The 72,089-nt window shown below is 42.0% G+C and overlaps 1 long non-coding RNA gene across 1 annotated transcript; it reads right to left on the bottom strand.

Annotated features, from left to right (window-relative positions):
- Nucleotides 1-13,708: 13,708 nt before the first annotated feature.
- Nucleotides 13,709-34,921, bottom strand: LOC134296347 (uncharacterized). Its single transcript, XR_010003060.1, has 5 exons — nucleotides 34,387-34,921; nucleotides 34,166-34,273; nucleotides 26,192-26,350; nucleotides 24,849-25,060; nucleotides 13,709-16,755 (listed from the first exon to the last, which is right to left on the bottom strand). It is a non-coding gene; the product is annotated as an uncharacterized LOC134296347 (long non-coding RNA).
- Nucleotides 34,922-72,089: the final 37,168 nt, after the last annotated feature.

Below are 72,089 nucleotides of genomic sequence, written 5' to 3' on the forward strand. Positions count from 1 at the left end.
TAAAAAAAGGTTGGGAACCACTGGTCTAAGAGGACCAGCAAAGACCATCACTGACCCCCAATATCTGCCAACTGACACAGTTGCTTTTCTCTATCTAAGCATAGGTCAGGACAAAGGGAAATTCAAATGGTGATGCTACATGGAGGCAACGTGCAAAAACCAGAGTGTGTCTCCAACGAGCCATCTCATCTTCTCTTTCAGAGACTGAAAGCTAGTATGGCTGCTGGCTGATATGTTCTGGAAGATGTCGTATAAAAACAAAATAGCTTTCCCAGATAAAGAATCTTTGAACTGCCAGAAAGTTAATAACAATAAATTCTGCAGATTCCATGTAGCATTAAGCAATGGCCAAGCCCATTGGGAACAATGGTTTCAGGCATGTCCTTGATGGTGGGGTGTCAAGAACACTCTCCATCAGAGAGTATTTATTCTTCTTCCTGCTCTTGATATACAAAATCCTGAGAAAGTTACCTTTTTGGACTACAACTTTCAGAGTATCTCAGCTGTCAGGGCCAGAATTTATGTTGGCTGAAGAATTCTCCTGGACACCTGGACTCGTTGCTGACACTTGATGCTCAGGTGTCAGTGGTGCCCGGGAGGGCCTTTGCACAGTTAAAGCTTGTGTGCCAGTTGCGAACGTACCTTGAGAAGTCTGACTTGGCCACAGTGGTACATGCCTTAGTTACCTCCAGATTGGATTACTGCAATGCACTCTACGTGGGGTTGCCCTTGAAGACAGCCAGGAAACTCAAATTGATACAACATTTGGTGGCCAGGTTGCTAACTGGAGCTAATAATAAGGAGCTGACAATCCCCCTATTAAAACAGCTCCACTGGCTGTTGATAAGTTTCCGGTCCCAATTCAAGGTGCTGGTTATCATCTATAAAGCTCTAAACAGTTTGGGTACAGCTTATCTTCATGATTGCATCTTCTACTATGAACCTGCATGAACTTTAAGATCTGCCGGGGAGGTCCTTCTTTGGTTCCCGCCACCGCCACAAACATGGTTGGTGGGGATGAGGGAGAGGGCTTTCTTGGTGGTGCCCCCCCCAACTCTGGAACTCCCTTCCGAGAGAAATTAGACTAACCCTCACTCTGGCCACCTTCCGGAAAGACCTGAAAACTTGGCTATTCCAATGTGTCTTTGACTTAATTGGTTACAATTTGACTTGGCCCTTCTACTCCTACCTTAATACTGGGCCTCTGCACTTTATTACTAGCCCCTTGTATCAATGGCCTTGCAGTATATTGCACATGCCGTATTATGCCCTGCATTCAGCACTGAACATGCCCATTGCACCCGGCTATTAGTTATCGGTTGTTGAGCTATGTTTTTATGATTTTTTATGTTTTTATGAGTTGAATTACTGCAATTGCAATGTATATTTTATAGTTGTTACTGGGCTTGGTCCCCATGTAAACTGTCCCGAGTCCCCCTGGGGAGATGGGGCGGGATATAAGAAGAAAGTTATTATTATAAGTCTAGGAGAAGTAGTTGCAAAAATCAATGTTTCTTGCTTCCTTCCTTGCTTGCTAGTAATGAGGTAAACTAGTGATAATCAGATGGCAGTTATTACTGGCATGTCAAGAGCTGGCTCTACCATTACGCAGAGTGAAGCAAAGGTTTCAGGTGTTAGAAAATGGGGCAGCAAGGCAAGGCGATTCTCCTACCATTATTTTCTGTTGGAGACAGTTGTGTGCTTTCCCTAAGGTAATTCATTTGCTCTGGATTTTAGTGTAAACTTCAAATGAGTTATTCAAAGTACCAAACAAGTTTTCAATGTCGGATTCAGCACTTTGTAAATTTGGGACTAGAGGTTTGAACGGACTCATCACTCCTGTCAACATCAGAACTCTCACTGACTGAGGCTCCACCTTGGCTGTTGCCTCAGGCTTAGGCTCGCCCTGCTTCTGTTGCTTCTGTTGCTTTTTTACTGCAGCCTTTTGGGCTGGGAGCAAGGAAGAAGGAGCCAGGAGCACCAACAGATTGCTGGGGGACCTCCTTCCAGGCCTTAGCAGGTACCCAGCCATCCTGATTTTTTTTTTTTTGCCTTTCAGAACAAGCACAGCTCTGCTAATTTCATCTGGGTGCCAGGAGTGCAACTAGTGCAAATATAATGATACATTAAAGACCAATACAATTTCAAGTTAATTAGGAGGCAACTAATTTTCTCAGCAGGAGAGCCCCTGGAAGATATTGCTGTATTAGTAATGGCACCAGTGAATCTTCTTTCATTACATTTTACTTTTCTGGACAGCATGATATCCTTCCATTAATCTGTTTGCTCAAATTGAAGGAGGGAGAGATAGAGGAGACAAAAGGGCAAGCAGAGGACTGTGGTGTGCTGAAGTAGATGAATAGAGGCTGTGAAAAGAAGCCTGCTGTTACCTGGCACATGAGTTTGAGGCAGCCTGACTATGTGTAGGAGGAGGGCATAGGAAAATGCGTGTGTGTGTTAGTTTGTGCTGGGTTGTGTACCTACGGCAGGATGGGGAAAGTATTCTTGGGACTTCTTCAGACATGTTGCAGAAAATGGAGGGGAGGGGATTGTCCTCTTAGCAAAGTGTATAATCTCCTTCTATTTTAAAAGACATCATTTCATTTTACAAATCCCATCAGACACTTTATGTTCTGTGCCCTCCTCTGGAACCATCACACCAGAGAGTGCAGTCCCTACCCACTCTGTATTAGTTTTTTTAATCAGGGAAAACTTCAAAATCCAGTACTGTTTTAATCCCCTGTGCCATGATTTGTTCTTTCCATGCCTAATAATAATAATAATAATAATAATAATAATAATAATAATAATAATAATAATAATAATAGCACACTGGGTGCCGTGCCAAAAAATCTCAGCCGGCATTTGGAAACAATAGACATTGACAAAATTACAATCTGCCAACTGCAAAAGGCCACCCTACTGGGATCTGCACGCATCATCCGAAAATACATCACACAGTCTTAGACACTTGGGAAGTGTTCAACTTGTGATTTTGTGATATGAAATCCAGCATATCTATCTTGTTTGCTGTGTCATAATAAAATAATAATAACAACAACAACAACAACAACAACAATAACAACCATTGATCATATCCTCAGCTGCTGTAAGAAAATTGCACAGACTGACTACAAACAGAGGCACAACTATGTGGCCCAAATGATTCATTGGAACTTATGCCTCAAGTGCCACCTCCCAGCAGTAAAGAACTGGGGGGATCACAAACCTGCAAAAGTATTGGAAAATGAACATGCAAAGATACTGTGGGACTTCTGAATCCAGACTAACAAAGTTCTGGAACACAACACACCAGACATCACAGTTGTGGAAAAGAAAAAAGGTTTGGATCATTGATGTCGCCATCCCAGGTGACAGTCGCATTGACAAAAAACAACAGGAAAAACTCAGCCGCTACCAGGACCTCAAGACTGAACTTCAAAGAATCTGGCAGAAACCAGTGCAGGTGGTCCCAGTGGTGATCGGCACATTGGGTGCCGTGCCAAAAGATCTCAGCCAGCATTTGGAAACAATAGACATTGACAAAATTACAATCTGCCAACTGCAGAAGGCCACCCTACTGGGATCTGCATGTATCATCCAAAAACACAGCACACAGTCCTAGACACTTGGGAAGTGTTCGACTTGTGATTTTGTGATACGAAATCCAGCATATCTATCTTGTTTGCTGTGTCATACAATAACAACAACAACAACAACAACAACAACAACAACAACAACAACAATAATTTTATTTTTATATCCTGCCTCCATCTCCCCGCAGGGACTCGGGGTGGCTAACATGGGATCAAGCCCAAATTTCCACAATACAACAAGATAAAAAATGCCTTGTTGCCATGTATTAGACTAGAACTATTTTAACCCCTTTTGCTATGATCTTATCTTCCCATGCCTTGCTGCCATGGATTAGTCCAGTGCTATTTTAACCTCCTTTGCCATAATCTGCTCTTCTTTACTCTGGAGGAGCAGGAGACATCATTCTTAAGGCAGATATTTTCTCTCCATGGGTTCCTCTGCTCTCCTTTCCAATGCCCTTACTCTTGAGGGAACTCTCCACCTTATTTATTTAATTTATTTAATTTATATACCTTGTGTGACTGTGGAACTCCGCATCTGTATATTTGCCCACAATATTCTAATTCATGTACAGAGAAAGAGTGGTTTAAAGCTACAGACAATGCAGTCGCTATTGCCCACTTTTGATCTAAAACTGTTTAGCTGCTTGTGATCCCTTTATTTTATCAGTTTTAAATGTATTTATTATGCAATGCTTTTGACACAAAATAAATAAATAAATAAATAAATACATACATACATACCTCACTCTTGAGGAGAGAGGAAGCATTGTTCTTAAGGCAGACCCCCCCCCCCTTTCTCCGGGCTCCTCTCTTTTCTTCTCAGTCTCATTACTCTCAATCGCAGAAGTCTGAAACAAAGCTAAAAATCTAGGAGTAGCACAACGTTGAAAGCCAAGATTACTATGAAGGAGAAATGACAAGAAAAACAAAGTGCTGATAATTTTGAAATGTTGACATTTCTAATGATTAAATCAATTTAAAAATACCATGCCAGGCTCATGAAGGAGGATTTCGGGAAAGAATTGTCAATACTTGGTTGGAGACTGCCCATAGGAATGCCCATTGCTTCACATCACTGAACTGAAGCGATCCAAGAAATTGGACAAATCCCATTTCGTGTGTTTCCCCCCCACTTTCTCCTATTTCTATCTGCATCAGGAGCTCAGAAGACAATTTCTCTCATCTAACATTCCCCCTTTATTTCTCTACACTGGAAGTAGTTTTACATCGTGTGAAGGGCTCCATGGCATCCCTAAAATGTCTTAGAAGTGTGTGGAAATGAGCAAGGACTTGTGTCTGATGAGTGCCTTGTCATCTCTCCAGTATGGGCCACGACCAAGCCAAATCTAGGATTAAACAATGAATAACAGACATTGAGCACCAATCAGACTTAGCTAGCACCCCATCCTTTATCATCAATGGAGTCAGTAGGTTTTGTTCCTCCCCTATGAAATATCGAACCATGCTGGAGGTTTCCAGCCATCAGAGCATCTTCATTCTGGCATGTTGCTATGCCCTCCTGTCTGCCGTATTAGAAGGTCGCTACTGGAAGATCCCATACTCTGAGAGACTGTGCCCCTGTGACTGGACACAGAGAGACCACAGAACATGTGCTTCTTCAGTGTCATGGTTTGCAAAGGCATTGTGCTGTGTGTGTTAACTGGAAAATGAAGTTCATGAAGCCAATTGGCTGAGCCTGCAAAAGACCTGGGGATTGATTTGATACTGTTTCTGTTCTGCTGCTGCGGAACCAGTTTGGACAAGGTTTTCTGTGCTGACTGAGTACTGCTGGAGAGAGAGCTGTGTACTCAGAGAGGCCTTGCTATTTTGAGGCCTATTTGCTGCTGAGAAAAGTGGAAAAAGAACCAAGACTGTATTCTTCTCTGAAGCAGATTTGCGGACTGAGAAAGGACTATTTATGACTGTGATCTGAGGGACCATTATAAACACTACTGTTTTTGATCTCTTGGAATCAGTAAAGTTCCTGTATTTTTGTTCTGCAAACCTGAGTAGCATGTTATTGTTCGGAGGGTGACTCTGGATCGTGGGCACATGTAAGAGCTTCCATTTATCATCAGTCCATAACATTCAGTGCCTGTTCTATAGAGATATTTGATCCCGTCTCATTACGCCATGGCTATACAAACACCTAGGATGCTCTGGACAATTTAACATCTCCTTCCTGCTTTCAGACACTATAATTTATAATGTCACCAAGTTCTGCATGGCAGAAATTAAAATCCAGTGGTTGATGACTAATAGAACAAACTAGTGGCACAGTGTGTTAAAGCGCTGAGCTGCTGAACTTGCAGACCGAAAGGTCCCATGTTCAAATCCCGGGAGCGGAATGAGCGCCCACTGTTAGCCCCACCTCCTGCCAACCTAGCAGTTCGAAAACATGCAAATGTGAGTAGATCAATAGGTACCGCTCCGGTGGGAAGGTAACGGCACTCCATACAGTCATGCCGGCCACATGACCTTGGAGATGTCTACGGACAACGCCGGCTCTTTGGCTTAGAAATGGAGATGAGCACCAACCCCCAGAGGCGGTCACGACTGGACTTAACGTCAGGGGAAAACCTTTACCTTTTAGACTTTTAATTATGGTATGGATATTGCTCCCTCCTCTGTTTGAATGGACTTCCCTTCTCCGTGCGACATGAGCACCCCTATTCCCTCTCTTCAGATTCCCTTCCCTTTAATTCCATAAATTGTGTTGGATTTTAATATAATCCTGTATATGGCTTTTAGCTTAGATTCTTAAATTAATCATCTTAATGTCCTAACAATGATATGCTTATTTTAAAGTTTTAAATCTCTTAACTCTGATATGCTTGTATAGGACTATGTCCCTCTTCTCTCAAACTCGTCACTGACCGTAATAAAGTGAACGTGAACTTGACTTGAGTGCCTTGTAGTGCAATAATCAGGATCTTTTACCACTAGCTAAGGCTGGTGGGAGTTAAATTTTAATAACACCTTGAAAGCACACAACCATAAACTCACACACAATAAATGTCTATGGTTCCCAACTAAATGGCCAAAACTGTCTGGTCTGTCCCTATGTTGCAATCTGCAGGTGTCTTCAGATGCAACTTTGATACTATAAAAATAGGCAGAATTATCTCTGTAATATTTTTTGACTGTCTTCTGCACTGGCTGGGCAAATAGGTTGCGGGCAAATAGGTTATGCACCAACATATTTGCACGTAGAGGAGAGAAAGAAAGGCGGGGAGACATGCATGCATGCGAGGAAGAGACGGAAAGGCAGAGAAGCACACACATGGAAGGAAGAGAAGGAAAGGTGACCCCAACGTATGATTATAGCAACTCCATTGGGGTCCCGATGCATAGTTTAAGAAGCTCTGCTCTAATGTGGAAAACATGTCTTCCATGAATTTATCAATCTAGTACACTATATTCCCCCAAGGAAATCACTATTCTCTCCATGTCGGCTTTTTGCTGACTGACCTAACAGAAGACAAAATTTGTTGTCAGTTACTGCTGTCACACATCATGTTAGGCTCATGCTGCTTGTGTTAGTGCCTGCTGCTTGTGTTAGCTCCTGCTTCTTGCACTAACTCCTGCTGCTTTGTGCTGGCTCATGTTGCTCTCACTAGTTCATGTTCCGCATATTTATCCATGTTTACCATTGATTGGTTGTATGCTTTCTATTAGTTGCTTACAGTGGCTGTATACTACCAGTACCTGTTTGTTAGTTGCTCACGGTGGAGAAGAGCTTGTGGTGGATAGGAGGTTGTGCTTGTGAAAATGTAGTGGAGGTGAAGAGGTTGCAATGATGAAGAATTCCTGACGAAGAGGTGGCGGTGGAGAAGAGATTGTGGTGGCAAAATGGTCATGCTGATGGTAAAAATGTCATGGCAGTGAAGAAAACATGTTGTTTAACAAGGGCTCTAAAAGGCACGAGAGATGGTGCTAGCAATCTCAATAAGGCAAAGAAAATCCATAAAGTGCTTTCTTTAAGTAAAAAGTCTGAAAGTCCCACTTGATAAGGAAAGAAGAAAAGTGTTCTGAGATTACTAAGATCTATTGAAAGAATTAATCATCCATCCGTGAAATTGTGAAGAGGGGAAAAAATAATGTAATTTTGCTGTGGCACCTCAAGCTGGAAAAAACTATGTCCAGAGTGTGGGATAAGTGTGCAGTAAAAATGAAAAAAAGGCCTTCAATTTGTGGGTGGAAGACATGTACAGAAAAAGCATTCTGGTTGATGGCAATGTGTTATATCAGGTATTACTGCAAAGAAGAGATAGTTGCACAGAATTAGGAACAGGTATTGACTTATTAATGTGAAACTGACTGGAGAGGCCACATCTGCTAATGAAGAAGCTGCTGTTACTTTTCAAGATGAGTTTAAGAGGCAATAATAAATGAGGAACTGGAATAACTTGTTAAGACAGTGTTTCTCAAGCTAGGGGTTGGGACCCCTGTGGGGTTGTGAGGGGGTGTCAGAGGGGTCCCCAAAAACCATCAGAAAACACATATTTCTGATGGTCTAAGGAACCCCTTTGGCAGAGAAGGCTGAAGATCTCTGTGCCTGTTTGGCCCAATTCTATCATTGGTTGGCTTCAGAGGGCTCTTTGATTATAGGTGAACTATAATTCCCAGCAACTACAATTCCTAAATGTCAAGGTCTATTTTCTCCAAACTCCACCAGTGTTCACATTTGGGCATATTGAATATTCGTGTTAAGCTTGGTCCAGATCCATCATTGTGTGAGTCCACTGTGCTCTTTGGATATAGTTGAACTACAACTCCAAAACCCAAGTTCAATGCCCACCAAACACTTCCAGTAATTTCTGTTGGTCATGGGAGTTCTATGTGCCAAGTTTGATTCAGTTCCATCATTGCTGGAGTGCAGAATGCTCTTTAATTGTAGGTGAACTATAAATCCCAGCAACTACAACTCCCAAATGACAAAATCAACCCCCTCCAACCTCACCAGTATTCAAATTTGGGCGTATATGGTATTTGTGCCAAATTTGATCCAGTAAATGAAAATACCTCCTGCATGTCAGATATTTACATTATGATTCACAACCGTAGCAAAATGACAGTTATGAAGTAGCAACAAATATAATTTTATGGTTGGGGGTCACCACAACATGAGGAACTGTATTAAGGGGTCACTGCATTAGGAAGGTCAAGAACCACTGTGCTAAGATCTTTTCTGAGGAGGAGGAAGATGAAGAAATGAAAGGAGAACCAGCCATGTGAACGTTAGAGAAGATTGCTTAAATGTTTCATGGTGCGTATTATAGGATAACATTATAGAATATGATCCTTGGATGGAAAGCCACATTAAAGTCACATGTATGGTCACTTTAAGATTACAATCTCTGTAGCAACACTTTGAGGAATGAAAAAGAAAGAGAACAACTTTCCATTACAATGTTCTTCCAGAAGAGTTTGGCAATTGAAAATCCCTGACCATCAACATTGTTTGTTTTTGATGTAGAAAATACACGTCTGCTCTTGACTTTGACATCTTACTTATCCAAGCTAAATGGGCCGGCAGCACCTTGGATAAGGGAATATCTTGGATAATAAGGAGGGATTAAGGAAAAGCCTATTAAACATCAAATTAGGTTATGATTTTACAAATTAAGCAGCAAAACATCATGTTATACAACAAATTTGACAGAAAAAGTAGTTCAATACGCAGTAATGTTATGTTGTAATTACTGTATTTACGAATTTAGCACCAAAATATCATGATATATTGAAAACATTGACTACAAAAATGGCTTGGATAATCCAGAACCTTGGATAAGTGAGTCTTGGATAAGTGAGACTCTACTGTACTTCCAACATCAACATGGAACCATTGACTGTGTTCTGGCACTATCATCCAGAACCACCTTCCGATGATCCTCCGTCTGATGAATCTTCCTCTTCTGACAAAAATAGGGTTCTAGATACCATACAAAAAAATAATATTATACAAAGGTCCTGGAATAGATCCTTTGTGTAATATGTGGGTCTGTTGTATGTGGGTCGGGCTGTGGCTCAGCTACTTAGTAGCCAGCTGCAACAAATCACTATTGACTGAGAGGTCATGAGATTGAAGCCTGGGCTGGGTTAAGACCCCAGCCATTAATAGGCTAGCTTGTTGTTGACCTAAGCAGCCCAAAACACAGTTGCATCTGTCAAGTAGGAAATTTAGGTACCGCTTTATGCCAGGATGTGATGTCTCATGGGCCTTGTAGTCCTGTTCCTAGTGCCATCGAGGCAGATGAAGACGAAAACATGGGGTTTTCGCCGGTTCAACAAGAGCCGGAGTCTTTTCACCTGCCGGATGTTGATGTTTGTACCCAAGAATTCAGTAAAACAGACCTTGGACATTCCTCGCCTCCGTTCTCTAGGAGAGAATCCTATTGTGCTGACAGAGGAGTCAGGGAACAGAATCACAGGAGTTTACGGATTGCTGCCAAACAACAAGCTGATTAGACCTGCTTCCCTTGGGAAATTCTAAGGAGTCTTGCATCTGGACAAAGTTGGGTTTCGCTTCCCGTTCTCTAGGGAAAGAGGTTGTTGGTGGGAAAACGAGACCCAATATAGGTGCCTGACGCGGGAGAATCTTTGCGGAGTCAACAGAGCTGCTTCAGGAGTGAGATCGTGTGTGGACTTCGTAACCCCAGTTCCTTGTTTCCCGGATCAAGAATTCAAGTACTGCCTTGCCTTGCTGTTATCCACGGACCTTGTTCCAAGATTCACTGGTTGCCTTGTTTCTAGTCACGGACCTTGTTAAAGAACCAAGACTATTTCCAGCTTTGTTGTCAAGCTTCCTTGGACTTTTAAGACTCTGGCATTTCCCCACACTATTGCTTGGCAATAGTGTGTGTTTCGGTATTGGATATAAACTTTGAACTCTAATATCATTTATTGGACAATACATTTTTGGACTATATTTGACCTCATTTGAAATGTCTGCTTCTGAACTATATTCTTCACTTGTTTTTATTACTTTTATATATTTCCTTAATAAAGATATTAGATAGAGATTGGCCTCCGTGTATGGTTCTTGGTGCCCTGCTGCCTGGGGTCTGACACAGGAGGCTAATTTAATTAATTCACAACACCATAAACTTGCCAGCAGTGTGCCGAAAGGAATGAGGAAGTAATACCATCAAGGACTCAGTGTCACAAGTGGTTGGTGAAGCGGCAGCTCCCCCTGTGGCCGGAATCGAGTATACCCTCATAAAGCCAGAAGCTGGAAAATGTTAAATTGCCTCTGTGTGTGTCTATATGTCGTATGTCTAATGGCATTGAATGTTTGCCATGTATATGTGCATTGTAATCCGCCCTGAGTCCCCTTTGGGGTGAGAAAGGTGGAATATAAATACTTTAATAAATAAATAAATAAATAAATATGTGTTTGAGAGTGAAGGGCAAGACTCTATGTTCGGCTGGATTTACACAGCGCTATATCACAGGATCTGATCCCATATTATCTGCTTATCCCAAATGATTTGGCAGTGTACTCATATAATCCAGTTCAAACCAGATCATTTAAGATCAGATCCTGGGATATAGGGCAGTGTAGATCCAGCCTAAGAGACAGGGTGAGGTTATGTCCCCCTACTACCCTGTTTCCCTGAAAATAAGACATCCCTTGAAAATAAGATCCAGTAGAGGTTTTGCTGAATTGCTAAATATAAGGCCTCCCCCAAAAGTAAGACCTAGCAAAATTTGTATTTGGAAGCATGCCCAGCGCCCGCCAAACAGAACACCATAGCATGCAGAATTGTACATGGAAATAATGGTAGTAACAAGAAATTCTTGATAAGATTCACAATTTGTCTGGTTATGCTGGTTTGTGATGACAACTACTGTACAGTATATAATAAATGTTCATTTTTTTGTTCAGCAATAAATGTGAATTGTTCTTCATGGAAAAATAAAACATCCCCTGAAAATAAGACCTAGCATGGCTTTGGGAGCAAAAATTAATATAAGATACTGACTTATTTTTGGGGAAACATGGTATCCTAATTTGGCAGGAACATCTGCTTCTAAAATGTGCCAATTTTTCTCTCTTTTCTGCACTTCTCCTGTTTGTGATAATCTTATTTGAGTGTCTGCAGACTGATTTCAAAGTGTAAAAGTAGTTTGCGTTTGTTTAATCCAGCAGGAAGAAGAGGACAGAAGGGGCGGACTTTTGCTTTTCACAGAAGACTCAGGTAAGATCAAACTGCTGCCATTTCTCCGGTTGTTAGTTCTGCAATATTAATGACTTCGGATGTGTCCCAGTTTTCATCTGTGCAATGGTGGAAGTTATGGGAGGACATGTTTTTCCTTGACCCTACTCACTGTTTCCTTTAGCTATGGTGCAAATAACCCAGAGGAGCTGAAACATTTTTTCCCACCACCAATTTTGTAATCTAGGTGAAGCAAAACACACTTGCTATTGTTCTCCTTCCGCAAGTCATTGGCTCAACTGTTATGATGTCATAGAACATTTGTGATAAATCTAAACTGCTGCTAGGGAACAGCTTTGGACAAAACTATCTTCTTGTGTATGTGTGAGAGAGAAGGAAACAGCAACCACTTTTTAAAAAGCCAGGGATTGAATCAAAAGAGTCGAAATGACCTACCACTCTCCATTGGAGCTCAGCTGACATAGCAATTAGAGCCAGGAAAATATAATGCCTCCCTCCAGAATCCACTGCCTGAAGAGACTGCTTAACATTGAACTGAATCGAACTCTTTCATGTTACGTCAAGCCAATCTTGAGGTCCACATGGGCCGGGAAATAAAAACTTGAAAAAATGATATGTGATGGTAGATCAGAAAGGGAGCCTGAAGGAAGCAGCGGCCAAGGTCAAAGAAGAAAACTGGAGGTGGTCGGCAACAGATAGGAAAGAAAAATAACTGGTAGGTAGCCAAGGAGACTTTGTGTGGGTTAAGTGCGGGCTTGTAAGTTTACTTCTAAAAAAACAATTAGTCAATATAGTGACAGTTCCAAGCACCCGACAAATTAGTTAGCATTCTAGTTTTTTCCCCATTTCAACCCTATTTTTTTTTCCATTTCAGGAGCAACTTGAGAAATTGCAAGTCGTTTCTGGTGTGAGAGAATTGGCCATCTGCAAGGACATTGCCTAGGAGATACCTGGATGTTTGATGTTTTACCATCCTGTGGGAGGCTTCTCTCATCTCCCCTCATAGGGAGCTAGAGCTGACAGACGGGAGCTCACCCCGCTCCTGGATTCGAACCATTGACCTTTTGGTTAGCAGTCCTGCTGGCACAAGGGTTTAATTCATTGCGCCACTGGGGGCTCTAAAAAATTCCTATTCTCCCATTTATCAAAAACAACTAAATTCTCTCTTTTACTTACAGAAAATCTGAATGCTCCAAGTCAAGTCTTTGATGCAAAAGAAATTCTCCTATTTTTCACCTTGTTATTGCCTCAATATCCACAGTGAAAAGCACTGTGTAGAAAACCTCCAAACATTCTAAATTTCACACCCCTGTAACTATTTTTGAAGAGACTTTAAAGGTTCCAGTTGAAGTATTTGATCCAATGGTCATTTCTACTCTTTTTGTAATTTTTTAAAACAATCCTGCCTCTTTCCTTTTTAAAAACACATTTAAATAATAGTAAAGGTAAATGTTTTCCCCTGACATTAAGTCTAGTTGTGTACAACTCTGGGGGTTGGTGCTCATCTTCATTTCCAAGTCATTGAGCCGGCGTTGTCCGTAGACACCTCCAAGGTCATGTGGCCAGCATGACTGCATGGAGCACCATTGCTTTCCTGCCAGAGCAGTACCTATTGATCTACTCACATTTGCATGTTTTCGAACTGCTAGGTTGGCAGAAGCTGGGGTTGGAACTCACCCTGCTCCCTGGATTCAAACTGCCGACTTTTCAGTCAGCAAGTTCTGAAGCTCAGCGGTTTAACCCGCCGCGCCATTGGGGGGGGGGGTTAAATACAGTAGAGTCACACTTATCCAACACTCACTTATCCAACATTCTGGATTATCCAACACATTTTTGTAGTCAATGTTTTCAATACATTGTGATATTTTGGTGCTAAATTTGTAAATACAATAATTACTACATAGCATTACTGTGTATTGAATAGGCTTGATCGATCCACGAAAAATTTGATTCTAAACTCGTTTCAAAACTAGAGGGGGGCAGCGTTTCGTTTCTGAAGGTATTTCCGAATTTTGCCCCCCCAAAAATTCGAAATTAACGAAAATTCGTTATTTTCAAAATTAATTCGTTAATGGCGGACGCGCATGCGCAATTCCCAAAAACAGCACAGAGGGAGAGGACTTTACAGGACTCTCCCACCCTCATTTTTTGAGTGATCTTCTTCAAACTTGGTACAGTGGTAGAACACATTTAACACTGATAGCTCACCAAAATTTGGAACGTTTCCCTTATCCTCTGATTTTTGGAGAATTTTCATAGCTTTTATAATAAACCATTTTTTAATAATTGCAGAAATCTGTTCCTGGTTTGAAAGTCTTATTTCCTGTTAAATTGGGTTGTCTTTACTGTGAAGGTCATTGTTCTACTTCAGAAACTTTGTTTTTGTGGCTGAAACTTTGTTAAATTGGTGTGTGTGTGATATATACTGTGTATATATATATATAGTCCCTGCATATGTGTGTGTGTGTGTGTGTGTGTGTGTGTGTATAGGTAAAGGTAAAGGTATCCCTTGATGTTAAGTTCAGTCATGTCTGACTCTGGGGGTTGGTGCTCATCTCCATTTCTAAGCCCAAGAGCCAGTGTTGTCCATAGACACCTCCAAGGTCATGTGGCCGGCATGACTACATGGAGTGCCATTACCTTCCCAGAAACACCCAGAAAATGGGAATTCCAGACAGGAAACAATCAGGGCCAGCTAATACCTCCCAACAAAGGATTCCCCCAGGTAGGAAGCAGCCAGGCTTTGAAGCTGCAAGGCTATTCAATGCTAATCAAGGTGACCAATTGCAACATTCACACTTGCCTCCCACAGACAAGAGTTCTTTCTCCCACCCTGGACCTTCCACAGATATATAAACCCCACTTGCCTAGCTTCGCACAGACGTCAAAACCTCTATGTCTGCCACAGATGTGGGTGAAACGTCAGGAGAGAATGCTTCTGGCACATGGCCATAGAGCCCAGACTACATACCACAACAGTGTGATCCCGGCCATGAAAGCTTTTGACAACACAACCACAGTATCCATTCAAGTTCATGTAGCGTGGTATGGAGAGACCTGTATTGGGGGGAGGGAGGGTGCGAATCTGGGCCCCTGGGAGTCGTAGTCCTCCCTCCCTCCCTCCCCGGGAGCAGCCGAGGACGGGCCTGGCCCACACCCCCTCGCATCCCGGGCCTCTTCCTCCTCACCGCCGGGCCCCTCTCTGTCTCTCTTGGTCTCTCCAGGCCTGAGCTGAGGCGAGGCGGCGGCGGCCATTTCCCCCCTCCGTCTTCCTCCTCCTCCTCGGCCTCCTTCCCCCTCGCCCCCTCCCATTGGCTGAGCCCGTGACGCCCCTTTTGCTGAGGGGCAAAAGGAAAGGGCCTGAATGGTGGGAGTTTGGGTGATTTGCAAAAGCTTTTTTTTCCTAACGAAAAAAACGAAGAAATAAGAAAAAACGGCCTCTCGCGATTCGAAACCGCGATATCCAGACGTGTGGACAATCAAGGCCGTATATTGCTTCAAAACAAACGAAAATAACGAATTAATAACGGGTAACGGGGAAATCGAATTATTTGAGCAAGCCTAGTATTGAACTACTTTTTCTGTCAAATTTGTTGTATAACATGATGTTTTGGTGCTTAATTTGTAAAATCATAACCTAATTTGATGTTTAATAGGCTTCTCCTTAATCTCTCCTTATTATCCAACATATTCGCTTATCCAACGTTCTGCCAGCCCGTTTATGTTGGATAAGTGAGACTCTGCTGTACTTGGGTTTAATTCCTTTTCTAAATTTTGGAAAAGAAGATTAACTTAATCTTATTTTAAAGTACTATAATCAAATTTGGATCCCATCCTGGGAATAAGATACACAAACAAACAGTGATGTGTTCTGTGGAATGTGTGTTTAATGTGTTGTCAAAGGCTTTTATGGCCAAAATTATCTGGTCTGTGTGAGTTTATCTGTGGCTCTGTGTTTTCTATGTTGTTGGGCTCCAATTCCCACCAGTCTGCCATGTAAACACAGTGTTCAGGGATGTTGTGGGTTGTTGTTATCCCAAAATAGCAGGAGGACTATTGTTTGCCCACCCTTGCTTTATTGACACTGAAATGGTACAACTGCTTCCAGCACCTTAAGGGAGAATGATGAGCCACTTAGGAATCTGCTAAGGGGGAAGAGAGGTTGTTGGGCAGCTGCAAGAAAAATAAAAAAGAATTATCAGCAAGTAAAGGCAAGACACCCTTCTTGTCAGGGAAGAATCAAAGACAAGATCTTCTGCATTTGCTGTTGTGTTTTTTTCTGCATCTAATCCATCAGTTGCCTGCCTAATTCGAAACCGAGGATTTTCTGCACATTGTGTTACAAACATTGAGGCTTAGGGTTTTGTTTTGTTTTGCTTTTTAAATCTGAAGTGAACATAGCAGCGGCTTTTGTACTTGGGCAATGACAACCCTGTACAGCTCGTTATCTGCAGATCTGGAGTTAATTGCCTGGTGGGAGTGGGGAGGAAGGTGACTCATTCCAAATCTGTTTATTACTCATTCAACCAGTACTAAGCAGGGATGCCCAGTGAGGGGGCTGGAAAGAAGATGCCAGTTGGGATGGCAGGCAGAGGGTTTGAGAAGCATTTGCAGGTATGGGAAGACTCAGGTGCCCCCCCCCCCCCAAGATGATTGAACTGCACCTGAAACTTCCTGCATCCCTCACCATTTCGTACTCTGGTTTAGGGTTCCTGAGAGTCCAATCTCTTTTGGAGAGTTGCATATTTATTTTTATTTATCATGTCAGAAGTGATCTGAGTGCACAGTTGTAATGTATTTAGAAACACAAAGTAAGTTAAAAACTTGGCATTATACTAAATATCCTTAAACCAGAAGCTGGCCACTTGGAGTGCCTCTGGTATTGCTGTGAGAAGGTCCTCCATTGTGCATGTGCCAGGGCTCAGGCTGCACTGGAATAGGTGGTCAGCTGTATGATTCCTGCTGATCTAGAACTGAGAGGAAGAAAAAGGAATTAGTTAATGTAGCAGACCATCTCATCCTTTGGAGAGATGGGATATTTATACAGTTGGACGAGACCTTGTGGGCCATCCAGTCAGATCCGGCCGTAGGTAACTTTGGGGGGTAGGCGAACCAAATCTTTGTGCCCCCCGCCGCTGCCGGGGACCATCACTCACCAAATGGCCAAATGAGGAAGGCCAGGCTCTTCTCGGGAGACCTCGCGAAACTTCACAAGACCTCGCGAGGTCTCCCTAGAAGAGCTAGGCCTTCCTGGAGCCTGGCCTTCGTCGTTCGGCTGTTTGGTGATTGATGGACCCCGACGGTGGCAGCGGCACCTGGACAAACACCAGCGCTAAATTTACGCAGGGGTGCTGTCGAGGCCTCGACAGCGCCCCCCCTTCGACATGCGTCCCAAGCGGCGGCTTCAGCCGCTTCAACGTTGGACCGGGCCTGCATCCAGTCCAACCTCCTGCCAAGAAGCAGAAAATCACATTCAAGGCACCCCCGACAGATGGTCACCCAGCCTCTGCTTAAAAGCCCCCAAAGAAGGAGCCTCCACCTCAGTCCAGGGCAGAGAGTTCCACTGCTGAACAGCTCTCACAGTCAGGAAGTTCTTCCTAATGTTCAGGTGAAATCTTCTTTCCTGTAGTTTGAAGCCATTGTTCCGCATTCTAGTCCCCAGAGAAAGGGATGTTGTCTTGTGGATGTTTCCTGTCACACTGAATGGCTATTCATCACATTCATGTGAGTGTATTCCCCATCTATCTTACAACTTGTTCACATACACTACCCGAATCATCCAGTATCACTGGAGGATGAGGAGATTCTGGCAGTGCCCGGGCAGGGGGCCTAGGGACTTGTCATCCCATTCACCACATCATCCTGGCTTTCCCCACCTCATCATAAGGGGGAAGCCTCAGAAAGTCGTCTCAACTTGTGTTTCCTAATTTTTTGGTGGTGGCAGGGTTTTAGCAGCTGTTCAGCTCAAGAGCCACCCTGGAAACATTTCTGCGGGATGTGATGGGAGCCATTGGGCTCTGTGGCAGAACTGAGAAATGCCCATCACTGCCGTCAAAATCAAGCCCAAGTGAAATGGTTGTTAGTCCTTATTTGTACTAGTTCAAGTGTGGAAGACCTTTTAGATGGTCACAGCTAGAATGCATGGGGAGATTGCTTAATTTTGTGTTATCTTTCCATTGCTCAGAGGGAATAGAACATAAGGTGGAGCTAGCGTAATTTGGGTCCAGGTGGAATTTGGTGAGTTAAGGGTGAAAGCGGAACAAAACTGAGTGAGAGTGGGGTGGTTAGAACATGGCAAGGCCCCCTAAAAATACTATTTGGACTATATAACCAAGTATTGCAGGCAATGCTAGCTGAGGCTTGTAGGATTTTTCAAGTATCAGGCAACCATGTCAAGAAGAATCCTAGAAAGGTGGGAATTTTAGTAGTTTTGTAATTTGCATGGAATTTGTACTTTTTGTGCAGAAAATGCCTTTGGGTTTTCTATTTTTGTTATTATGGGTGTACTGTTGTTGTGTTTGGGCATTGAATGTTTGCCTTTTATCTTTGGAATCCGCCCTGAGTCCCTCCAGGGAGATAGGACAGAATAATAATAATAATAATAATAATAATTATTATTATTATTATTATCTTCCTTTTCCTGTGAAAAAATGTTTTCTATGTTTGATCTCTAGGAGATTTGGAATCAGAGTACATTGTCTCCATCGTAGGAACACCAGTAATATAGCATCCCTATGACACACACTGATGCACGCACACACTCAATGGGCAGAAAACTACACACCTTCAGTCTTCTTTCATGCTGATTCAAATTATGTGTAATCCTTTTGGGCCCTTCATGTACCTCAACTTTCACTCCTGCTAAACACTACTGAGAAATCCCATTGCCAATAGGTCTTAATACTCAACATTCTATGAATTTACCATTCTAGTCAGTAACTTCTAGACTAGAATGGTCCTTCTAGAGATGGTGTGGAAGAACGACAAAGAAAAAGAGTTTGGATTTTTAGTGCAAATGCCTTTGATTTGATAGTGGTGTCCAAAATAGCATATTTGCAGCATAGCCTTTATGTACAATTAGACCATCTTTAGTAGTCCAGTCCAATTGATATTGGATATTTGGGGGAAATAACTATTGCTGTGTTTAGTGGGCTTAGTCCAAATATATAGGATTCTACTTTTAAACACAATAACTAGATTTCACTTGGGGATTTATGTGCAAGAAATAGAACTGAGTGCAAGCACCCACTGCTTTTTGATGTTCTGCTTTTTGACAATTTGATCAACTCTTTTAAAGTATAAACAGAACCCATTAATTTGACATGTGGTCCAGTTTTTTGTTCGGGGGAAACCAGTGAAGTCAATGTAGTTACAGTCCTTCTTTCTGCTTCTCAGACCTTTTCCTTGGCACCACAGAGGTAAATGGCTGCTCCAGCCTCAACCACCTCCAACCACCAACTTTCCTTCCCATGGTCCTTCCCACTACTTACAGGTGAATGAGCAAGCCATCTCTGCCCCCTCAATCCCTTGTCAGGCAGGGAGTGGTGAAGGAATAAAGGTGTTATCAGTTTTGCTCTCTGCTTTGTGTTCTTGGTAGTACAGAAGAGCCACCTAGGCTGATGGACTCACATCCTGAAGCGAGCAATTTCCTCCGATGATATTTTTGCTGTTGGTTTAACCCAGGTCTTAACACAACTAATATCCTCAAGAACACATTTGAGCAAAATGGAGCTGTTCATTTTTGAACAACAATCCAGATAGAGGCAAATATGGCTGTCTGTCTATTTCCCTTCCTTGTTCTCTGACTACAGGAGTCCATGCAAAATTGACAAGTTAAGGACTAGAGCACTGAATAGAGTTTTATGTTTTTATGATTTCTCCTTTTTGACTGTACTCAGGTCTTTAACCTGTCAAATAAACAGGAGATTCTTATAGTTTAATGGTTCCTATATTTAGCAAGTGGACACTGGCTAGGAAGTAGAACCTGACGTGCATTGGGATATGTGTCCTATCATGCATCTTTGTAATGCACTAACAAGGTTTCTTTGCACCTCTGCTACAAATCTACATAGGTACAAAGATACACAATGTAGACTGTGATAGAAAAGTCTTAGAACTAATGGGGGAAAAGGATGAATATATAGTGGCTAGGGTCATAATAAAACAAAAGCCAACAGGAACATAACAACTTAGACTCACTGTGAAAAGAAACCAAAGTCTCCCAATCAATTCCAGCTAGGTCTCTAAAGGAGGAATGATAATCATGCAATCTTCCAGATGTTATTAGACACACATTGCCAGTATCCCTAACCAGTATAGCCAATTTTGAGGAAATGTGGGAGCTGTAGTCCAATAACATCTGGATCCTCCAAAAAAAAAAAAGGTGTCTGCAAAGAGGGACTATTCTGCTCCTCGAAACTTCCAGGGTGACAAGCTGGCCTTAAAGCTAGTTATGGGGAAATGCAATGCCTTATTTTGAATTCATCTTTCCACCATCCCCAGTGTCCCCAAGAACTGGAAGTGGACTTCCAGTCATTTTCCATTTCAGTTTTGGAACTGGCATGGCTCTGAGTTGGCCTTGGGAGCTGATAACTGCTCCACAGCTCATTGGAGCTTGCAGATCCCACATTTGCTGAGACCTACTTCTATAAACTAAAACATAAATAAAAGTTACAGTAACACTGTAGATTGGGAAAGTTATCCAAAGTTAAGTTACATTCTGCCATAAGAGTTATGCTTTCATATCAAGGTATGTAAGTAATTACATATAAATGATTACCTGCAACTAGTTACATCTAAATTAGTTATCATATTTCAGTGAGGATGAGTTTGCATGAGATGTTGACCCAGACAAATCATCTTTAATTGGGATTGCCAACCAATTCAGGAACTTTTAGTGGATTAACTACTTTCATGGCAAAAATGTTTAATGATTAAATTTGCAACCATTTGCATATGACCTAAGACTCCCAACACAGGCAGCTGAGCCTACATACCGAAGTTTGAGATAATTTAGCATTTCATAGACAAAATATAGCACACATTGTGACAGATGGGAAGGTCATCTTGAATGTTTTCTTCCCCCTCTGTCCCTTTTATTAAATACAGCCGGAACCAAAATAGCTTCAAAAGCAAGCAAAACAAAAATTGCCCTCCTTGATTAAAATTGCAACCCCACCGATCAATCAACTCAGGCTTAGATCACTAATCTACCAATTAAACTGATTAAAGCCAGCAGTGACTCATTAAATACGTAGTAAAAGTCAAAGAATGTTCAGGTTTGTGCTGCTGGTTGAAACAGGATTCTCTCATTTTCTCCTGCAAACTGAAAGCACCACTCATAAGACCTCACTTATATAAGGTTCTGGTTTCAACACATCAGGTGGAGGACCACAATGAAAACTACAGCTGAAATCTTGTTTGTAACTAACATCTGTGGAAATTAATACTGGGCATTTCCATAACATCTGTATCCTGTAAAACATAACATCTGTATCCTGCTATACTCCTCTGTATAGAATCAGCAAAGTTAGGGATTCACAATGGGACTGTTGCATTTCAGGACAATGGCTAGGGAGTGCCAATTGGGACACTTGATGGTGTCCATTGTTGTTGTTTATTTGTTCAGTCGCTTCCGATGCTTTGTGACCTCATGGACCAGCCCACACCAGAGCTCCCTGTTGGCTGTTGCCACACCCAGTTCCTTCAAGGTCAAGCCAGTCATTTCAAGGATATCAACCATCCATCTTGCCCTTGGTCAGCCCCTCTTCCTTTTTGCTTCCATTTTCCACAGCATCATTGACTTCTCCAAGCTTTCCTGTCTTCTCATGATGTGGCCAAAGTACTTATGTGGGAGTATCTTTGCCTCCAATATCCTTCCCTCCAGTGAGCAGCTGGGCATTATTTCCTGGAGGATGGACTGGTTGGATCTTCTTGCGGTCCAAGGCACTCTCCGAAGTTTCCTCCAACTTCACAGTTCAGAAGTGTCTATCTTCCTTTGCTCAGCCTTCCTTATGGCCCAGCTCTCACTTCCATAGATTACTATGGGCAATACCATTGCTTTAATTATGCAGACCTTCATTGCCAGTGTTGTCTCTACTTTTCACTATTTTATTGAGATTGGTCATTGCTGTCCTCCCAAGAGGAGGTGTCCATTACAGTCACAGTTTTTGCAGATCAGAAGCTACTTAGCAAGAGAATGAGCTTCAGAAATACAGGGGAAGAGTCAGGTTTTAAAAGTTACAAAATACTTCATTGAAAGAACTACATTTCTTTTATGTGCTATATAACACATAAAATTAATTAATTAATATAAAATGCAGAAAGGTTCAAAATATAAATAGCTAGAGTCCTACTCCAGGAAATGTGTGTCATCTAAATAAGACAGTCTGAAGTGAGAAAATCCTTAGTGATGGTAGGATGGAGAAAGGGAATGTGAGACCCAGCCTGGCTCTGATATTAGGCAAAATGAGACAAATGCTTCAGGTGGCAGATGCCAAGGGAATGACAGTGTCAGCAGCAACCTAGCGATTTTCCCTTATACAATTCACCATTGCCCTCTTTTAAAGCAAAGCTCGCTGTTTCAGTCTTGCACCCCATAAACTAGAGCAGTGGTTCCCAACGTTTTGGACTTCAACTCCCAGAAATTCCAGACAGTTTACCAGCTGTTAGGAACTGTGGGAGTTGAAGTCCAAAACACCTGGAGACCCAAAGGTTGGGAACCACTGAACTAGGGAGACATGTTGCCCTTTGTGTCAGATATCAAAATATCATTGAGCAAGCCTGCTTGAAGCTTTATATAAAAAAAGTAGTTTCTATAATAATAGCAGCCACTAGGAAGTTATTCAAAAAGCAATTTGGACAAGAATGTCTTGATCTCAATGCTTTTAAGATTTTGATATTCATAACCTTAAATATGTCAATTAGTGCCATTGCCAATCAGTATAGGTGACAAAACTATTTCCTGAACAGGAAATCATTTTCTTACATGATTTCCATCTTTCCCATATTTCAATGGAATATATTATATGACAGGATGGCAGTTGGTGGCATCGATACCAGAGATGTGGTGAATTATCTCTGCCTTTTATTCAAGATGTAAAGGTAACCTATACAGATTCAGCACCTTGGAGAGCTCTTTCAACAGCTGTAAATTACCTCCAGAGTACCTATCATGGTAGCCACTGGTTGCTACTATACTGCTGTGCTGCATGACAACTCCATTCATGATGAGGTCAACACCAGTTGCCCAGCTTGTAGACCTGCTGCTTTGGAATGACCTAAGATATTTTTCTTTCAGAGACAACAAACAAAGTAGCAACCTGATTTCACTATTCTACAGAGAGAAGCCAAGTGGATTTGCAATTGAATCTGCAACACCAGCAACAGGATGGTATCTTCCACGACTTCTGAGGAGGGCAAGTCTGGTGGTGGCAGTGGTGTGGGGAGAAAATCAGCATGGAAACTTTCCCTCCTGTGCTCAGCGTTTGCCACCTAAGGCAGTTGCTTCACTTTACCTAATATCAGGGCTGGTCCTGTCCCTACTAGTATCTGGCCCTGAAAATTCACCATGCCATTTTCCAGGAAAATTTTTGCAGTTGGTGATTCATATACTATAACATTTATTTCCCACTGGTCTAGCTCAATCAGAGACTTTCAAAAGCAATTTCCAACATCACCATAAACTTCATGCTAAAATTCAGTGGCTGAGAGCAGCAGATGAGACTGCAATCATGAGAAAGCTTCTAGGTTAAGGCTTCTTAAACTTTTTTATTCGGGATCCCTTTTGGCCCGAGAAATGTTTTCATGACTCTGTCTGGATATATACAATAGAGTCCTGCTTATCTGACTTCCGCTTATCCGACACACCGTATTATCTGACGCCCGGGGCGTCCTTGCTCCCTCGCTCTCCCCCTCCCGGGCCAGAGCAGCAAAGGTGGCAGCAGCCATTTTCCCCTACTCTTGCTTACTTACCAGGCCAGGTTCTGGGTCTGCTGCCACTGCCATAGTTGCTGCTGGGACAGGCCTGGTGATTGAGTGAGAAATCAAGGGTGGGAGGGCCTTTGCCGCCTGCCCTCACTCTCGCTCGCTCGCTCACTCACCGGGCTGGGTCCTGGTTGCCTTTGCTGCTTGGACCCAGCCTGGTGAGTGAGCCAACGAGTGAGGGAGGGCAGGCGGGAAGCAAAGGAGCAGCAGCAACACTGCCCCTGCCGCTTGTCCTCTTCCTCCTCCTCCTTTCCCTCGAGAGCCAGCCTGCCGAGGGAGAAGAAGGAGAGGAGGAGGAGGAGGAGCCTCTTCCCCAGCAACAGGGGAAGAGGCTCCTTCTTCTGCCACCTTCCCTATTATCCAATAGTTTCAATTAGCTGACAATCTGCCCGCCAGTTCATGTCGGATAATCGACACTCTACTGTAGCTATAGAAAATTCAACCATTTATTGATATCAAATCAGCACTTGCACTGTTTGCTAAATAAGCTGATTTCCCTTTTTATGGAGTACAGCTGAAGCATCTTCTGTAAGTCCAGTGTAAACACTCAACAATGGATTCATGCAAATATCTAAAACAGCCATTGGTTGACATTTAGATTTTTTTTTTGGAGAACCCCAACATTCAACTAAGGCAATGGTTCTCAACCTGTGGGTCTCTAGGTGCTTTGGCCTACAACTTCCAGAAATCCCAGCCAGTTTACCAGCTGTTAGGATTTCTGAGAGTTCAAGGCCAAAACATTTGGGGACCCACAAATTGAGAACCACTGAACTAAGGGGACCCATTTGGGATCAGGACTCATAATTTAGGAAGTACTGGGTTAAAAGCTTTTCTTTTAAAGTCTTTCTTGGGCTAGAGGTGATCTAGCTAGAGTACAGTGGGCCCTTGATATCTGCTTGGGTTTGGTCAGTAAAATGGTGTATCTTTTGGGGGGTCCTTAAACTGTTTAAGCTGAGGGCTGATTCATGAATGAATTCAATGCACACGTCACATATCTTATTCATAGTGCAACCCCCCCCCCCCCACAAAAGAACAATACAATATTTTAAATGAAGTACAATTTTAACCAACATAAACTTACCAGCATTCAATGGGAAGTGTGGGCCTGCTTTTGGCTGATGAGATAGTCAAGTCTCAAGTTTAGAGCAGGGCCGGTAAATGACCTTGGAGGGCCTTATTCAGCCTACAGGCCTATTATTTTCAAGTCATGGATAGTTGAATCCCCAGATGCAGAGGGCATTTACTGGTAGCTTCCCAATCAGACTACTGTAATGTACTGTATTTGAGATTGCTCTGAAAGACACACAAAAGTAAGTACAGTATAATTGTAGACCAGACTATCATTTAGAAACAACATAACACCAGCCTTAAAAGAATTGGCCTAGCTGTCAAAAGATGTCTGAGAGCTTGGGAAAAATATTTTCCCTTTCCCCTTCCACATTACCTTCCCATCTTTATCCTTCCCTCTGTCCCTCCCCATTTGCTTTCTCTTGACTGCACTCTTAGCATTACACAACTAGCATGGTTACAGTTCATGCTTGTTGGAGTTATTCAGAGCTATAATCCCCCCCAAAATAACTTTTATAATCTCTAATTATTTTTCATGTTTGTTTGACCTTATTTACTTCCATACAGCACTGTATGTCATGTCTTCTAACATTTTATCCTGCCTTTCTTGACCAAAACCAAATTTTGAAGAGGATCGACATAAAATGCCAAACTTCCACTTAAGTCCCTGGCAACTTTTTATTTTTAGGGACTGGCCTCTTCTTCTTTTTCTTTCTCCTCCTCCTCTAGGTTGCTGCTTCACTTTGCCTAGACCAGTGGTTCTCAACCTGTGGGTCCCCAGATGTTTTGGCCTTCCACTCCCAGAGATTATAACAGCTGGTAAACTGGCTGGGATTTCTGGAAGTTGTAGGCCAAAACACCTGGGGATCCACATGTTGAGAACCACTGGACTAGATACAGGACTGACCCTGAATTCCATGTACGGTGTTTCCCCAAAAATAAGACAGTGTCTTATTTTTTACTCCCAAAGATGTGCTAGGTCTTATTTTCAGGGGATGTCTTATTTTTCCATGAAGAAGAATTTACATTTATTGAACAAAAAAATGAAAATTTATTATATACTGTACAGTAGTTGTCATCACAAACCAACATAACTAAACCAGACAAACTGTGACTCCTGTCAAGAATTTCTTGTTACTACCATTATTTCCATATACAACTGGTATGTACATTTACCAATCCTGCATGCTATGGTGTTCTGTTTGGCAGGCGCCGGGCATGCTTCCAAACAAAAGCTTTGCTAGGTCTTATTTTCAGGGGAGGCCTTATATTTAGCAATTCAGCAAAACCTCTACTAGGTCTTATTTTCTGGGGATGTGTTATTTTAGGGGAAACAGGGTATGAACGTCAGCTAACCTAGTAGTTGGATCTTTCTTCAACTTTAGAGAAAGGAGAGCTTCCAAAGGCAGGCAGTTATCTTAGGGAGCACAGGGCAAGCTGTATGGATGGCACAAGCTGGATCCTCCAAAATCTTCCTGTAACCTCTCCAGGTATAAGTCTGTTACTAACACACTCCTACAAAACTCAGAAGCAAAATGTTAGTACTTGAAAAGAGAAAGAGCTGGGTGAACTATAGGCAAGAGAGTTCACACTTTAGTACTATAAAAGGAGAAACAGAAGAAAACATATTGATGGGTGGGGATTAAACTTCACAGAAAATTTCCATAAGAAAGAGTTTGAGATCTTGACTCAGAGTTACCCGTGACTGGTGACTCCCATGTGAGTTTTGGTCTAAGTATGAAAGAAACTATCCAAGCTGCTTATCTTATTTTGTGTAGCAGTTTAGTACTTTGGAATCTACTGAACACAGCCCTACTGATATGACCACCACTCTCTCAGAGCAATTGTGTTGTTGAGGCAAACAGAAACATACCATATTGAAACAATCACTATCTTCACTTCTCTGCTATCACACTATATGCTGCTTTGGCTGCTTTGGGATGCATGGTCCTGCAATTGCTCTTCCACATCACCTTGCTAACTTCACCTTCTTGCCTGTATGTGCCCTATCTATTGCCCCCGGTGGAGCAATGGGTTAAATCCTTGTGTTGGCAGGACTGATGACTTGAAAGTTGGGTTGCTGACCTGAAGGTTGCCAGTTCGAATTCAACCTGGGAAGTTTGTGGATGAGCTACCTCTGTCAGCTCCAACTCCACATGAAGACATGAGAGAAGTCTCCCACAAGGATGGTAAAAACATCAAAACATCTGGGCGTTCCTTGGGCAATGTCCTTGCAGACGGCCAATTCTCTCACACCAGAAGCGATTTGCCATTTCTCAAGTCACTCCTGACATGAAAAAAACCCAAATGCTTCCTTTCACTTTTTATTTATTATTGATGCAATTTCACACATATGCTAAAATAGGTATTTTTTAAAAAGGGAAAGAAAAAGAAACATACAAGAAATGAAAAAATGAGCAAAAGCAAAGGTGAATAGCAAGGTGAGGAGGGAGGAGAGAGAATCACATCCACTCATATTATGTGACTGCTGTACTACTGGTATTGCAACAGTAGGAGAAGGAACCAATCATATCAGAAGCAGTAGTGGAAGAGCAGTGACATTGGGAGACATTGAAGGGTTTTCAGTCAATGGAAAGAATCATCCATTAACAACTGAAATGCGAAGCAGCAGCAGGAGAGACACAATGCTGTGTGAGAAGTACCAATCAAGCAAGGTATTATCCTGCTGTAAGTGCGATTTACCAGCCTTGTGTTATAAAGTCCAGAAATAACATTGAACGAATTATGCAGTCATTTTAAAGAAGTGCTACATCATAAGGGATTACAGAAATCCATTTGCCTTCACAACACAATGTCCTTTAGTACAAGGCTTCTTAAGCCTTTTTTACTCATGATCTCTTTCTCTCCAGGACATTTTTATGTGATCTCAGGTATAGAGGTATCTAGAATAGGTATATAAATTAAACATTTACTGATAATAAATCAACATTTTCAAGGTTGCTAAATAGGCTGGTTTTTCTTTTTGTGGACTACAGCGGAAGTATTTTCTGCAGAGTCCACTGTAAAAACTGCATGTTGTTGCTTGTTAACATTTTTTTTGTAATAGGCTAAAAGAGCTGCTAGGTAGCAAAACTTTTACTATATTGTCAAAGGCTTTCATGGCCAAAATCACTGGTTTGCTCTGAGTTTTTCAGACTGTAGGGCCACGTTTCAGTAGCATTCTCTCCTGCATTTGTGGCCGGTATCTTCAGAGGCGCTGTTGGCAGTGAAGCAAGTGAAGTATGTATGTATGTGTGTGTGTGTGTGTGTGTGTATGTGTGTGTGTGTGTGTGTGTGTGTGTGTGTGTGTGTGTGTGTATATATATATATATATATATATATATATATATATATATATATATGGAATGTCTAAGGTGGGAAAAAGAACACTTGTCTGTTCAAAGCAAGTGTCAATGTTGCAATTAGCATGCTTGAATTATCATCGAGTAGCCATGAAGTTTGCAAAGTCGATCAGTGAGGGTATCTGTATAGAGATAGCTTGGCCTTTGTTGCCTGGAGACATCTTCTGTTGGGAGGTGTTAACTGGCCCTTGATTGCTTGTTTTCTAGAGTTTTCCTGTTTCTGAGTGGTGTTGATTCTGGTGTTTTTTCATACCAGATTTTGTTCAGTTTCATGGTTCCCTTCTTTCTGTTGAAGTTGTCCACATGCTTGTGGATTTAAATTACTTCTCTGTGTAGTCTGACATAATGGTTGTCCATAGTTTAAGAAGATCTAGGCAAATGTTTCTCCAGCAACAATTTTTCCTTCTTGTGTCTTTGTTGGGGGTTCCTAACAGACTCCAGCAGAATCTCTTTCCTTATTCCTTATTGTGTGAAATATTATTCTTCAAAGTGATAACAAGCCCCTTTAAGGAAGCTATTATCTTATGCTCAGATGATTTCCCCTATGAATCTTCAAGGGGGTAATCTATCCCACACGGCACTGCAAATGGCCTGCTCTAATGTAACCCTAGCATCCCCTCTGTGGAAAAAATTCACATCAATAATAAAATAATCTGCATTCATCAGGTCCTTTAAATGTTATTACAGCAGCCTCAATCATTCCTGGTATTTAATAACCTTCGAGCACAACACATACAGGAATGTTGATGATTACATTTATATTGATGAAGGTGGCAAACTCCGAAAAGGAAAGCTGAGGGAACCTTTCTCCATCCCAGTTGTTATTCTCTGACCCTTCTCTGAACCATACATCTTTGGCTACCATAATTATTTGAATGGAGACTGCAGTCAAGATATCAGAAAGAAACTGGGACTTGGGAAAGCAGCTATGAAGACGGGGGCTGGACTGGATGGTCTTTGTGGTTTTTTCCAACTCTATGATTCTGATTCTATGAACAAGAAAAGATCCTGAATGATAAAGATACATCATTGAATACCAAGGTTGAGATCGACCATTTCCAAAGTATATGTATGGTTGTGAAAGCTGGACAGTGAATAAAGCTGTTGGGGAGAGAACCAATTCATTAGAAATATGATGTTAGAGGACTCTTCTGCTAACAAATAAATGGGTCAGGACAAATCAATTCTAATTTCCCCCTAGAAACCAAGGTGACTAAACTTAGAATGTTGTAGTTTGGACATATCATGAGAAGCATGCTTCACTAGAAAAAACGATAACGCTTGATAAGGTAAAAGGCAGCAGACAAAGAGAAAAACCACATTATAAATTTATAGATTCCATCAAGGAAGCCACTGCTCTGAGTCTGCTGTTGGGAATCACCCTGGACTACTCAAGTCTAAATGTAGTCAGATAGATGATAGAGTTAGATTGAGGGAATCCTTTCCCTGTTTCCAAAGCATGCCCAGATAGGCTTTACTGTATTTCACTCTATCCTGTGTTTACATCACATCCCTTACTTTGAAGTTAGTAGAAATGTGAATCTTCAGGGACACTAACTTCTCATTGGTCAGAATATCTTTTATGGCCCCAATAAGCTGGACCATGAGGTTGGAACCATTTTGGTTCTCTCTTCTCACTTTGTTCTTTCAACTAACAAACAGCATCTTGCTGTCTCTCCTGGCAAAATGTAACTATTGAGATGTTTGTTATTTTTCCTTTCTTATTTTTCCTTAGAAATCAGTCTAGAGTAGACTAGACAGCTCCCAAGCCTTTCTATCTACAATGGAATTCTTTTTACCTGAATAAATGTTTTTGAACTTTCATTGAGTCTCTGCAATCGATTGCCATCTTAAGCTGAAAGGCTACTCTTTGCTCACCGCGTTTAAGTAACTGCTGCATTTGAAAGTTTTGCTTTTTGCTACTCTGCTACATTTTGGTGGAATCTCCCCCAGAGAGGGTTAAATTGAGTCTAACAGCTCAGAGATTACCACAACATCTGCAAGAGCTGAGCAGGTTGTTGACAGCAAGGTGATTGTCATTCATGTGGCCACCATAACTCAAAGTTGACTAAGGCCCCATCTACACTGCCATATAAAATCCAGATTATCTGATTTGAACTGGATTACATGGCAGTGTAGACTCATATCATCCAGTTTAAAGCAGATAATGTGGGTTATTTGGTTTCATTATCTGAATTATATATAAGACAGTGCAGATCCAGCCTTAGTGGCAGTTAACAGAAACAAAACTAATCACCTCTGGGATCTATGACAAGATAAACTTGCATAAACACAGATTGGAGTAGAGTATGTGCTGAATTTTGCCTGGAGGGTGCTGCTTTATCAACAGAAATTTTCTCTGGGCAGTTTATCAACAGCAGCAAATCTAACAGCCCCCAAACATTCAACATCCCAAGATACTTATTGGTTAGGTTTTTCTGTATGATGGCTTTCTGGGAAGAGTTGGGAATTGTACAATCATCTTTTGGGGCTGTTTGTTCTATAAAACCTAGCCAGCATAACCAATGTTGAGTGATGATGGGTGTTTTATTCCAGCATAGCTGGAACACTGCATGGTTCCTACCCCTATCCTATGGGAAGGGACACAGCTTTTTGAAGCTTTTAAATACAAGCGGAATGGCCCACTGATAGGAGAGTTCTGGTTGTGTTTTTCTGTGTGGCAAGGATTGGATGGAATGGCCCTTGGGGTCTCTTCCAGTTTTATGATTCTGTGATTCACATATGGGTGAAAAGGATATCATGTCTTTCTGATGTCTTGGGCTACAGCTTCTGTCATGGATGTGTGACATATTTCAATGGCACTAAAAAAGAGGACAAGTGGGTATAGACTATACTAACCTAGATTAACCAATTCAATATAAAGCAGCTTCCTCTCAAGGCCTTTGACCTTGAGTAAGCTGAATGGGCCCATATGAAGCTGACACTTGGCACTTTGTGAATTGTATTATTTTGATATTATGCTATATGTGTTGATGGGAGTTGTTGTTATAATTTTATGTGACTTGTTTTATGCTTTTGTACCATTTTTACCTATTGTATGTTATATGAGCACCCTGGACTGCCTTGAAAGATGCCCTTCGGGGAGATGGTGGCGGGATATAAATAAAGTTTAGTATTAAGTTTATTATTATATTGGCAGGACATTTTGCAATGCAACATCCCATCCTGAAAATCATGGTGCTTATTAGGCATGTGTGATCCATGAAAAAAATTCAATACTCGCTTTTAAAGTAGGAGGCGCTGGAGCTTCGTTTCTGAAACTACTTCCGAATTTTGTACCAATTTTTTTTAACTTTACGAATATTCAGAATATTCATAATTGATTCGTTAATGGTGGATGTGCATGCACAATGGCCAAAACAGCACCGGGGGGCGGGGGGGACTTTACAGGACTCTCCCACCCTCTTCAAACTTGGTACAGTGGTAGAGCACATTTAACACTGCTAGCTCACAAAATTTCAAAACGTTTCCCTTATCCTCTGATTTTTGGCGAATTTTCATAGCTTATATAAGAAAACATTTTTTTTAATAATTGTAGAAATCTGTTCCTGCAATGCAACCCTGGCACACAAGGGGCCTGCTTGGAAGGTGCCAGAGAGTGTAACTTGCAAAGCACTCCTGGCTTTGGCGTGGCCTGCCCAGTAGGTATTGATGCAGGTGGAGAGAGTGATGGGCTTTGCAATGCAACCCTGGCACACAAGGGGTCTGATTGGAGAGTGATGGGCCTTGCAAGGCAACCCTACAACACACAAAGACAGACAAGGGTTTGAGTAAGCCTTGGAGTAGTACCCTTGAGAAGACCTGGCCAGTGGCCACGTGGCCAAGGCCTCAAACACACAACGAATAAGCCCCTACCCACTTCTGAAAAGCTTCTACTAGCTGCTCGCAATGATGTCCTTTAATTTTTTTAAAAAGAGACACACTCGCCCTCCCAGCCCCAACCTTTGGAATCAAAAATAAAACATTGTGTTGCTTTACTTCTCCTTCTTTATTATTCAAATCTTTAAAGAAAAAATAACTCCCTCCCCAAACAATGGCGCACACAAAGAAATGGACCTGGGCCTGCAGCCAGCAATGCCAATGCTGCAAGGAATGCACCACGATCAGGCAAGCAAACAAACAATAGGCCCCGGCCACTGGCCGGCAGCAAACGGAAGCACTGGTGGGCGGCCCTGCTGACCCGGGGGAAAAAAAGCGACACACTTGCCCTTTTCCAACCCTCCCTTTCCCCAGTATCTTCTTTCAATGCCCTCCCTGCCCTGGCTCCAAGCAATCAGCGCTGCAGCCAGCAATGCCCAGTTGCCCACCAGGCAAGGAAGCAATGGTGCAGCAGAAAATCCCTGCCTGAGAGCACACCAACACCCAACCTCCCTCTCCAATTCCTGAGCGTGAATGAGCCACGAGGTGCTCTGCAGGCGCTTTTCATGGAGGACATACAAGCCCCTCCCCTTACATAAATGTGCACTGCGATTGGCCACAGGGAGGCAAGCCCAGGCTAGGCTGCACCTCCCTCAAAACCAGGTTTGGATGCTTTAAAAATGCATGGCTTTAGTTCCAAAAATGATACGACGCCACTAGAAAAATTGGCTATACCAGTTCGAAATCGCGGGATACACACAACGGGATAACCCAAGTCGGAACCACGTTCAAAACCGACAAAACATACGAATTAGATCCGACATATGACGGATACGGCTTTTTTGTCCAAGCCTACTGCTTATGGTATTATTCTCAAAGTCACTGAGGTCATTTAGGCATCTGAAGCAAAGAGTCTATCACTCTGGACCCAAACATAATACCGTAGAGTCTCGCTTATCCAACCTTAGCTTATCCAACATTCTGTATTATCCAACACAGTCTGCCTTTTAGTAGTCAATGTTTTTGTAGTCAACACTGAGATGTTTTGATGCTAAATTCGTAAATACAGTAACTACTACATACCGTTACCCATATTGAACTGCTTTTTCTGTCAATTTGTTGAAAAACAAGATGTTATGGTGCTTAATTTGTAATTTTTTTTCCTTAATCCCTCCTTATTATCCAACATTTTCATTTATGCAACGTTCTGCCAGCCCATTTATGTTGGATAAGCGAGACTCTACTGTAATGATAGATCCATCAATAATCATTTGCTGCCTTTTTCCTGATATCCAAACTCTGCTGATAGAGGTCATTGCCTTGAACTGCTGGATAGTAGGGTGAACTCTATATATTGGTCACCATCACTCAGCTCTGCCCTCTCATTTCCTCATCATGAGTTATCTAGAGAGATGGTGAGGTTTCCTTCTCTGAATATCATTAAAAAGAGTCTAGACAGTTCCTTGCTGGGGATGTTTTGGCTGGAGATCCTGCACTGAGCAAGGAGTAAGACTTGATGGCCCATGAGGTCCCTTCCAACTCTATGTTTCTCACTTTGTGTATTTGTGTGTGTGAGAGAAAAAGATTGAAAGAGAAAGAAAAAAACCCCTGTTTGTCTTCTCATCAAGAATCCTTGGGATGTTTCTCACCTCCGCTGGGGACTTTTCTACATGCATAGCACGTACTTTAGCACATTATAACCCCCTCCTGTTGCTTCTTGGCCAGGTGTTTTCTTTTCTCCCTGCTTTCCTGTAAGAAAGCTGAGCCTTCAGTACTAGTCAATGAAGAGCAATTATAGATGAGCAAAATATTGAAATCAGTGCAGGCAAACGGAAAATACCTGCTTTTCATCTTCTCCCAGGAAAGCGAGGATGTAAACCCTGGAATCAGGCATAAAACATCTCTGTCCCTGACATTCTGGGAAAGGGGGTGATAGAGGGAATGTTATGTGAACCACAGGAGGAGAATTATCAGAAAAAGGTGCTGCCAAAGAGATTGCTTGGCAGGGAATGAATTAAGGGGAAATTGGCAGTTTGAGTGCCTTTTCACGATGCTTCTGTGAAACAGGCTATTGAAACCGTTTAGTTACCTTCTTAATCACATCACTTAACAAGCCTTGAAGATGAAGTTTCCAGATGGTGGCAGAAGGAGAATAAAAGCTGGACAGTTCCTGTGATTAGCACCCGTGATCGTCAATCTGGAAAAGAAAAGGGAGTGGATGAGGATGGGTGGGCAGGGGCGAACAGGAGGAGGAGGTGGAAGAGGAAAAGTGAAGAGAGAAGGGTTTTCAGTCGGGAGTGTTATCATTACCTTAATCTGGATGGATTCATTACTGAAACCGTAGTGTGGGCTGCAGCCATTCAGGTCCTTGACAAAAGGCAATGAAGATAATCAGGATCCAATGTGTTGAGCAAGCCTGTTCAAACACCATCAGTTCTGTTTGGGAGATGAAAGAACAATTTGCAAAACAAAGATATGTCACTGCTTTTGTCTGATAAGAGCCCCTGGATGGCCATTTAGTCTCTAATGAGCTCAAGCAAAGTGTCAGGGAAAGGCAATTCGGAAGAGAAGCTGGCAGGTGGGGAGATGCTGTCTCACCAGCCACTCCGCACAGGCAGCTGGCAAGAGCAGCATTAATGTTACTGAGATTTTTCTAGGGAGGGGCATACATCTGGCACTGGGTCACCCAGGTTCAACATCTAATCCAAGCCTTTCTGCTGCTTCATAACATAGTATTTAATTTATTATGTTCTGCATCCATAGGCTGTGAAAACACACATGTATACACCTGAACATGTAATTCAGGAAAGCTATCAAGGGTGCCCAACATATTTGAATGATAGTGTTCAGCAACTTATGCAGTTCAGATTAAGACGCAGAGTGGATTTGTCCACAGGGCAGCCACTTTGGTTTTCATACATTTGTAGATAGTTAAGGTTGGCTGAAAGTCCCTGTTGAGTGAATAGATGAGGCTTCTTGATGTGAAGTCAAACCATAGGGCCACCTGATCCAGTGCTGTCTATTCTGACTACGGAAGGTAAGTAAAACCTTTCACTGTGGAATGAACATGAGTGAGGTCCCCCCCATCTGATTTCCAAGGTAGGACTACTGTCATCTGCAGTCAGTGATTAGAAATAAATGACTATTTAAGATATGGTAAGATATTGCATAAAGGAGCCCCGGTGGTGAAGTGTATTAAAGCACTGAGCTGCTGAACTTGCAGACCGAAAGGTCCCAGGTGGTGTGAGTGGCCGCTGTTAGCTCCAGTTCCTACCAACCTAGCAGTTCAAAAACATGCCAATGTGAGTAGATCAATAGGGACCACTCCAGAGGGAAAGTAACGGCGCTCCATGCAGTCATGCCGGCCACATGACCTTGGAGGTGTCTACGGACAACGTCGGCTCTTTAGCTTAGAAATGGAGATGAGCACCAACCCCCAGAGTCAGACATGACTGGGCTTAATGTCAGGGGAAAACCTTTACCTTTACCTTAAGATATTGCATGTAAATGCTCTTCTCTAATTTGAAAAGCTGTACCATGGAACTGTACTAAACCCTGGTACAGACACCAAGCTAACAAAGGGCAGAGATGTTACCTCTCCTCTTAAGTGGCTCGTGACTTTAATGTCACTGGGGTGATGTATGTGTTCTGGAATGTAACCTGAATATTCAACAACAACAGCAATAACGACAAAAACAACAACACCATTTGTTATGGTCTTTAGACCCATCAGAAAGTGAACAGTCATTTTGAATTCTCCCATCCCATCTCCCAGTTCATTGTACAAGATACATCTACATGGTTTCCAGTGATATCCCTATCAGACTACTTGGGAGACAGACCTCAGCATGTTAGATTCTAAGAGCTATCTAATGTCGTAACAACTATCACCCAAATTGCTGTAGTGACTTGAGTCGCTCCTTCAAAAGATTTGTTTAAAATTTAGAGGAGTCCTCCATGGAGAAGTTCGTCTTCCATCTCTTAGGCATGATCAGGTTTCTTTTCTGGAACATCAGCCAATGACTCAGAGATCAGCACCAGCCCATGGACCAATACTTTGAAAACTACCCTCCAGATCCATAAATATGGAGCAATTATGATATAGTGGTCACAGCTCCGGACTAAAACTGAGCTTCACGAGTAACTTGAAACCAGTTGTGCAAACGCAGCTTAACCTACTTCAGGGGTTGCTTATGGCCAAAGGGTATATTATTAGTTCCTTTAATTATTTAGTTCCTTAGCCTAAATAGAACTGGATGTTGTAGATGTTGGGAACTAGAGAGAAATCCCAATGGGCCACCACATTGTTTCCCATGATCCCCTAGTGCAGTGGTTTTCAACCGGTGGGTCCCCAGATGTTTGGGCCTTCAACTCCCAGAAACAACTGGTAAACTGGCTGGCATTTCTGAGAGTTGTAGGCCAAAACACCTGGGGATCCACAGGTTGAAAACCACTGCCCTAGTGACAGAGAGAAAAACTGTCCTGATGCTGTATCTCATTCCTTGTCTCCATGAAAATGAGAAATTCATTGTTTTTCAGTAAAGCTGTACATTTCTTTTTCATGTTCCCTAAATTCATCTTTTCTCTCCCCCTCACCTCCTTTTTCTCAAAGTCTGTTTTGGCTTCCTGCAGAGATTTTTCATTATGAATAATATACTTACTGTAATCCCTATCCTTGATTGTTTCTTTGGTTTATTGGGTCTCTTTTTCAAACAAGAAATGCTTCTCATTTGGAATGATTAGCCTCCCTGCCACTTTCCCAAACCACCACAACTACAAGATGCAGTAACAGTTGTTTCATTTTATAAGATTTTAACTCCCCAGATTTCTTTTTTTAAAAAGAAAGAACAGAAGGTGTTTTATTAATTTTAATATAAATGTACTGATCACACTTAATCCAAGACAGCGGCATTTGAACTGGGAAAGAAAATGAACCCTATTTGGGGCAGAAAAAGATGAGCTTGAGAAATTTGTTTTGTGGGCTATAACTCCCAGAATCTTCCAGTCAGCATAAACTCTGGTTGGGAAATTTGGAGGATTGTAGCAATAGTATGATGCCTTATGCATTGGATTACAACTCTGGATATAAGTACAGTAGAGTCTCACTTATCCAAGCTAAACGGGCCGGCAGAACCTTGGATAAGTGATATCTTGGATAATAAGGAGAGATTAAGGAAAAGCCTATTAAACATCAAATTTGGTTATGATTTTACAAATTAAGCACCAAAACATCATGTTAGACAATACATTTGACAGAAAAAGTAGTTCAATATGCAGTAATCTTATGTTGTCATTACTGTATTTACGAATTTAGCACCAAAATATCATGATATATTGAAAACATTGACTGCAAAAATGGCTTGGATAGTCCAGAAACTTGGATAAGCGAGGCTAGGATAAGTGAGACTCTACTGTATTTGATTCCCCTCTCAGCCATGGAAACTCACTGGGTGACTTTGGGTTAGCCACATATTCTCATCCTTAAAAAAGCCCATGATGTTCATCTTAAGCTTGCCATAAATTGGAAATGAATTGAAAGCACAAAACAACAGTGAACTCAGTGACTTTTTTGTAGGCCAATGTCACAGAATTGCAGAAGATACCTTGAAGGACCCTATATCACAATCCCTGCTTGGTGGCAGATTGTTTCAGCACAATTTTATATTCATTATGCTTCACAGCAACTTTCAAAAATCTGCTCATTTTTGAAATGGCACAGTTTTTTCCACTTTAATCAGAGTTTATTTATTTATCTATTTCATATCAAAAGCATTGCATAAATTAGTATAAAACTGATAAAAATAGAAGGGGCATAAGCGGCTAAATATCTTTTGACCAAAACTGGGCAACAGCAACCACATTGTCTGTAGCCTCAAACAATTCGTCCTCTGTACACGAGACAGGACATTGAGTACAAGCATACAGATAGAGTTGTGTGATCTTCTACTGCTGCTGCTCAATCGTTTAATCATTTCCGACTCTTCGTGACCTCATGGATCAGTCCACACCAGAGCTCCCTGTCAGCCGTCGCTGCCCCCAGTTCCTTCAATGTCAAGCCAGTCACTTCAAGGATCCCATCCATCCATCTCGCCCTTGGTTGGCCTCTCTTCCTTTTTCCTTCCACTTTCCCCAGCATCATGATCTTTTCCAAGCTTTCCTGTCTTCTCATGATGTGGCCAAAATACTTCAACTTTGCCTCCAATATCCTTCCCTCCAGTGAGCAGCCAGGCATTATTTCCTGGAGGATGGACTGGTTGGATCTTCTTGCGGTTCAAGGCACTCTCAGGATTTTCCTCCAGCACCAGAGTTCAAAAGCAAAGTTCTGCTACACAGTTGCACAATGTAGAGAATTCTTTTAGGTAGTGCCATTTTGCCAGGTTTTCTTTTGATCTTCCCACTCCACTTCTGAGTCTGTTCAGGGACTTCCAAGTTGCTCATTCTTGGTTTGCCCCTGAAGGCAGACCCTCATAGGGGGCCATCCAGTTGGGATTTCCTGGCTTAGCTGCCCAGAGGAATATTCTTGCTCTTGCTGGGAGAATGTTAAGAGGAGTGGTGGTTCTCATGAAGCTTTTCCTTGATTTGAGTCTACTGGGAGGACACATAACAAAACATATTTTGTTGCATCTTCCAGATCTTCTGTATTGCGGATCATATTTTCTTTGTGTCTATACATTTACCAGCATCGGTGCCTTTACTTCTGCGGGCCTTGGGTTTTTGTTTAGCCTCTGTCAATAAAGTTCTATTGTTTACTTTCCCCCCAGAAATAATTCTAATTTATTCCAGTCTGTCCTTTGCCTTTGTGAGTTATTCTGTGATAAAATTTGTGTCAGAAGATCCATGTTCCTAATGTCTAGAATTCTCAAAATCCATTTTTCCATGGAAGGAATTTCCTGGGTTTTCCACAATTGTGCCAGGCATAGCCTGGCAGCCGTTACAAAGTATACAAACAGCTTGTTCGTAATCCCTAAGAGAAAATACTCTGGTTTTAAATCAAACTTTTTTTGAAGTATCTTCTCCATCTCTTTATAGACTTCACACCAAAACATTTTTACTTTTTACACCTCCACCACATATGTATGAAGTCTCCTTTGTGTTTCTCACATTTCCAACATTTCCCATGACCTTTTCCTTTACTGAATCTAGCTAGCCTTTCCGATGTAAGGTACCACCTAAAATACATCTTGTACCAATTTCCCTTCAACTCAGCAGCATATGTATATTTTTGTTTCTTCTTCCATGTCTCTTCCCATTCTGTCAGGTTTATCATATGGCCTACATCCCGAGCCCATGTCATTGATTCTTCCTAACAACTCCATCTTTCAAATATGTGAGGGCATTGTTTCATTTTGCAATCTTCTATGAGATAAAGACTCTGATAATTCAGGGACAGAAATCTGACTCCTTACTGATTGATAATCAACCTCAAGTGCAAGTATTTTATAAAGTTTAAGAAGGCAAATGTTAACTAGGCAAATGGATGCTGGATTAAGATAGCATATTTTTATTTAAAGGGCAAAGGAGTAAGAGATATTTAATTGTATAGTAGGATATCAGAGTTGATGATAAAAGTGGTGTTGGAGGTGGTGGTGATGCCTTTGAATTCTTGGGACATTTTCTTAAAATGGCTGCTGATGTTTGCTGATCCCGAGACCACCCCACTCCTTTGCATCTCAGTGTTATCCTGACTGAAGATATCAGGTACATACATTTATAGGGCTCTTCCATTGGTATTACCAGTCACAAATGCTTATCTCAAGGTGCTCTGTGATCAGCAGTGCATCTACACCAGGCATCATCAAACTGTGACCGTCCAGCTGTTTGGGCCTCCAACTCTCAGAATTCCTGACCATTGAACATGCTGGCTAGGGTTTCTGGGAGTTGGAGGTCAAGACAGCTGGAGGACTACAGTTTGAGGATACCTGATCTACACTGTAGAATTAATGCAGCTTGACACCACTTGGACTGCTATGACTCAATGCTACAGAATCATGGGAGTCGAGTTTTACAAAGTCTTTACCCTTCTTTGCCAAAGAATGTTGGTGCCTCACCAAACTACAGGTTCCAGGATTGTATAGCACAGAGTCATTACAGTTCAAATGGTGTCAAACCGTCTTATTTAAACACTGTAGAGTCAGCCCATGCAGTCATGCCGGCCACATGACCTTGGAGGTGTCTTCGGACAACGCCGGCTCTTCGGCTTAGAAATGGAGATGAGCACCAACCCCCAGAGTCGGTCATGACTGGACTTAACATCAGGGGAAAACCATTCCCTACCTTTACCTAGAGTCAGCCCAGAAGAATGCTGCAGATCTCTATTCCCCATTACCCCGATCTCTAGAGCAGTGGTTCTCAACCTGTCGGTCACCAGATGTTTTGGCCTACAACTCCCAGAAATCCCAGTCAGTTTGCCAGTTGTTAGGATTTCTGGGAGTAGAAGGCCAAAATATCTGGGGACCCACAGGTTGAGAACCACTGCTCTGGAGCCTTGGAAATGCTCTGTTTGGGATGCTACCACTCTACAAAGGTATGACTGAGGGCAGGGTCATGTTTGGTTGTTCACAACATTAAATGTGCTTTGGCAGACTTTAGCAGATTATACAATCCCGTGACTACTGGGCAGGATGCCTGTCATTATGTATAATTTTTTATTAAAATCTGATATCTTACATTGTCTCAGCATGGAATTATGCTATGGTAGCATGATGCAATCTGTATGCTGAATACCAACATGGTGCAATGTTTGAGTATCAGTGAATGTGCATAGATGTCATCTCATTGCACATTGCTCAAGATGTGATGCACAAAGGCAGTATGTAATGTGTAATGACACACTACTCTAGATGCATTTCTGTGCATTTTCAATGGTTTAACTTTCTTCACCATTAGCTGGATGCATCCATTCCACCTTGCTGAAAAAAATCATGACACTTACGCCTGTACATGTGAACAACAGGACTGTAACTAATATCACTCATGCACACATATACACAGAGACAAACAGCTTAACACTTAACTCCCAAAAATAAATTGTGTGGCTATTCAGTTGCTTCAAGGCTGGTATTTAAAAATGAGCCAGTCAGTGTTATCAATTTTTCTCCCAGCAATTAAATACATCACGCTTCCCAAACAAGCTGTTTGCATTTAATACTTATCCACTCTCCCAAATCTTAATGATGGACCTTCATGTCTGGGGCCACTTCCTCCATTCTGAGCCGTCACTTTAGACCAAATGCTACTTTGAAGACTGCTGTGAAAAGTGAGTCCAGTTAAATCATCATTCCCTGTTTGAGGCTTGCACTTTGAGATTTGAGCAGCTAGCAGCAAAAGATAAAAGATGGGAAGAAAAATAGTTTTTAAAAAAAATGAAGAGAGGGAGAGAGAAACCGGAGAAACAAGGCAAAACAAAATGGAAAAACAAAACAAGGGAAGCTGACATCAAAAGTCTAGGGGGGGAAAACCCCCAAACAGCCTTACGTTAAAATAAAAGCAAAAAAGCCTCAACAGCCACAACAACATGATCTGAATGAAAAATAGGAGAAACAGAAGTTTTAAAAAAAGCTATAGATCAAAACCAGCAACAAAACTGATGACAAGAATGAACAAAAGAGAGAAAAGCACACACCAATGGGTAAAGAACTGAAGGAAAAATAATGAAGGAAAAAACCTCTAATTCCCACTGAGATTTCTTCTACCATGATGAAGGCTGAGAGAAAGACAATCAGGCTTTGATACCATATTCAAAAATTGGTGAGCCACAGCAATTTCAGGCTCCTGAAATAAGTACTTTTGCTGAGTAGGTTGAGTTGAATACAAGTCCTGAAAAACTGGTGTTTTTTTTTTAATGAGAAGCTGCTGAAGTTTTATGAACAATTTAGGTAACCAGGAATGATACTATACTGACAAACCCTTACATTCTGATGTGTCTCAGCAGTGCTCTCTTGAAGCTGAGATTGTTTAACATCCGGCTTGGAGACCTGAACAGCACCATCCCACCCCTTGTTCTCCAGTGTTGCCCAAATATCCTAAAGGTACGATATCTTATCTGATCTTAGGAAGCTAAGCACCATCATACTTAGTTGTTTTTTGGACGGGAAATAATCAATGAATACCAGATGCAGCAGGCTTGATTTCAGAGGAAAGAAGTGTCAAAATCCCCTCTAATTATGGGCCGTGGTAACCCAGTGGGTTAAACTGCTAACTGCAGGAAATCTGCTGACCAGAGGATTGGCAGTTCGAAGCTACGAGTCAAGGTGAGCTCCCACTGTTAGCCCTAGCTTCTGCCAATCTAGCAGTTTGAAAGCATGCAATGCGAGTAGATCAACGGGTACCACTTCGGCGGGAAGGTAAAAGGACACCCCATACAGACATGCAGACATGCCAGCAATACGATTGGTGATGTCTATGGATAACAGGCTCCTCAGCATGGAAAAATGCAACAAGAGTAGCTCCCCATGACTGGAGTTGAACATTGCCTCCAGATGCCAGAGATAAGACCTTTACCTGTGTCTGAGTATTGTATGTCATTGTTATTCACCGTGTAAAAGGCATTGAATGTTTGCCTTATACCCTGTTTCCCCTAAAATAAGACATCCCCAGAAAATAAGACCTAGTAGAGGTTTTGCTGAATTGCTAAATATCTTCAGGAATATGTATGGGTAAGGGTGTACGTTTTGTATCTTTTACATGTTTTGATATGGTCAAAACTGACTAATCAATAAAGAGTTGTTAATTGCTAAATATAAGGCCTCCCCCGAAAGTAAGACCTAGCAAAGTTTTTGTTTGGAAGCATGCCCGCCAAACAGAACACCAGAGCATGCAGGATGTACATACCATAGAGTGTTGTACATGGAAATAATGGTAGTAATAAGAAATTCTTGATAGGATTCACAGTTTGTCTGATTATGCTGGTTTGTGATGACAACTACTGTGCAGTATATAATAAATGTTCATTTTGTTTTTCAACAATAAATGTGAGCTCTTCTTCATGGAAAAACAAGACATCCCCTGAAAATAAGACCTAGAGCATCTTTGGGAGCAAAAATTAATATAAGACACTGTCTTATTTTCGGGGAAACAGTATGTGTTTACTGTAATCCACACTGAGCCTCCAGGGAGAAAAAGCAGAATATAAATAAAATATATTATCATTAACTATCCCTTGCCTAAAAAAACTATGAAATTTATGAAGTTGCCATAAGCTGAAGGATGACTTGAAGACATGTGGCAAATACACTCACTTTTTCACACATTAAGCTTTTTACAAAGTGGCATATGTGGTTTGAGTTTGCTGACTATTTTGGGTTCGGAGCTTAATGTTATAAAGAAGATAATCCCTTCCACTAAGAAACATTCTGCTTTGGTGGGTAGTATACTATCATAACAAACATCATACAATGAGACAATTGAGCAAAACAACTTGATTCCTTGTGTCTTTGGGCTTTGGAAAATAACCCAAATAGCTTTTTATATGTTCCTATAACTGGGATGAATGAAGTGTCCCTTGACAACAGAAAGTGGTGATTGGTGGCTTTCACATCAGTGGGCTGTTGATTTTTCTCCAGTTGTTGTGTGCCTTCAAATCATTTCAAATCATTTCAAATCATTTCAAATCAACCCTAAGGAGAATCTATCATGGGGTTTCCTCAGCAAGATTTGCTTAGAAGGGTTTTGCTGTTGCCTTCCTCAGACTGAGAGAGTCTGATTTGTCCAAGGACACCCAGTGGATTTTCATGACTGAGGTCCCTCCAGAGGTCCCTCTGTGGGTCCCCAGATGTTTTGGCCTTCAACTCCCAGAACTCCTAACAGCTGGTAAACTGGCTGGTATTTCTGGGAGTTGTAGGCCAAAACACCTGGGGACCCACAGGTTGAAAACCACTGCTCCAGAGTAATAATTTAGCGCTCAAACCATTAAACCACACTGGCTGTATTTTGTCTCCAAACACAAATCTAAATCTTACAGGAGCTCTCCAAGGTGCTGTACTACTTCTGCTGAATAGGTCCATACCTGGGATTAGAGCTCAAATGCTCTACTAGTGTGCTGGACAGATTAAAGCACGTTGCAATGTTTGGCATAGTTGGTAGAAATTCTTTTGTTGTAAAAAGTGCACTTTTTGCTGTTGTGCATTACATTTGCTAGCAAATACTTTTTTGGTTTCAAAGTTTTGAGAATTAATGTGCTCATTAGATTTGCATAAATACAGTATATAAAATAGGTCCAAAAGGCAAGCACTTACTGATAGAAGATTAGCTATCAAACAAAGCTTGAAAAACAGGCTGATTTTCCTTTTTATGGAGTACAGTGGAAGCATGTTCTGCAGAATCCACTGTAAAAACTGCACAACAAATTTGTGGAAATGTCTAAAAAAGCCACTAGGTAATGCTCAGAAAACTTTTACTGTTGCCAGATTTTTTTTGGGATCAAAACATTGAGCTAAGGAGAGTTTATTTCTGGTTGGGACACACAGTTTAAATAGTAATCTAAATGACTTGCTCAACGTGCTTAATCACATACAGTACCTTTAAAAGAGGTTCAGCACTTTGGATAGCTCCATTATAATTTGCCTTAAAACCTGGATTGCAGCCACTGCACTTCTGATATGGGATTCACCAGCTGCCAATGCTAGGGACCAATAACATATTTGTATTTCCTGGGAACTTTACATGAGCCATCTGAGAATTGCTCATAGAATGCACTAGTCCATGGTCTGGACCATCACTTTAAATACCACTGCTTTAAAGTTTGAATTAAACTTTACTAACCAACTAGTCCTTTTCCTAATAGGTGCCTACTCTGATGTGTGCACACAATCACTTCTCACTTGCTAAAAGTAGCACAGGCAATGTTTGAAAAAGTTGTTTTTTAAAAAAAGGAAAAGACATAAAATCCAATGACAGCGAGGCCACTGTGAATTGTAGTCTAAAAGAAGCAATCTTACCAAATCCTGAGCATGAGGATTATTTGTTGTTCCTTGAACTGCACATTAGTATTTTAATGGTACATTATTTTGTAGCTGTACAATGCTGGGAGACGGAGACGGGTACAAAATCCCCAGATCATGCTATTAAGCCTGTTAACTGTCCATCTCATCCAATCATCGACTGACAGGTAAGGAACACTTTTCACTCTCAAGAACACTGGACTTTTATTCATGTCATTTATTTATAGCTAAATTTATATCCTCCCTTGCTGAAGCCCTGAGGCAACTAAAAAAGGATGAGACGTAAAAGCATGAGATGTAAAAACAAAAACAAGGACATCTCAAGGAACAGTGAGAATATCTTCAGAAAAATATCACCCAAGGCTCTATGTGATCCCGCAGCAATACTGAGAAATTCAGGTTATGAATTATTCTGCTGTTTTATTTAAAGGGCAAGTTTCTAGCCCTTATGGATGCAAAGTTGTGCTTGAGATGGTAAGGAGAATGCTTGCAGAAATGGCAGGAGGTGGGCAACATAAGAGATCATGTGGACCATCCAGTCCAACTTCCTGCCATGCAGGAAAAGCACAATCTAAACACCCCTGACAGATGGCCATCCAGCCTCTGTTTAAAAGCCTCCAAGGAAGGCCCTTCCACCACTCTCCAAAGCAGACAGTTCCACTGTTGAAGAGCTCTTATGGTCTTCCTAATGTTCTGGTGGAATCTCCTTCCCTGTAATTTGAACCGATTGCTCTGAGTCCTACTCTCCACAGCAGTAAGGTAAGGTAAAGGTTTTCCCCTGACGTTAAGTCCAGTTGTGACCGACTCTGGGGGTTGGTGCTCATCTCCATTTCTAAGCCAAAAAGCCGGCATTGTCCGTAGACACCTCCAAGGTGATATGGCTGGCATGACTGCATGGAACGCCGTTACCTTCCCGCCAGAGCAGTACCTATTGATCTACTCACATTTGCATGTTTTCGAACTGCTAGGTTGGCAGAAGCTGGGGCTAACAGCGGAAGCTCATTCCGCTCCCGGGATTTGAACCTGGGACCTTTCGGTCTGCAAATTCAGCAGCTCAGCGCTTTAACACACTGTGCCACCACCAGGGGCCCCTCTCCACAGCAGTAGCAGTTCCTTATAACATCCTTTCAAATATTTTGACAGTCTAAACATCCCCAGCTCTTTAAGCTACTCCTTACAGGGATTCATGATCTCCAGATCTTTGTTCATTTTAGTTGCCCTCCCCCCCCCCCGGGACACATTCCAGCTTGTCAATATCTCTCTTGAATTATGGGGCCCAGAACTGGACACAGTATTCCAGGTGAGGTCTGACCAAAACAGTTGTCTTTGTATTTCCTCAGACACATTTTCTTCCTTTCTATTCATGTCCTCCATTTGGGATTCTTGTGTTTTCTTTCTTTCTTTGTAACTACAGTGTTCCCTCACTTATTGCGAGGGTTAGGTTCCAAGACCACCCACAATAAGTGAAAATCCGCAAAGTAGGGCCGCTATATATTTATACATTATTCTAGTAGTTATACACTATTTTAAGTCTTTATCAACCAATCGTGTGTTGATAAATCGCCTCCTTCTCCTCCCATTGCCACTTGGGCTCCTTTTCTCTCCCTTCGGCTTCTCTTTCCTCCCTTCCTTAGGCTGTAAATTGTAATTTTTTTATGATTTATAGTATTATTTTAGAGTTTATTGAAAAACTGCGAAACAGTGAATCCGCAAAAAGCGAACCGCGAAGTAGTGAGGGAACATTGTACTCCTTTCCCCAAATATCCTTTTGTCATCTCCTCCTCTAATCTAGTGGATGTCGAACTCTGATCCTTAGGACTTCACAACTCCCGGAATTCCTCTGCCTTTGCCATATGGGCTGGGACTCTGAAAACTATGGTCTAAAACACCCAGAGGACTCAAGTTTGAGAAACACTGCTTAATGTACATATATGTTTCATCCAGATTTCCTTTTATCTTGGGTCCCTGCTTTCTCTTTGTCTGGCAACTTCATTTTTCTGCTCCTCTTTTTAAATCCCTTCTGCTTTCCTTTTCTTCTTTAAAGTCACTATAGATCAGTGGTTCCCAACCTGTGGGTCCCCAGATGTCTTGGTCTTCAACTCCCAGAAATTCTAACAGTTGGTAAACTGGCTGGGATTTCTGGGCATTGTAGGCCAAAACACCTTGTGACTCACATGTTGAGAACCACTGTTGTAGATCATGTGCCAATAGGAGCCAATAGGAGCCAGAAGGCACATACCGTTAAGGATCTCTGGCCAAAAATGGCAGCAAGGGGTCATTACACCCACACACCTCCTTTGTGATGTCACAAGGATGCTAAAAGATGTTTAGTGGTTTTAATCACCACCTAGTTATTGTTTCGTTATTGTAAGTAGCATTTAGAATTGCAATTGACTGGATACATTCTGGGCAGTGTTTATTCAAACACTGGGTTACTGTGAGTTTTCCAAGCTGTATGGCCATGTTCCAGAAGCATTATCTCCTGACGTTTCATCCACATCTTTGGCAGGCATCCTGAGAGGTTGTGAAGTCTGTTGCAAACTAGGCAAGGGAGGTTTATAAATCTGTGGAAGGTCTAGGGTGGGAGAAAGAACTCTTGTCTGTTTGAGGCAAGTGTGAATGTTGCAGTTAGCCAATTTGATTAGCATTAAATAGACTTGCAGCTTCAAAGCCTGTCTGCTTCCTGCCTGGGAGCATCCTTTGTTGGGAGGTGTTAGCTGGCCCTGATTGCTCTGTGTAAGCAGCGTATTTACTCCAATGGAATAGTGCTATGGTGGCTCTATTGGTTATTCTTTTACTCTGAGAACTGCCAGGGGCCACATAGACATCACAAAATTACCTCTGTTGCATTAGAAGTTGACAGATGTTAATTTCAGGTTTTGAAAAATTTGTAAATGTCAGTGTTCAGAAGAGAGGATTTGCATCCTCTTTCAAAAGTGATGCACTGCTCTTGGAGGTTTCCAGGAGAGGGAATGTGCTCTGCTTCTTAATTTTTGGTTTAGTTTGAGATTGCCCTGTTTGTCCATTCTATTTTTATAGCATTTTTACTCCTTGCCGTATATAGTCTCCTCCAGCACCTTAATGGGATAATAGTCCCTGGTACCTACCTCTTTCCTTAATCTGTACTGTATAAAACTATTAGCACTATTAGCCCACTACCCTTTTTAGGAGCCAACCCAGGTTTTTATCAAAGTGTGCTTATTGTTTATTGGTATATGTGATTTTATTTGTTTATGATTTGTTTTTATTGCTCAGTTTTATATTGCTTGTTGCCTGGGCTTGGCCCCATGTAAGCCACCCCGAGTCCCCTTGGGGAGATGGGGCGGGGTATAATAATAATAATAATAATAATAATAATAATAATAATAATAATAATAATAATAATAATAATTGCCATCCCAGGTGACAGTCGCATTGACGAAAAACAACAGGAAAAACTCAGCCGCTATCAGGACCTCAAGATTGAACTGCAAAGACTCTGGCAGAAACCAGTGCAGGTGGTCCTGGTGGTGATGGGCACACTGGGTGCCGTGCCGAAAGATCTCAGCCGGCATTTGGAAACAATAGACATTGACAAAATTACGATCTGCCAACTGCAAAAAGCCACCCTGCTGGGATCTGCACGCATCATCCGAAAATACATCACACAGTCCTAGACACTTGGGAAGTGTTCGACTTGTGATTTTGTGAAACGAAACCCAGCATATCTATCTTGTTTGCTGTGTCATACAACGTCGTTGTGTCAATAATAATAATAATAATAATAATAATAATAATAATAATAATAAATTAGAAGAAGTGTGGAAGTGTGGCATAAACCTCATTGTATGTTACCTGTGGACTCAACTTTACAATTTATCCACCCATTGCTTAAACAGTATCACACTCATGTGTATGTCTGTTTGGACATGCGTGCACCTCCTGCCAAGATCTGGCTCAAAGCATCTGTCAAGAGATGGAAATTAATGGAAATTCTGATGTCTTTAATTCCAGAGCCTATATTCTAAGCATGCCTTGGTTTGGATACATATATACCTGCAATTCTAGAGTTTCTGGTCTGAATAATGAGGAAGAAAATATGAGGCAAACTGAGCAATTAAGCAAAAAGTTTGAAGAAGTTTTTTTTTCTGTATCAGGAGTGACTTGAGAAACTGCAAGTCACTTTTGGTGTGAGAGAATTGGCCATCTGCAAGGATGTTGCCCAGGGGACACCCGGATGTTTGATGTTTACCATCCTTGTAGGAAGCTCCTCTCATGTCCCTGCATGGGGAGCTGGAGCTGACAGAGGGAGCTCACCCACTCTCTCCGGATTCAAAACACTGACTTGTTGGTCAGCAGTCCTGCTGGCACAAGGGGTTAACCCATTGCGCCATCAGGGGCTCCATTTAAAGAAGTGAAAGTGGACCAGAAGATATAAAGCTGAAGATGAGCCAGAAATCTGAGCAGTAGCAGATTACATGGAACAGAATGTTATGAGACAGATTGTTGCATCATATTTATTGAAGACATGACTTTCTAAGCTTTCGTGAAACCTGGTGAGTATGGAACCTGGTGCCTCCACATGCTTCTCTCATTAGCCAGAATCAGCATGGACTATGAGAATGAAGTCAAAAACATGTATGCCCAGGGCATTAGTCTAGCAGTTAATGAATATTGATGCATATGTAAACCAATGGAAACTCGCCTAACAGTCAATTGAACACATTTTGCCATCCAAAGAAAACGTTGTGCATATCTTTCCTACAGACAGTTTTATTCTGGAAAGAAGACCTATATGATCCATCCAGCATCAGGTAGCATCATTTTGCCTCTTCTGATTGGGAAAGCCTCTCCAGGATGTCAGGCATATGCCATTTTTCATCATTTTCTGCTCAATCCTTTTGAAACAGAGAATGTCAAAACTTGCCACTGAACTTATGATCCCTTACCAGTGCCTTTCCCCCCTTTCTCTGGAACGCCTCAGATATTTTTACCCTCAAAAAAGAACCTCTGAGGATCGAGTTTGTCTTTTGGCCTCACTTTCTAAGTGAAGGAAGATGGATGAAAATGTCTCTTCAGGCACATATGGACTACTTCTTTAAATATATAAAGATATATCTTCTGAGTAGCTAGCTAAAAACATGAAATCTATGCTTTTGGAAGAGTTAACATTTGGGGAGGGGGGGGGAGATAAATCTGATGAATACAAAAGAGAAAATTGGGAGGAGTTGCTTTTAAGGGGAGTGTGTGATCAGAAATAGGCCAAAGAGAACTCAGCACATTCCGTAGCCTTGAAGATCTGAGTGAAATTTGGAGGGTAGAAAAAAATGAAAATGTATGATTGCAATGGAAAAACCTGGAAGAAGGCATGGCTAGGTGGTTGTAATGTTGAGTATGAATACTCCATATCATAATACATTGTGGTTGGTGTTGCAGACATAGAAGGATAGAAGCAGGGGATAAATGTTGCATGGCCAGAGTTTGGAAATTTGTGGATTTGAGCTTCTTGAGTCACACGTTGCCCATGCTGGTAGGATATTTTAGGAGTTGTAATCCAAAATCAGAAGACCAGATTTCAGGAGGAGGATCCATCACAATGAGCTTCATCCAAGAGTTCTTGAGATTGTATTATCTGCCTTTTTGCTACCAACTTCCCAATAAGTCAATGAGCTAATTGGATTTTGTTTGGAAGGAGATAATGTCAATTGTCTGAGTCATCTTCTGATCCATATGGTTCAAATGAGGTTTGGACGCAAACACCATTCATCCCCAAAGGCTTTCTTGGAAATTTGTCGGTATCCATCAGTTTCTGGGGTGGTGGTGAATCATTTAAATTAGTTCACTACTGGAGTGGAAAGGAACAACTATAGCAGAGAAAAATTTGTCTAGGAAGTGATGTATAGAAATAGATCATCACTTATTGTGATTATCAGATTTGCTTTTCAAATGTTTCCTTTTAGTGTTAATGGCAAGAATCCTACTTTGATTTCTTTTTTAAAAACTGTGATTCTTAGAATTCAATGCCAAATGTTTTGCTCATCTTACACTCATGTAGAATCATAATAATGATACAAGTTTAAATGGATTCCCTTGGACTTGGTGATACTTATGCTTGGGTTTCCAAGGTCAATTACTCTCTATACTGGGGGAAGATGAAAAGTCCTTTCTCAATGTCACATGTCATTAATATGGCTTTGGAGGGAGAGAAGAAGAGGCAGATATCACTTATCATACCTAGTCCCTGAAGCAGTTGAAAAGCTCTTCCTCCAATCCACCTGAAATTTCTCTGATTTTGAAGAGAAAGAAGAGACAGACATAGCCTCATCATCCCTAGATCCAGAAACAAATGGAGGACCCTATCACCAGCCCAACTACTACTGCCCTGACCATAGAGCGAGAGAAAAAGAAACAGATATGGCTCCCTTGGAGCCCCAGCGGCACAGGGTGTTAAACCACTGAGCTGATGAACGTGCTGACTGAAAGATCGGCAGTTTGAATCTGGGGAGCGGGGTGAGCTCCCACTGTTAGCCCCAGCTTCTGCCAACCTAGAAATTTGAAAACACGCAAATGTTAGTAGATCAATAGGTACTGCTCCAGCGGGAAGGTAATGGCACTCCACACAGTCTTGCCGGCCACATGACCTGTCTACAGACAACGGAGGCTCTTCGGCTTAGAAATGGAGATGAGCACCAACCCGCAGAGTCAGACATGACTGGACTTGACATCAGGGGAAACCTTTACCTTTACTACCAACCCCCCAGAGTCGGACATAGCTAGACTTAATGTCAGGGGAAAACCTTTACCTTTTTATGGCTCCCTTATGCCTAGGCTCAAAAGCAAGGGAAAGGCTCTTTCTTCATCCCAACTGTGCTTGTATCATGGCATTGGAGGCAGAAAATAAGAGGCACCTACAGATCCATCAAGCCTAGGTCTAGAAGCTGGTGAAAGGCCTCCTGCCATCTCAAATACATATTTATTGGCAAGAGGTTGGGAGAGAGAAGAAACCAGCTGTGGTGCAGCTGGCTAGTAACCAGCTGCTATAAATCACTACTGACCGAGATGTCATGAGTTCGAAGCCCGGGTCGGGTTAAGCCTCCGACCATTAATATCCCTGGCTTGCTGTTGACCTATGCAGCCCCGAAAGACAGTTGCACCTGTCAATTAGGGAAATTTAGGGACGCTTTATGCGGGAGGCTAATTTACAACACCATAAAACTGCCAGCAAAACACGAGGAAAAGGAATGAGGAAGTACAGCCACTTCTGGACGGTGAAGCAACAGCTCCCCCTGTGGCCGGAATCGTGAAGCTGGAAAAATGTTAAAAATGCCTCTGAGTCTGTCTAATGTATGTTGTTCGTCTGTTGGCATTGAATGTTTGCCATATATGTGTTCATTGTAATCCACCCTGAGTCCCTTTCGGGGTGAGAAGGGCGGAATATAAATACTGTAAAAAAAAAACTATAGTTTCAGCCAAGCCTATGCTCAGAAACAGGTGACAGGCCCTTCCTCTATCCTTACTGTATCAGTCTTGCCACTGGAAGGAGAGAAACAGCATCAGCTGCAACTCCATCAACCCTAGCCTCTGAAGCAAATGAAAGGTCTTCCCTTCATCCACTGTCCTCAGATGAAGGGATAGCAGGAAGCATCTACTAGACCTGGCAACCTCTGGGTATGGTGATTGGAAATAATATTGCATTGAAAGATGGAATTGTGTTGAAAAATGTGCGAGAGAAGCATAAATAAATATATGTATGCACAAAACTTCTGAAAGAAAGATCAGAAGTCACTTTGTCCCTCCTTTTTATTCTCCTCCCCCTCTCTCTTTTTCTTGCTTTTTATTTTTGAACTTTCATTTTATAGTATTTAGTTTCACGTCTTTCCTTTTTTTCCAATCTTTGTAACTTTTAATGTATTTTAAAGCTCTTAATGAAAGATATTATTAAAGAAAAACTTCCTTTCTCAAAACCACACTTTACATATATATTCTTTATGTTAAACTCTGCCAACCCCAGGAATGCCTTATGAAGGATGGGCTTTCATCTTGCAAATGCCAGTTCCATTTATCCTCAGGCACCTAAACTTTATGGCTTTGTGAGAAGGGAAGGGATTGATTGATTGCAGTCTTGAAGCTTGCTCCCCCCCCCCCCCCCCAACCTCTCCTGTGTCTTGGGATTATGAATCTGATTATTCAACACTTGTAAGGCAGGGTGATATTCTGGAGAGAGATAGGCCTCACTGTCCTTTATGATGCATATCACTCTCTTCCTTCGTCATCTGTTTGGCTATTCTTGATTCCGGGTTCCAAATTTTGACATATCCTTGATTCTTAATGTCTGCCCCAAATGAAATGATGCAGGTAGACCAGGCATGGGCAACCTTCAGCCCTCCAGGTGTTTTGGACTTCAACTCCCATAATTCCAGTACCTGAGAAACTGTTGAGACATAAATAATTTAATAATTATTTCATTAATTTATAGCACACCCTTTTCCCAGTATGGGATTCAAAGCAGTGTACACCATTTCAAAACACAGCTAACAATTTTATAAACTCTGAATAACATAATTAAACTACGTTTGATTTGAACACACACACAAGTACACTCATTCAAAATGACATTTTAAAAATATTTAAACTATAATTAATACAAACATTATGCCTCCTCCATAAAATCTCTATCTGTTGCAGTCCTAAAAGCCAAATACCTCCTTAAATAAAAATGTTGCTACATATGACATGCATTATAGAGACCCATCATTCACAAGAGCTTCTTAAACAGCAAATTTCTAGCCCAAATATCTGCATGAGCCTCTGGTGGCCTAGGGGATAAAAGCCTCATGACTTGAAAGGTTGGGTTGCTGACCTGAAAGCTGCCAGATTCGAATCCCACCCAGGGAGAGCGTGGATGAGCTCCCTCTATCAGCTCCAGCTCCATGCGGGGACATGAGAGAAGCCTCCCACAAGGATGGTAATACATCAAAACATCCGGGCGTCCCCTGGGCAATGTCCTTGCAGACGGCCAATTCTCTCACTCCAGAAGCAATTCTGGTTGCTCCTGATACGAAAAAAAATCTGCATGTTTGTTATGTCTAAGTCAATTTTCTTCTGTTTCTCCCCACTCCCCTCCTGTAGAGCCCATTGAGGCTCAATTTAACACAATATGCTGAATTAAAATGAATGAATCAGCAGTGAACTAGAACCAAGGAAGGATCTACATTGCTATATAATCCAGATTATCAAAGCAGATAATTCAGATTATCTGTTTTTAATTGGATTATATGAGTCTACACTGCTATATAATCCAGTATATATTCTGGATTTTATATGGTAGTGTAGATGGGGCCTGAATCACACTAATGTTGTTATTGAAAACTTGACCCCTCTCCTCTAATCATAATAACTATACATTTATAACATATATTTTTTACAGATCTCAGATGGGTTTCCAGCTCCAGGCCAGTCCCAAACATTCTTGGGAGGATTAATTTAATCTAAGACACTTTGAATCTCCTTATGGAGAGAAAAGGGTATAAATAAACATAATAACAAACACAAACATAATAATAATAAAAATAATTTACCATGCAAACTGAAACTGAAAAACTGATTTGACAGGAAAATCCTCCTCAGTTCAAACAGAGAAAACAGGAATAGGCCTTTCCTTAAAATACAATTAAGATTAAGAATGCAAGGGTCCCGATATCTGCTTCCTCTTTCCTGTTATGAAAACTATGCATGCGTATATTGAGATTCAGTAGAGTCCCATTTATCCAACGTAAATCGGCTGGCAGGACATTGGATAAGCGAAAATTTTGGATAATAAGGAGGGATTAAGGAAAAGCCTATTAAACGTCGAATTACATTATGATTTTACAAATTAAGCCAAAAAGATCATGTTTTACAGCAAATTGACAGAAAAAGCAGTTCAATACAGGATAATGTTTTGTAGTAAGAACTGTATTTACAAATTTAGCACCAAAATATTGAAATGTATTGAAAACATTGATTAGAAAAACATTGACTACTAAAAAATTGACTATAAAGATAGAATTGCATAAAATGGATTTACAGTAGCAATATTGTCGAAAGTTAAATCCATAAAAAGTTCAGTCCTTGCTGACTAGAGAAACAACTGTGGATCCGGGTGGAAAGCAGACTGCGTTGGATAATCCAGAACATTGGATACATGAAGGCTGGATAAGCAAGACTCTACAATAACTATTTTTTTCCAATGTTACTTGAGTAGAACCCTTGCACATATTTTTTCTTTATTAATAAACAATCGGGGGAGAGGACACATATGCACAATAATGGTTTAATGGATTTTAAATGTGATTTTTGATTATATTTAATTCTGTTTTAATATTTGCATGTTTATGTTTTAAATTGTGGGCTCATGGTTTTGTGTCAAGTTGCTATGAGTCTCCTTTGGGAGAGATAAAGTAAGGTATAAATAATAATAATAATAATAATAATAATAATAATAATAATAATAACTGGGCATTCAAACAAACTTGAACAATATGAAATGTGCTTGGGAAACTATTGGGGGGGGGGGGGGTTGAACATCCAGCCCAATATCCATCTGAGATGGAATCCCATCAGGGAAGCAAAGCAGGGTGTTTTCATAAGCTTTTTAAAAAGTCTCTGGCACCTATTGTAAACCCCATAATCCTATCCTGGATAACTTCAGACTAATTTCCCAAGTTTTACCCTTTTTTCCTGTGAGGATCTTCCAAATGGCTCTAGCTTCAAATGGATAAATAGCAGCTCTCAGTTTTTCCCACCCTCCTCCGACATCACAGGGAGTCCCCTGTTAATGACAGCTTAAATCCTAGCTTGACCATTCCTTAGACAATAAGGGGAGGGGGTGAATATTCTGAATGGCTGCCGAGGGGGATAAAATGCATTAGCTGTATTGTATGTTATGTTGTTTCATTGGAGTGATTACGCTGTTCTGACATCCATCTGGCCAGATGAATAAAACTTCTGTTACTGCCTTCAAACTTGATCATGTCTTTCCTGGCTTCCAAGGTAGCATAGCATGTCAACTGATGGACCTACACTGCCCCCTTGTGGCACATAGCTGATTTCAGTAACAATATATTTCAAAGTGCAGAATAAGGCCATTTCTACCCTTGAAGAGGGGCATAATTTTATCTTTTAAAATTAGCTTAAAGGCCCCAGATTCCATATGATCTTGGAAGGTAAGCTATGTCGGCCTTGGTTAGTACCTGAATGAGAGACATAATGAAAACCATATAGGCTGTATTTCAGGGGAAGGAACTGGCAAAATCACCTCTGAGTATTCCTTGCCTAAGAACACCTGTGGAATCCACGGGTCACCATAAATCAACCAGCAACTTTAAGGCACACTCCTAATGTTACACTGTGGGCCAACAGATGTTTTTGGACTGCAACTCCCATAATACCTACTCTGAAGTATGTTGGTGAAGGCTGGTGGAAACTGTAAGCTCTAAAACATGCAGAGAAGCAGAATTGCCCAACTCTGCAGTAAAATATTTACTTGTTCATGAGAGCAAAACCATGTATTAAAATATGCCTGATAGCTGCTCTCTGAGTGATATTTGCGAACAGACATGTATGGATGTCCATAGTCCCATTTCTGAAACATTTGAGGCAGTTCTGCTTCTTGTTCTCAACTTTCCTTACATGTCTCTGTGTGTTTGTGTTCAGATTTTTAAATATTTATGTAAGCTTCTTCTGAGCTTCTGGGACAGAGCAGGGTATAAATCAAATTAAGTTTTAACGAAAGAACAGGAAGGAAAATATGCAAACATGAAACATATCGCGTATAAATAAAAAAGTGGAGAGAAAGAAAATGCAGTATATGACAGGTTGCTGGAACTGGTGCTAACTGGGCCTGAATCTTTGTCCCAGTCTATAGAGAATCTGCCACAGATGCAACATTTTTTTCCCAAAGGCTGATACATTCTTCCCTTTGGAATTGAAGGGAAAAAGCTGGGGACAGAAATGAATTTGCTGTGGGCTGACAGGTTAAATATATGTTTATCAAAATCCCAACCGAGCAGATGCTAGCATGGGAAGCATGGGAAGCCTTTGAACATCTGCCTGGAAAAGAAAGGCAGCAATTGCTGCTGTAAACACCATGGACAGAATGATTGATGGCCAAGCCAGGTTGTGCTATACAGCTGAACCCAGCCAATGCAGGTATAGCAGGGTGATAGTTTATGTGCAGGGGGGAAATAGGTGCAAGGGACAATATACTTCACCTCCAAAAAGGGCAAGGAAGGAGGGTGAGGGGTGAGCCACATTTTGACTGCCTGGGAAATTAAAGATGTAAATCCTACACAATCTATAATTCAAAACAATCCACCCACGGTTTAGCAGCCAGGCGCGTGAGTTGCATGGAAATCTTGCAAGTGCTTAGTCTGGTGAAGATGGATAGCCCCTCGCTCTGAGATTTAAGGCAAGAAGCGTGAATGGCTTTGAATATGTCAGGTTTGTTGAGCCCAAAGACATGGCTGGTGGAGACGGATCATGGGGAAATTACTTTTTGGGACTTGAGCCTCCCGATTCCTCCAGCCAACATTCAAAGCTGTGCATTCCACTGTCAAGCTGTTGAGGGGATTCTGAGAGTTGTCATTCAATAATTCTCCTTTCCAAACTCTGATTGATGGACTGAACGCAGATTAGGAAGTCAAAAATTAGAGATGAGAGGCCGTTTTGTTCTTGGGTTGCTGTGAGTTTTCCGGACTGTATGGCCATGTATGGCCCTGTTCCAGAAGTATTCCCTCTTCTGGAACATGGCCATATAGCCCGGAAAACTCACAGCAACCCAGTGATTCCGGCCATGAAGGCCTTTGACAACAGTTTTGTCCTTGTTTGCTTTGCAGAAGAAAATTGGCAGATTCCTTCAGATTCTCTTTAGCTGCACAGAGCCAGCAGCTGAAGAAGAAGCAGGAGCTGAGCTCTTCTTGATGGTAGCCCTGACTCTTGGAGTGTGCTAGAAAGCTGAGTGTTTGTTTGTTTCTTGTTGTTTAGAGGCTGGGTGCTTGTTTGTAAAGTAGTGTATTTGTTTTCAAGGCTTTGTGGTTGTTTTGGTGGCTAACATGCTGATACCTCTGCATGAGGCCTTGAGTTTGAGGCCTTGAGTTTGTGGACCAGCATGAATAAGAGAAATATCATTTTTGGATGGATATATTTCTTCCTGTTTGGAAAAGAAACAACCTGGGATTTTAAAAATATGAATGCTAGTGAAAGCAAATGTCTTCATGACTCATCCTCCCTAGTCACAACAAGTTATCATGAGGAAAACAGAAAATGAATGTGAGGCTCCCACAATGACATTGATAAGGAATTATTTATCATTTCACTAATGATTCTTTGTGGAGCTCCCATGGCACAGCGGGTTAAACCACTGAGCTGCTGAACTTGCTGGCTGGAAGGTCAGCAGTTCGAATCCAGGGAGTGGAGTGAGCCCCTGTTTCTGCCAACCTAAAGGTAAAGGTTTTCCCCTGACATTAAGTCCAGTCATGTCTGACTCTGGGGGTTGGTGCTCATCTTGATTTCTAAGCCGGCATTGTCCGTAGACACCTCCAAGGTCATGTGGCCAGCATGAATGCATGGAGCGCTGTTATCTTCCCGCTGGAGCGGTACCTATTGATCTACTCACATTGGCATGTTTTCGAACTGCTAGGTTGGCAGGAGCTGGGGCTAACAGCAGGTGCTCATTCTGCTCCCAGGATTTGAACCTGGGACCTTTTGGTCCGCAAGTTCAGCAGCTCAGCGCTTTAACGCACTGTGCCACCAGGGGCCCCTCTGCCAACCTAGCAGTTCGAAAACATGCAAATGTGAGTAGATCAATAGCTACTGCTCCAACGGCACTCCCTAATGGCCACAAGACCTAGGAGATGTCTACAAACAACACTGGCTCTTTGGCTTAGAAATTGAGATGACTACCAACCCCGAGAGTTGGACATGACTAGACTTAATGTCAGGGGAAGCCTTTACCTTATGATTCTTTTGTGTGGAGATTGGGCCATCAAAAATCAATGGCTCTTCTGAGGCACCTCCAGGATTTATGATCCACTAGAAGAGAGATTTTCAAACTTTGGCCCTCCAAATATCACTTGATTTCCCCCTCTAGAAACTGTAACTCACATGAGAAATCATGTGGGATTCTGGGAACAGATGTCCAACATAATCTGGGAATTTAAGGTTGAACCTATACTTTCAGGAGTACAGCTTTGGTCCTGGTATCTGAAGAGATGACTGAGAAATCATTCTGGAGTTTATATAATAATCCCCTGAAATTAAGGATGCCTTCATACAGAGACAAGTCATTGATAGTCTGCCTAATCTACTTCTCAAGAAGCTGTAGGACAAGACAAGGTGGGCCCTCAGAAAGGAAATGGTAGATCAATGCTACTTAAATATCTATTAGCTAATGCACCCCTTTCTTGCAGGATGGAAGTATTCCTCGAGTATACTTTTTAAAAACAACATTCAGTTTTGAACATGTCAAGAGGACACAAATAAATGGATGCTTGCCTTCAAATCCTAATTGGCTTTGGGCCTGGCATTTTTATTTCTCCAACATGTGCCTGTCTGGCTTTGAGATGATACATCATGCTGTCCTATAGGTCTCCCCTGCCAATCTATCAGAAAATGGAAATCACATTTCCTCTCTCATTGTCATCATGATCAAACAGTCTAGCAGATATTACTGACTGGAATGCTTAGAGTCTGTCCAAAAATCTCAGAATTAGTTAATTAAGATGCTTTGGGAAAATTATACTATCTCCACTTTGACCAAACTTGCTCTTACTAAATCTAGCCAAGAAAATGAATGGTTCACCTTGGGGTAGCCACAAGTCAGAAATGACTTGAAGGCTTTGACAACTAACATCTGTTTTTTTTTTTTAATTGGTGCTATTTGGATCTTATCTCTTCATTCTGATGTTTTGTAAGTCCATTTGGAATTGCTCCCAGTGAATTTATCACTACTTGAACCATAGGTGTTTCCCTTCTCCAAAGGTGCTACACATCCATGTGTAAATGAGGACTTCATAAGAGAGAGATGGGCCAAAACTAACAAAATGAAGTTCAACAGGGACAAATGCAAGATACTTCACTTCGGCAGAAAAAATAGAAATCAAAGATACAGAATGGGGGACGCCTGGCTTGACAGCAGTGTGTGCGAAAAAGACCTTGGAGTCCTCGTGGACAACAAGTTAAACATGAGCCAGCAATGTGATGCAGCTGCTAAGAAAGCCAACGTGTGACATGTGATGCTGCTCAGCATGCCCCATCCCCAAAGTACTGCAAAGGGGCAATTTGCCCCAATGTGATTAGATGGTCTAAAGCCAGCACTTTGAATTGTGCCTGGAAATAGAACTGGCAGCCAGTGGAGCTGCTACAGTAGGGGGGTTGTCCACTCACTGTAGGTAAAAGTAAAGGTTTTCCCCTGACATTGTCTAGTAGTGTCCGAATCTGGGGGTTGGTGCTAATCTCCATTTCTAAGCTGAAGAACCGGCATTGTCCATAGACACATCCTAGGTCATGTGGCCAGCATGACTGCACGGAGCGGTACCTATTGATCTATTCACATTTGCCTGTTTTCGAACTGGTAGGTTGGCAGAAGCTGGGGCTAACAGCGGGAGCTCACCCCGCTCCCCAGATTCAAACCACCAACCTTTCGATCAGCAAGTTCAGCAGCTCAGCTGTTTAATCCGCTGTGCCACCAGCGGTTCTCCACTCCCTATAGCCAGCCCCAGTTAGCAACCTAGCTGCAACTCTTTGGACCAGCTGACATTTCCAAAACATTATTTGAAGCTGGAAAGCGTCCAGAGGAGGGCAACTAAAATGATTAAGGGTCTGGAGAACAAGCCCTATGAGGAGAGGCTTAAAGAGCTGGGCATGTTTAGCCTGCAGAAGAGAAGGCTGAGAGGAGACATGATAGCCATGTACAAATATGTGAGGGGAAGTCATAGGGAGGAGGGAGCAAGCTTGTTTTCTGTAGCTCTGGAGACTAAGATGTGGAACAATGGCTTCAAACTACAGGAAAGGAGATTCCACCTGAACATCAGGAAGAACTTTCTCACCGTGAGAGCTGTTCGACAGTGGAACTCTCTCCCCGGGGCCGTGGTGGAGGCTCCTTCTTTGGAGGCTTTTAAGCAGAGGCTGGATGGCCATCTGTCGGGGGTGCTTTGAATGCGATTTCCTGCTTCTTAGCAGGGGGTTGGACTAGATGGCCCATGTGGTCTCTTCCAACTCTACTATTCTATGATTCTATAACAACAAACATTTTGGTGCCTCAAATGTTTATGGGTATATTTGGCTTGCTGTTCCAAAATGGCACCTCTCTCTCAGTCGCATAGTCGTTTCCGACTCTTTGTGACCTCATGGACCAGTCCACGCCAGAGCTCCCTGTTGGCCGTCACCACCCCCATTTTCTTCAAGGTCAGACCAGTCACTTCAAAGATACCGTCCGTCCATCTCGCCCTTGGTCGGCCTCTCTTCCTTTTTCCTTCCATTTTCCCCAGCATCATGATCTTTTCCAAGCTTTCCTGTCTCCTCATGATGTGGCCAAAATACTTCAACTTTGCCTCTAATATCCTTCCCTCCAGTGAGCAGCCAGGCATTATTTCCTGGAGGATGGACTGGTTGGGTCTTCTTGCGGTCCAAGGCACTCTCAGGATTTTCTTCCAGCACCAGAGTTCAAAAGCGTCTATCTTCCTTCGCTCAGCCTTCCTTATGGTCCAGCTCTCACAGTCATAGGTTACTATGGGGAATACCAAATGGCACCAGTTTTCCCCTATTTGCTCTACTTTTTGAGATACAGAACATATGCTATCTACCAGTTGCCATCTGCTCTCCACAGAAAATCATGGCAACTATACCTAAGAAACTAGAGCAGATGCAGTCTAACCAATGCAATTTTCTGAATCAGCACCCCAAATAACTCCAGAAACAGGCCTTAAAAACGACAACAAGATTTCCCTTTTGTTGGGCTGTGTAATCATGTTCACTCTCTTTTCCTTCCCCCCTCTATATACAGTAGAGTCTCACTTATCCAAGCCTCACTTATCCAAGCTTCTGGATAATCCAATCAATTTTTGTAGTCAATATTTTTAATATATCGTGATATTTTGGTGCTAAATTCGTAAATAGAGTAATTACAACATAACATTACTGCATATTGAACTACTTTTTCTGTCAAATTTGTTGTATAACATGATGTTTTGGTGCTTAATTTGTAAAATCATAACCTAATTTGATGTTTAATAGGCTTTTCCTTAATCCCTCCTTATTATCCAAGATATTCGCTTATCCAAGCTTTTGCCGGCCCGTTTAGCTTGGATAAGTGAGACTCTACTCTATATTGAAGACTGCTCCCCCACTCCTCCTCCTTCTCCTCAGATCCTATCCGTCTTCTCTACATCGTCTCAGTTTCCATGCTAGCCACATTTCTTTCAATGTGATCAGCACATAAATGCAGAAGGTTGGCTAAGAGATGAGTTAATCATTCTCCCTATGTTGAAGATAAATAGCCAATGTGTTTCAATGCCGATTGCTTCTTCATGGCTAACCATAGTGAGACTCTACTAGCTTCTTAACAGGCTATTTTTTTTCAGGAACCAATTTACAAGTCTGGATACATTCATACGGAGAATAGACACAGTATTTATTTATTTAAACCTCATCGCACTTTCTTCTACAAACAGCATTCAGGCTTGCAGGAAATGCCAAGTTATTATTTAGAACATGCATTCAAATCTCTTTTGAAACTCATCCATGAAAGAAAAAGAAATAAACAGCAGCCTCAGGGGATGGTTCTGGCCATGGTGGTATATGCCTTAGTTACATACCATTAGAGTTGTTATAACACCTTCTACTTGCAGCTGCCTTCAAATAATGTTTTGGAAATGTCAGCTGGTCCAAAGAGTTGCAGCTAGGTTGCTAACTGGGGCTGGCTATAGGGAGTGGAGAACCGCTGGTGGCGCAGCGGATTAAACAGCTGAGCTGCTGAACTTGCTGATCGAAAGGTTGGTGGTTTGAATCTGGGGAGCGGGGTGAGCTCCCGCTGTTAGCCCCAGCTTCTGCCAACCTACCAGTTCGAAAACAGGCAAATGTGAATAGATCAATAGGTACCGCTCCGTGCAGTCATGCTGGCCACATGACCTAGGATGTGTCTATGGACAATGCCGGTTCTTCAGCTTAGAAATGGAGATTAGCACCAACCCCCAGATTCGGACACTACTAGACAATGTCAGGGGAAAACCTTTACTTTTACCTACAGTGAGTGGACAACCCCCCTACTGTAGCAGCTCCACTGGCTGCCAGTTCTATTTCCAGGCACAATTCAAAGTGCTGGCTTTAGACCATCTAATCACATTGGGGCAAATTGCCCCTTTGCAGTACTTTGGGGATGGGGCATGCTGAGCAGCATCACATGTCACACGGCAGGCCCTGGCTCATTGATCCTTTAAGTGCTAAGGAGATGTCGCAAGATGCTTCCTTGGCCATGACGAGAAGTAAAATGCTTTTAGGGAAGCTTCAATGGAGCTACCTGCATTTTCCTTTCCTTTTTCCCATCAATGTGATAGGGCAGCCATTCTCTACTTGGGATCCCCAGATGTTTTTGGCCTACAACTCCCAGAAATCCCAGCCAGTTTACCAGCTGTTAGGATTTCTGGGAGCTGAAGGCCATAAACATCTGGGGACTCCAGGTTGAGAACCACTGTGATAGGGGATGGAGAGAAGGCATGTGGGGTACTACGAGGTTCAGCTGGTAAAATGAAGCAATGAGGAGGTGTGGAGAGGTCCCTATAAAGCCCTATACAGCTGAGGCACAGGCTATTTGGCTGATCATATCTCCCTGTAAGAACCTATCTAGGCCTTGAGATCATCAGAAGAGACCCTTCTCTTGGTCCTACCTTCATTGCAAACTTGATTGTTAGGGACACATGAGAGAGCCTTCTTGGTGGCTGTCCCTTGACCTTGGGACTCCCTTCTTCCTAGGGAAGCCAGAATGGCCCCTTCCCTGTTATCATAACCATGGCAGGCTAAAGCCTTTTTATTCAGACCAGCTTTTCAAGAAGGAGGTTTTAAGAACCATTAGAATAGGTTTTAATTGGTTTTTAAGGGCCTTTTATTAATATCATTAATATTTAAATCTATTTTAGTGTTCTTATATCTCTAGGTTTTAAATTGTATTGCATTGGTTCACTGTCAGCCGCTTTGAGTCTTCTTTATAGAGAGAAAGCAGGATGATGATGATGATGATGATGATGATAATGATGATGATGATAATAATAATAATGCTTCATTGGATTCATTCATTGGTTCAATGATTCATTGGAACTTATGCCTCAAGTACCACCTCCTAGCAGTAAAGAACTGGTGGGATCACAAACCTGTATTTGAGCATGCAAAGATACTGTGGGACTTCTGAATCCAGACTGACAAAGTTCTGGAACATAACACACCAGACATCACAGTTGCGGAAAAGAAAAAGGTTTGGATCATTGATGTTGCCATCCCAGGTGATGGTTGCATTGACGAAAAACAACAGGAAAAACTCAGCCGCTATCAGGACCTCAAGATTGAACTTCAAAAACTCTGGCAGAAACCAGTGCAGGTGGTCCTGGGGGTGATGGGCACACTGGGTGCCGTGCCAAAAAATCTCAGCCGGCATTTGGAAACAATAGACATTTACAAAATTACGATCTGCCAACTGAAAAAGGCCACCCTATTGGGATCTGCGCGCATCATCCTAAAATACATCACACAGTCCTAGACACTTGGGAAGTGTTCAACTTGTGATTTTGTGATATGAAATCCGGCATATCTATCTTGTTTGCTGTGTCATACAACAACAACAACAACAACAACAACAACAACAACAACAACAACAATGCCACTTTATGCTTCTGATGATCAGGGGACCAAAATGAGGGCCCCTCCTGAGGATCCTAAAAATTAGAAAGTCATCTATATCTTGGGAGGGCATTATAACCAACATTTTATTTACAGCCTTCACCTATAAATTGAACCTCTATGTGGAGAAGAGGTTATCTTCTATATAAGTCTGGGGTCCACAATTTTTCTACCTCGCTTGTAGACTTTCCAGGGTCTCTAGTTGGCTTCTGTTCTAATCAAAACATTGAATTTGATAGACTCTTGATCCAATCTGGTGACTTTCTGAAACAAACGTTAACACTCTCTGCAATTTGTCTCCCAGTTGGGAACAGCAGCAACACATCTCCTACAGTAGCTGTTTTTCACACTTCAGGCTAATTTTAGAATAATATTTATGAATGTTTCCAGCATTTTGGCACATGAAATATTTACTTCCACTCAGCTCGCCATGGCACTCAGGTGCAAATGGAAGACTTGGGAGATTAAGAAGATGTTTCTAGTGCATCACTGTCAACTTGGGACATGATTGGTGTTCTCTAAAAGCACCATATTTGGGGAGGGTTTTTGGGGAGGAGTGCCCCTTAGCTCCTTTTAAGCAATGGACCTTGGAACCAAAGTTTAATTTGTGTAGGAGCTCAGCCTCATCTATTTCTAAGTGGCAGGGCACAAATCTGCCACTTATGTAACAACAAATTCCTCTGAGCGTGAGAAAACCAAGCAGCCACATTCCAAGTTTTGCTTCTGTTTCTTTGAAGATCTACATTTATTCATGTTTATGTCTATGGATACACACATCTCTAAACAAAACCAGAAGAAGCCTAATAGGCCATGTCAACATTTTGGTTACTTTTTCCTGTCTTATATATATCTGCCCAGATATTTTTGCCATTCTTACGACCTTATCACATGGGCCAGGCAAAGTGTCCCACTTTGCTATTGAAGAGAGGAGCAGTGGAGCAAATCTGTCATCCTGTGTGCCACTCCTCCATTATGGCAAGGCCCAGAAGCAGATGAGGTCTGGCTCTTTTCCAACTGCTTTGGCTTTGGAAGGAGAAAAGAAGTGCCATCACATGTGGGAAGTGTTGCACCCCAAGGCAGCTTGAACACTGGAAATCAAACAGAGACCAATAATCATATAATATCTTTATTGAAACAATAATAAATTCAGGAAAGAATAAGTGGAAAGGATGAGTGAGCAATCGTCCTTTAAGGAATGGTATGAATTAGCCCAAAGCGTTGAAGAGATATGTCCAATATTATTGTCCAAAGTCCAGAAACCGAAACATGCTCAAAACTGATGAAAAGTTCTTGAGTGGGGAAACAAGAAAGCAGGAGTAAATAACAAAGTCCAAAGTCACTAGAAGGTCTTGGATTTCTAGGCAGGCAAAAGACGAAGCTAAAAGCAATCTGGACTCAGGAACAAGGCAAGGACGTGAATTCACTCCGGATTAAAACGGGAGTCACGGCTCGGCTTGGCCGCCAGGAAGCAGGAGACTCGGCTTGAAAATAAGGGAACTGGAAATGGTGAACTTGCTACGTTGACACCACAACTGGCTCACAGTGCAAGACACTTTTATAGAAGTTAGATCTAATAACAGTGAAGGGAACCCAACTCTCCAAAGGTTCCCAAAGCAATCTGCTATCCAGTATCCCCTCTAGATGCCAATCGTTGACTCCTGCGAAGCTGTTGTGTCTGGGATCTTTGTTGCTGCAAAAACTGTCTTCTGTTAAAGGATACATTCCCTGGGGAGCTTGGAACATCTGGTTCTTCCACGGGCGTAATGTTATCAGTATCTCTCCCAATTAAGGAAGCCTCGGAGCTATCCACAGCTGGGGTCTGTAATTGGAAGGAACTCGGAGGAGAACTGGGTGAAAAGTCAGAGTAAGCTTCATCCTGGTCAAAGTTCATTTCTGAACCAGGTTCAGAACCCAAAGGCAGCTGGGATATAACAGGAAGTGTCACCTGAGCGGCGAAGATCCATGCTGCCTCCATTGGAGCCAGCACAACATGAGTAAGATGCCCGTGTTGGGAGGGAAGCATCATATGATGCTTCCACTCCACTTGTGGGTGGGGTCTCTTCCAGAAGTCCAGCAACATCTTGGGATGGGTAGTGTGCCCGTCTGCCACCAGACACGGTTCAACCACCAGGCCAACTAGGCAGTTGCCTCTGACGCCATCTTGTTGGAGGCGCCATCGAGGCAACTCCTGTCTCCTGCGGCCTGCCTCCGCAAGGTATTGAACTGCTTTTTCTGTTGATTTGTTGTAAAACATGATGTTTTAATGCTTGATTTGTAAAATCTTACTGTAATTTGATGTTTAATAGGCTTTTCCTTAATCCCTCCTTATTATCAAACATTTTCGCTTATCCAACGCTTTCATTTTTCAGTGATTGGTTTGGGGGGGGGGGTGTGCCAAAATTCTGTTCGCCTACACTTGAAAAATACCTAGGGCCAGTTCTGTCTGCCACTGGACTGGTGAGGAAGCATCCTAGGATGTTTCCCAAGCCCTGGCAGATGAGGTGGTTATTGGCCTGAATTCTGTTGGTAGCTCTGACTAGAGTAGACTCATTCAATCAATGGAAATCTGTGTTGGCTTATCATCTGGAACTTGATCAATGGGTCTACTCTAGTTGAGAACCAACAAAATTTCAGTTATCACCATTAATATCCTGACTTTTTCTGAGTGGGACTCAAAGCAGCTCACAACAGTTAAAACAAATATAGTTTAAAGACCACCTTACCACATCTCATCTCATCTCACTTGTCACTACCCTGGCCTTAAGGGAGAGAGAAGAAGAGACAGGGATAGTTTATTATGCCTATGCCTGGAAGCAGCAGACGTACCCCTCCAATCCATTGCAATTGCTACCATTGTTGCCTCAGAGAGAGAGAAAAGGTAGGGGCAGCTCTATCAGCCTAGGACTAGAAGCAGATAGAGGCCCTTCCCTTGATCCCAACTGCAATTGCCCTGATGTTAGATGGGAAGAAGAGATAAGCAGAGCTCCATTATGGCAAGGCCCAGAAGCAGATGAGGTCTGCCTCTAGTCCAACTGCTTTGGCTTTGGAAGGAGAAAAGAAGTTCCAATATGACTAGAGATCCCAGAGGAAAAGCTTTGGAAAGGCCCTCCCTCCTTCCAAACTGCCACTGCCCTGTTCGCATAGGGACAGAAGAAGTGGCAGCATCTGTTTGACGTAATCCCCTGCCACACTGCCATCCTCTTTTCCCTTTGTATCATGTCTTAATTAGATTGTAAGCCTCAGGGCTTTTGTTGTTTTACTTGTAAAACAATGTACAGTGATGGATCTGTATAAATAGATCATGATGATAGTTAAAAATTAGCAGCATAGGGAATTTAAAAAGCAATTAAACCACCATAAAATGTGAAATTATTTAGAACAAATTAAAGCACGTTCCATTTCATTCAATGGGGTATAATCCAGGTGGGTGGATGCCAACTTGGTTCCAGGCTTGTGTTGCCAGCAGTCTGAGAAAATCAAAAGCAGGATCTCAGGGCAATAGTCTTTTTCTGCAGTTGTTCCTCAGCACCTAACATTTAATTTTGCCCTTCCTCTTAACATGAAGGGTTGGGCTTTTATTTATTCATCATGCCTATGAAAAAAAATTACCTTCAATGGAATTGTTCAGCTGCTTTAATGATCATGGGAAAAACCTCCCACAAGGATGGTAAAACAGCAAACATCTGGGTGTCCCCTGAGCAACATCCTTCCAGAAGGCCAATTCTCTCACACCAAAAGCAACTTGCAGTTTCTCAAGTCACTCCTGAAATGAAAAAAAAAATGCTTTCTTACATAGTGTGTTTAGTTAGTGGCCATCATTAAAGCCTCAACATTGTGCAGGGCTGAATCTAGTGGTAGCAGTAGTTCAATGGAACATTAAGCCTACAAATCAGAGGATTTCCTAGGATATAGTTATTATGCTGAGGAGCCTCCGGTGGCTCAGTATGTTAAAGCACTGAGCTGCTGAACTTGCAGATCGAAAGGTCCCAGGTTCAAACCCGGGGAGTGGAGTGAGCGCCCGCTGTTAGCTCCAGCTTCTGCCAACCTTCCAGTTCGAAAACATGCAAATGTGAGTAGATTAATAGGTACCGCTCCGGCGGGAAGGTAACAGCGTTCCATGTAGTCGTGCCGGCCACATGACCTTGGAGGTGTCTACGGACAACGCCGGCTCTTCAGTTTAGAAATGGAGATGAGCACCAACCCCCAGAGTCGGAGACTACTGGACTTAACATCAGGGGAAACCTTTACCTTTTTAGTTATTATGCTAACATCAAATCCCTATAATTGCATAGCGTGGCCCACTCTGTATTCTCTTTCTTTCTCCCCCACACAATATCTCCCTCACATCATTGTTGCCCCTTGTCTCTCTTTTTCTGCTACTCACAGCTCCAACTCATCTCCGTTTCCTCTGCCATCCACCTTCTCTGCCAAACTGTCACCTGATTCTCACGTCCTTCCTCACCTGTGTTGTTCTCATTACCCATTTCTTTCTGCCATTGCCTCTCTTCCTTTGTCTTTTTTCTCGGTCTTCTTTCTTGCAATGTGATGGAGTCTTGTGCAGCTGGAGAGATCTTCACCCTGCCAAATCACACTGGCAGAGAACTTTTGAAATGAAACTCAAGTAGCCGGCCATAGTAGTGCTAGAGCTACTGGTAGCATAAAAAGCAATACCAGGAATGAGGCAGAGAGAAGATAGAAAAGGATTTTGTAAAATGAATGACATTTATTCAGGGCATGTTTCACCTCTCTTTATGCTAGGCTAAGTGTTCATCTCAACTGAAGCAGGACTGTTATTTCTGGAATGCGAGAGGTGGTGAGCGGCGACAAGTATTAGAGCTGGGTGTAGGAGAACCGATGACAATGTGGAGGAAATGGGAAACCCTATTGGGCAAAGAAATTAAATTTACCGAGTCCCTCAGGCGTTCCAGTCAGGCAATTTTCACGCTTAGAGAAACCAGCCCCTCCAAAGCCTTTGCAAAGAAACCTGTGAAAGCTGTCTTATTCTAGTAAAGTTAGGGAAAATCGCACATGCAACACAAAGGGCTTTGTTGCTCCTTCTAGTTATCACCTCAATTCAAACTTACCATAGATCAGTATGAGTTTAGATGGATTTTGAACAAATGTATCTGCCAACAACTACTGTGACAAGGCCTCAAGTTTAGAGTAAACCCAGAAGTGGCAATTTGAACAAAGTAACATCTCCTAGAATCCCCCAGCCAACACAGAGTTGTTACCTAAACATTTATCTTTCCCAATTTTGAGTCAGGGGCCATATTCTTCTTGAGCATCCACAAGCCAAAGACAAACTAGAGCAGAAGGCCACTGTAAACCTACCCAGCATGCAGGCATCACCAGAGCATCTGGCTGTCAGTAAGCAAATGCTGATCTAGATGGGACTTGGCACGATCAAGCAAGGCAACTTTCGAAAGCAAAAGTAACAGCGTGTGTGTGTGTGTGTGTGTGTGTGTGTGTGTGTGTGTGTGTGTGCGCGCGTGCAAAATGCAAAACTTGTGTTTTTTGGGGTTTTTTTTGCTGAAAGTATTTGCTTTGATACTGGCATCCAGAGCTTGGAAAGGTTGTTCTTCTTTTGGATTACAGGTCTCAAGAGCTCATAGGGGACAGTCTTGCTTCCCCAACTAACTTTTGACTTGTTTAATCAGAAAGAGCAGAGTTTTACGAATGGAGAAATCTGGCTTCTATATAGGCCAGGGATATCAAACTCATTTTTATTGAAGGCCATGTCAACCTTATGGTTGCCTTCAAAGGGGCAAATTTTAAGACTGTATAAATGTAGCTCTGTCATTGAAAGCCTAACACATGGCTCTGTATACATATATATGAGTTGTTACTCATATATATACTACATAGAAAGATGAACCTATGTTACCTAGTCATTGAATTTTTATACACACACACACACGAGAGAGATGAACCTATGTTGCCTTGTCATGGAAAGCTAGCTCTCATTCATACAGTAGAGTCTCACTAATCCAAGCCTTGCTTATCCAAGCCTCTGGATTATCCAAGCCATTTTTGTAGTCAATGTTTTTAATATATTGTGATATTTTGGTGCCAAATTCGTAAATACAGTAATTACAACATAACATTACTGTGTATTGAACTACTTTTTCTGTAAAATTTGTTATATAACATGATGTTTTGGTGCTTAATTTGTAAAATCATAACCTAATTTGATGTTTAATAGGCCTTTCCTTAATCCCTCCTTATTATCCAAGATATTCGCTTATCCAAGCTTCTGGTGGCCCATTTAGCTTGGATAAGTGAGACTCTACTGTATATATATGAGAGAGATAGAGACATAGATATGGCACAGGCTGGTTAGCAGCCAGCTGCAACAAATCACTCTGATCAAGAGGTCATGAGTTCGAGGCCAGCCCATGCGTCTGTCTCTGTTTCTGTTCTATGTTATGGCATTGAATGTTTGCCTTATATGTGTGCAATGTGATCCGCCCAGAGTCCCCTTCGGGGTGAGAAGGGCGGAATATAAATACTATAAATAAATATATAACTACGGACTTCATCCCATACAGTATTCTCTGTTTTTTGTCCCTGTTTCTCTGTACTGCCAAAACAGAATATCACACGACACAAGGCCAGTTCTGGTGGTTGCCGATGATGAGGTGCTATGTTACTCTGACACTGAAAGCCTAATAGATGATAAATAGAGCTATGCTGGTATTGAAAACCTGAAACACGTTTGACAGGAAAATCACCTGCTGGTTACCAAGGTTGGTTCAAACCCCACGTATTCCATTATTCCCAGACTCTCTGCAGGGAAGATCAAAGTGGGGGAGAGGGAGCCGTCTTTCTTCAAAATCGCCTTCCTAATTTGGGCTACAAGGTAAGGACCACTGTAGGAGAAGAATGCACCAAACATGGGCACGCCTTTTCTAAAGCACTCACCCCAACCCCATTTCTGACCCTTCAGGATTTGAAAGGCTGCCTGGGGACGAGAAGGAAGAGACTGCCGCCTTCCTTGCGTGCTGTACTTGCTGCAGCCCAACCCATATATTCATGCCCCAACTGTGAGATGTGATCTGTATTTATATATTGTAATTTATATTGTATTTTAATAGTTTTTAACTCTTTACGCATTGTTTGATATTGATTTTGTATGGGCATCGAATTGCTGCCATTATTGTAAGCCGCCCT

This window comes from Anolis carolinensis, chromosome 2 (assembly GCF_035594765.1).
Source record: "Anolis carolinensis isolate JA03-04 chromosome 2, rAnoCar3.1.pri, whole genome shotgun sequence".
In the NCBI taxonomy this organism is placed as follows: Eukaryota; Metazoa; Chordata; class Lepidosauria; order Squamata; family Dactyloidae; genus Anolis; species Anolis carolinensis.